This window comes from Taurulus bubalis (assembly GCF_910589615.1).
Source record: "Taurulus bubalis genome assembly, chromosome: 16".
NCBI classification, from domain to species: Eukaryota; Metazoa; Chordata; class Actinopteri; order Perciformes; family Cottidae; genus Taurulus; species Taurulus bubalis.
In genome coordinates, this window is record NC_136604.1 from 12,309,682 (window position 1) to 12,381,770 (window position 72,089).

At 41.7% G+C, this 72,089-nt stretch overlaps 5 protein-coding genes across 6 annotated transcripts in view; 3 read left to right on the forward strand and 2 right to left on the reverse strand.

Moving 5' to 3' along the window:
* Positions 1-7,323: 7,323 nt before the first annotated feature.
* fkbp9 (FKBP prolyl isomerase 9) lies at positions 7,324-16,724 on the reverse strand (the record flags this gene model as incomplete). Its single annotated transcript, XM_079231763.1, has 10 exons — positions 7,324-7,503; positions 7,611-7,774; positions 8,024-8,169; positions 10,041-10,230; positions 11,059-11,204; positions 12,210-12,399; positions 13,488-13,633; positions 13,720-13,909; positions 15,364-15,509; positions 16,522-16,724. 10 exons carry the CDS (start codon positions 16,722-16,724, stop codon positions 7,324-7,326), a joined length of 1,701 nt encoding a protein of 566 aa, XP_079087889.1.
* Positions 16,725-17,834: 1,110 nt separating this feature from the next.
* crtap (cartilage associated protein) lies at positions 17,835-24,086 on the forward strand. The gene is made up of 7 exons (XM_079231559.1): positions 17,835-18,307; positions 18,998-19,147; positions 21,267-21,438; positions 21,614-21,742; positions 21,826-21,971; positions 22,666-22,749; positions 23,235-24,086. Exons 1-7 carry the CDS (start codon positions 17,846-17,848, stop codon positions 23,310-23,312), a joined length of 1,221 nt encoding a protein of 406 aa, XP_079087685.1. The 5' UTR covers positions 17,835-17,845; the 3' UTR covers positions 23,313-24,086.
* Positions 24,087-27,582: 3,496 nt separating this feature from the next.
* susd5 (sushi domain containing 5) lies at positions 27,583-37,403 on the reverse strand (the record flags this gene model as incomplete). The annotated part of the gene is made up of 5 exons (XM_079231664.1): positions 27,583-29,456; positions 30,897-31,085; positions 32,365-32,474; positions 35,998-36,175; positions 37,322-37,403. 5 exons carry the CDS (start codon positions 37,401-37,403, stop codon positions 27,583-27,585), a joined length of 2,433 nt encoding a protein of 810 aa, XP_079087790.1.
* Positions 37,404-43,396: 5,993 nt separating this feature from the next.
* On the forward strand, positions 43,397-56,675 carry fbxl2 (F-box and leucine-rich repeat protein 2; the record flags this gene model as incomplete). 2 transcript variants are annotated; one of them, XM_079231874.1, is made up of 14 exons in its annotated part: positions 43,397-43,519; positions 48,294-48,355; positions 51,198-51,252; positions 52,021-52,095; positions 52,392-52,486; positions 53,026-53,190; positions 53,587-53,713; positions 54,584-54,658; positions 54,777-54,907; positions 55,210-55,270; positions 55,388-55,432; positions 55,780-55,836; positions 55,960-56,172; positions 56,568-56,675. In XM_079231874.1, exons 1-14 carry the CDS (start codon positions 43,490-43,492, stop codon positions 56,673-56,675), a joined length of 1,299 nt encoding a protein of 432 aa, XP_079088000.1. In that variant the 5' UTR covers positions 43,397-43,489. The 2 variants fall into 2 exon arrangements, with proteins under 2 accessions (XP_079088000.1, XP_079087999.1); XM_079231873.1 differs by having other exon boundaries at positions 55,780-56,172.
* Positions 56,676-59,777: 3,102 nt separating this feature from the next.
* Positions 59,778-72,089, forward strand: part of clasp2 (cytoplasmic linker associated protein 2) — a gene marked incomplete at its 5' end in the record, with an annotated part of 53,555 nt that continues 41,243 nt past the window's right edge. Inside the window, 6 exons of the mRNA XM_079232222.1 lie at positions 59,778-59,975; positions 65,136-65,214; positions 68,138-68,241; positions 68,922-69,013; positions 71,146-71,221; positions 71,974-72,071. Coding sequence (XP_079088348.1) covers positions 59,778-59,975; positions 65,136-65,214; positions 68,138-68,241; positions 68,922-69,013; positions 71,146-71,221; positions 71,974-72,071 — 647 coding nt within the window. The remainder of the gene's footprint in view (positions 59,976-65,135; positions 65,215-68,137; positions 68,242-68,921; positions 69,014-71,145; positions 71,222-71,973; positions 72,072-72,089) is intronic.

Consider the following 72,089-nt stretch of genomic DNA (forward strand, 5'->3'; position numbering starts at 1 on the left):
CAAATCTGATGGCAAACCAGTATTGCACCACACATTGATCACTGAACTTTTGGACTCCATTCTGTTACCAACGGCTATTGCCGTTTGCAAATGTGCTGCGCATACGTCTAATACTGATGTTGTTTCCAAGGGAAATGACCGCGCTGACACTGCTGCGAAGGCTGCAGCACAGCTTCCGCCTGACTCAGAGGTATTTTGACACCTCACAGACCATGGTTTCAGTTGCGTCATCACTCACTGCTATGCAGTCTCTGGCAACGACAGAGGAGAGGCGATTGTGGTCCTCTTCAGGATGCACGTTCTCTGGTGACATATGGGAAGGTCCAAATGGTAATCCATGTCTACCCAAACATTTCTTTCCTCACTATGCAAAATTGACACATGGTTACATACGCACAAAGATTTTGTCAAGCTTGCGTAACCTGTGCAACATACAACATAGGCAGACCAGTGGCTGTAACCAGACAAGCTGCACACCCACCACCATCACGTCCTTTCGAACATGTAATGCTTGATTTTATTGAATTATCCCCATCAGAAGGTAAAAAACATTGTCTTGTAATGGTGGACATGTGGTCTAAATGGGTTGAAGTTTTTCCCTCTAGTAAGCAGACAGCTGCTACAGTAGCAAAGGCTTTGATTTCAGAAATTATTCCACGATGGGGCATTCCGACAAAAATCTCAAGTGATAATGGATCACATTTTGTAAATCAGGCCATCACAGAGTTAAGTGCATACATTGGGATCGACTTAAAAACACACTGTGCCTATCATCCAGCCAGTGGAGGCGCTGTTGAACGAGAAAATGGAACACTCAAAACTAAATTAGCAAAATATTGTGCTGATACGGGCCTCGCATGGACCAAAGCCCTGCCAATTGTGCTGATGTACATGAGAATGAGAAAAAGAACACGCAGCAATTTAAGTCCTTTTGAAATTTTGTTTGCAACAGCACCACATGTGGGTGTGAACGCACCCAGGGCTCCTCTCCCATCCACCGCCTTATGCGAGAATGAAATGTTAACGTACTGTGTACAACTTTCTTCTGCATTGTCGGACATAAGAAAGCAGGTGTCCGCAGCCCTCCCAAAGGAAGCCACTGGCCCCCTGCACAAACTGCAGCCTGGTGACTACGTGGTCGTGAAGGATTTCAGGAGGAAAAACTGGAAGGCTAAACGGTGGCAAGGGCCATTCCAGATCCTACTCATCACGCACACAGCACTCAAAGTGGCTGAGAGGGCCACCTGGATACATGCATCGCACTGCAAGAAGGTTCCGACCCCATCCGATGTAGAGCTGACCAGTGGAGCCGACGTGACGACAACGACGACAACTACCAACGAGGAAGCGACTCACCGGACGCCGCATACGGATTAAGATCACATACGGATTACAAGCTTGAGCAGAAGAATAGTGGACAGTGACTTTTTTTGGTTTTTGTTTTTGTTTGTTTTTTGTGTGGAAACCTAGCAGGTGCTGACACAAGCAAAATCTTTTGCACAAGATCAGTTGCTTGGGTGAACTTCATGCAAACGGACTGGATGAAAAACACGCACACAAACATGGTGCAACAACGACCGTGGAGTCCACTTCGTAGAGTGTGTGGAACACGAGGAACTATGTTTTTATTGTTAATAATCTCTATTCTTGTTGTTTTTCCATGGGCATGGCTACACTTTCAGGACATAAGAAACAGATGGAACAACCCAACTGACACAGACCAAATCAACTCAATGACACACAACGACAGCATGACTACCAACGAAACGGTACTAAAACGGCACAAGAGCGTATTGAAACACTTGACTACCGTTTCAAAAGCTTTGTAAATATGACTATAGCTGCAGTGAAAGGAATCCGCGAAGAATTGACCTCTATGCGACTAATGATTATGCAGAACAGAATGGTGTTGGACCAACTCACAGCAGCCCAAGGGGGTGTGTGTGCTATTGTGGGTGAACACTGTTGTACGTTTATTCCAGAGAATGACATAGATGGTGGCGTTATTCATCAGGCAATATTGAACATGACTAACCTACAGGAAGCAATGGCAAAAGATGAGATACCTCCACCTGATGTTCTCACCGGCCTATGGCTCACTTGGCGAAGCACTGTTATCACAATCTGTCTTGTGTTAGTGGTTTTATTCATTTTCATGACTTGCGTGATTCCCATGCTTAGGAGGATGGTAGCTAACATGATGACTAAACAGATGGTTATGTATCAACCATTGACTACCATGACCAGACGAAAAGAAGATTTATATCCTGTATACCAATACGACGAACATGACGTTGACACAGACACTGACGATGCTCCTGAATGGTATGAGTAGAAATGATGCTATTGTAATACATATTTTTGCAATGATAATGATTACTGTATAATCAAAAGAGTGGAATGTAATGGGAAAATATGTATATGCTGTATTTTGATATACATTCCTTGATTGAACATGAGTTGTGTAATGTGTATGTTCAGACAATGAGTAACTACAAGTAAGACGTGGAGAAACTGATACAATAGGAGTTGATGGTACTCAACTTCATACCAGCTGATAGGAACTCTAAGATGCTGACTACCAGGGTCAAAGGTACATATCACTCAGAATCGATTGACGAATGTGCTGAAGAAAGGACACCGTCATCTTTCTAAGCAAGATCTGATATATGTGGAGACAGTGGATTGGTTGAAACTATAATATGGATTAGGTCAAAATACAAGACACGTGGAAGATCTTCAATGTATATTGTGACGTGGAACACACAGTTGAATGTATATCACATGTGGCATAGTGGGAACCAATGAGAGATGGGATGGGTCTTAAGAGGATGGTCATTTGAAAAGTATATAACTGATTGTCAAATGGAGGATTGTGGCAGAGGACCCTGACAGGCATTGGTGATTCGTGGCTGTTGAGGTTTTCTCCCTGCTTGCAAGCATTTAATAAATTGACAGAGGCATTTTATCTTGTCCAGAGGAATTCTGTTTGTTCTGGATATTGATTGTAACGTTTAGGCTCTCCCCCCGAGACTTAGAATATTATTTCCAGTACAATGTATAGAGTATCACTACATGTTATAGCCACGTGTCTGTCTGTTTGTGACTCTCTCGCACTCACACACCCACACAGTGAGCGTTTGCATATTTTTTTCATTTCTTTTCATTCTCTAAGTAACACGAGTTGTTTCTCTGAATTTAAGCTACACACCACAGATAGCAGACCAACCTAGCATATGCACAAATAGCACATACAGGAACAAATAGGGTCCGACTAGTCCAAATACTCCCACAGACTCGTGTTTCCGTTATTTCCGCTGTCCCCTCCATTGTTACAGCCGCAAAACGAGGCCGTGGCGCAGTTTCTTCAAAGCATGAACAAGCACGTACCTGGCACCCAAAGGTGACGCACTCCATGATGAAACGTTACAGCCGCCAGAAAACAACGCTGTGATGTCTTCTCTTTAGACAGGGAAGGGATGTCAAGTTGTCGTTTGTAGAAGTACAACATCGGCTGCGGAGCAAGAAGAAAAAACTACTCTGAAGTGTCGCCGTCGAGCTTTAGGCACAACAGTTTGTTTGCTTGAGTTTCCATGGTGGAGGTCACACATCTGTTGAGCGGCCCGGGCTGCAAAAGCGTGCATCAATTTGCAGCAGCTGTGGCGTCATCGTGAGGGCGCGACTCCTCCCTCCTTGTGTTGACCTCACGAGAACCCTTCAGGCGGCGTGCGGGGTCGTGTCTGGAGAAGTCTGCCTGCCATGAATATGATTCGGTTTAGGCAACACAGTTACGTTGTCAGGTTTAGGAAAATATCCTGTTTTTTTCGGGTCATGTATGTACTCGGCATTACGGTACGCGTGTCACGCGCTCGTACCATAATGCCATACGCGCAACTTATAAAACCGGGCTGGCTTGACTGTTTTGAAGTGGAGGCTGGCTTGACTGCAATCTGGTACTGGATACTGCAATCAGTATGGGGAACCAAGTATTTAACACAACTTTGAAGTGCTTGTATTTTATTTGAGTATCTCCATTTTATGCTACTTTATACTTCTACTCCACTACACTTACATATTACGTGCACTACTCTGACTATTCTGTTGTCTTTAATGTCTTTTTTATATATTTATCTTATTTTATTGTATATAATATGTATATAGTGTAACGGACTGAGGGAAATGTTATGTTATGCATGCTATGTTCAGGAGGTCAGTGAACGTCTCATGAGCTGGGTAGCTGTGAAGCGTGCCTGTGATTGGAGAGCGAGGGGGGGGGGGGGGGGGTGTTGTGTGTTACGAGCCGTTCGTAGCAGTCTATGGCTGAATCTCAGGCCCAATCTCAATCTCAATCTCAACCCTGAACCCTCAGGGATTTACTGACGTCAGCTGCTAAGTGGTTGAATGTGAGAGTCTGTGAGGGCTTGAATTGGTGTGAATATGAATGGGACAGCACTTTGCTGCAACACATCACGTGACGACATAAAACATTATTGTGTACTTTATGATCCCTTGCCGTAAATCAGCATCTAATGCTGACTTTGCCTAAGGGAATTACCCACAGTTCATAGCAATGTGACATTAAACAAGCAATTCCCAATGAAAGCATGAGGACGTAAAAAAAAAAAGGTAAACAAAGAGACACGTGGGTATTCAGCCTGATAAAATACCTTTACTTTACACTACAACATTACGGATTAAAGATGGAACATAAAACACATGAAATCAGAGGAATGCAAGCAGAACATATATATATAATTTAAAAAAAGTACATTCATCAAACATTTCGTTTTTACGAAAAACGAGTAAATAGATCATTAAAAATGACTTCTCATCTCCTGAGGAAAACGTTCAAATCAGTGAATAAAAAGTATAAAATAAATACACAATTGTACACAATATTTTTGTATGTAGTCACGTGATATGTTGCAGCAAAGTGCTGTCCCATTCATATTCACACCAGTTCAAGCCCTCACACCCTCTCACACTCGGCCACTTAGCAGCTGACGTCAGTGAGTCCCTGAGGGTTCAGGGTTTGAGGGTTTAGGGGGGAGATTGGGATTGGGCCTATGACCCGGAGCAGAGGCTTCACAGGCTTCTACTGTTGTTTGGCGTAGGCTACGGCCCACAGTAGCATGTCATATCGTTCCCTTAATAAAAACACTATAAGCTGTCTAACGTCTCGTAGCTTTCCTGACCCAGGGTCGCTACAATATGTACGAGTCAAATTCTGTATGTGTGTACACACACATGGCCAATCAAGCTGATTCTGATTTCAGTGTGAATTATTGTACTTTTTACTTTGCAAAATTCACATTAATAATACAAACCATGATCAACAAATTGTGTGTATTATGATGCGTTGTTATAAATAAAGATGACACTGTTTGGCATCGTGAATGATGATGTGGTTGCGTACTGTGATGCATTACATTTTCACCAGGGCTGGTAATTGAAGTGAGGCCTTGGTTTGTTCTTTCACACATGAGTGCTTTTGTACCCTTCAATATAAAAACAAAAACAAATGTCACATAAAACAAGACAAGAACTTGATGGAAGTGGAGGTAAAAAAAAGAAAAAAGTCATCATAGACCTCAGAGATGAGTCTTTCCAATACTCCTAAATCTGCACTCTTTCTTCTCATTTGACTCTTAAAGGCCAAGAAACCCCTTGGAACATAATCCAAATCTTCAAAATACCTTGAATTTACTGAGAAATACGACAGACTTAAACTTAGAGGTTGACTGCAATAACTGCTCCGTAAAGGCAAGATATCGACCTCCATCAATGAGCTAAATGAACTCCATGTTAACATGTTAAACTGAATCCTCAGAAACAGTGAGAAGAGCTGTGATAAAAGAAAGTGGAGGAGAGAGAAGAAAGAATGACAACTACAGGTAAGAACAGTTTACTTAAAGAGGCCCATAACTTAATTACAGTGACTACATTGTGAATCATTATCAAACTATAGTCTGAAGCTGACACTTTTATGAAAGTTATTGAAGAAGGATTGTGCAACTAATAGAAAAAGAAAGTGATCGTCTGGCTGTCATCAAATATAAGGAGAAAATGTGGAGATGTTTTTTGTCATGGAGATGGTCGCAACTTAATTTTGATCCTCTTTTTTTTAACATGTTCATTGTGAGTCAGTGTGAAAATGCTTTTGGTCAAATGAAAAGTTAAAATAAGTGTCTAAAGCAAGGAACGACACTTATAGGACAAAAGCACAAACCCAATCTTGTTTTATATTTAGGCCAGGTTTAATCAAATTAAACTTTGTGTTGACATTTTCATCATCAAGCCTCAGTATTCTCCTGACTGAAAAAGTGAAACAAAAGCAACAATTACATACACATGTCTCTCTATTTATTTCTCTCTCTCTCTCTCTCTCACACACACATGCACACACACACACACACATGCACACACACACACACACACATGCACACACACACACACACACACACACACACACACACACACACACAAAGTAATAAAGTCCTGAATTGCATACAGATGTTGACATTTGGATGAAGTGTGATTTAAAGACTGCAAAGTCCCAACATTTTAGGATTTGGGTCCTTTTGGTGTTATTTTGGATGATTTTAACAGCAGAAACACAGAAGGCATCCTGACATTCAAGGTAAAAGAGTAAAATGTGTCAGCTGTAAACCATGTAAATAAAATGTTATTGTAACTTAAGCTCTCACTTAACAATACACTTATTTTTTAATCAATAAATGAGTTGTAACTTTCAGAAACAAACGAGTGAGTGACGACTGACTCATCGCTCTTGGCAGACTGTTTGATATTTCCAAGACAAGCTGATACCCAGTGAAAAGAAAACAAAGTTTCACGCACAATCACAAAATGTTAACAACAATAAAAGTCACAAAGGAGTGTTGAATGTATATCGTGGAGTGAGGCCTTGGTTTGTTCTTTCACACAAGAGTGCTTTTGTACCCTTCAATATAAAAACAAAAACAAATGTCACATAAAACAAGACAAGAACTTGATGGGAGTGGAGGTAAAAAAAAAAGAAAGTCATCATAGACCTCAGAGATGAGTCTTTCCAATACTTAGCACTCAAAATAATGTCACTCCTAAATCTGCACTCTTTCTTCTCATTTGACTCTTAAAAGCCAAGAAGCCCCTTAGAACATAATCTAAATCTTCAAAATAAAAAAAAGAACATTTCTTGCTTCACACTGGCTTACTTTACACTTACAGCCCGTCTGCTTCTACTCTACCACCCACATATGTGATACAACCCCGCTGTCTGACCCTTCCGCCTTCACCCTGATCTGAGTTTTACACTCAGTCCCGTCATAGCTCATCATGGGAGACGACTTCATCTGCTTTAAGTCTGAACTCTGCCTCGGTGATCTTTCCGTCTCCATCGCGGTCCTGGTTGGAGAACATGTTGTCAATGATGCGAAAAGGATCGAAGCCGGGAGCCAGGCGACCTTTACCCTCGTTCACCTGCTGCATGATGTAGTCAGTAAACTATGGGAACAAAGGAAGGGTGCAAGAGGGTAAATTAAGGATGAATGGACTGTAGCAAACATAAATACATGTCTAAGATGTTGCAGATATTTCTTTTTATTACATACTTCAGAAGGCTCCACTTGCTCGTTCTTGTCTTTGTCCATCTCAGTAAAGAGGTCGTTTGCCACATCCTCGTTCCAGATGAACATGTAGCCTTCAGGAAGTCCTTCCTCCATGTCTACCAGCTCGATTTCAAATATCAGCACAGCGCTCCCTGGGACTTCGTCAGCTACACAAACACACAAACAGAGTTAGCTGGAGGTCAAGTGGTATAGCTCAGACAAAAATGTGTTGAGAAGAGGCGAGTTCCATTCAACAGCAAGACAAACATTTCTCTGTTACCTCCACTAAAGAGGTCATGGTTTGTGTGTTTGTTTAGTGAAACATGATATCTCAAAAATAAATTGAAATGGTTAAACAGCTGGCACCATCACGTGTATTCTCCGTTTAACGGCACGTGTGGTTGTGTGTGACTTACTGACTCCTCTCTCCCCATAGCCCAGGTGAGGAGGAATAACAAGGTGCCTTTTCTCTCCCACACACATGTCCATCAGTCCTTCCTCCATCCCTGGGACTACCTGGTTGGCTCCCAGGACGATGTTGTATGTCTTTCCATAATTATATCTGAAACAAATTGAGTTCAAGTTATTGGAAGAGGCGAAGAGAAGTTTCTTGGTCATTACATTACAACAGTGTTACACAGGAGCACTGAGTTAATGGAAAACATTGAAAAAAAGAACACAGGTAAATGTAAGTCAAGGGGTTTTCCCTTCGCAGCTGTGTCGGCCTCTCACTGTGCATGCAGATGCTAAAGAATGACGCTCAAGAGGAAGTTCAGCAAGGAAGACATTCTTTACACTCCGGTTCATTCCTAATCTCAGTCTCTAATTCTCCCAGCGATTCCTCCATCAGCTGATTGGGGGGCGTGTACGTTAAATCGGATTCGGGGCAGTTTCTGTAAGCCAATCACATCGTTGTTGTCAAACTTTTTTAATATTCTCCTCTCTGCTGCTGTCAGTTGTCATTTCAGCTCAAACAGATGCGACCCTCCTCCACCCCAGGCGCATCATTCATCATCGGGTTACAGCAACTCCCTTCTTCAACACCAGTGCTTGGACTCCACGGGGGATTCTACCTTATCAGATATCAGCATCCCTACCCCTTGCTTAACCTAAGTCAGGATGGAGTCCAATCGCCAAAGACTTTGCACTATTCAAATGTATGCAATTGTAGTAAGTTATTAAACTCTAAACAAGTCTCTCCTCCTGATTGAAATCACCGTATGTGACCTCATGTGATCTGGCACACATAAACATGAGAGCTATTCCCAGAAAAGTGAACTAGGGAACTTTGTATGACCCGCCAAAAAGTTAACCTGACCCAGAAAGTGGGAGTATGTGGTAATGAAAGTGAAGAGATATGTAAGTAAACACCCAAATGTGTCCAATTCGACTTGCTAAACCTGATTGGTGGAGAAATGGCGGGAAGGGAGGTATATAATTCAAACTTTGTGACTGAAAATATATACGACTCCCCGCTGGTTGCCCAATTGCTGTCTTCCTCTTTAATCTGCCACAATACAGAGGGCCTGTTATACAAATAAACCTGCACACACACACGCACACACACGCACGCACACAAACACACATACTTTCTGAAAGGTAGCGCAGGAAGGCACTCGACACACCAACCCACGACTTCAGAGCACACACATGCATTTGTCATGTTGAAACAGTTGAAACCAACAGTCTCAACCATTTTCTGTTTTATCAGTTAAAGCCAGCTAACACCCAAACTCACCTTGACAGACACACGCACCCAAACCACACACACATACATTACTCTTATATTACTCTTTTATTTATTGAACTTGCTAAAATATATCCAGCATTATGTATTAGGATTGTGGCTCGACTAGATTAGGAGAGTCGATATTTTAGCAAAAGAGTATATATACTTGAAAGATTACTCTGGTTTACCCTGATGCTTTGCTTATGTGAAGAGTACACGGGTGAATAAAAGTAAACTTTGTGGGCGTTCCATCGAGGAAAAACGAACCATACAGTATGTCCTACGTCATGCGGAGGTAAGGTTGTTACTCTACAATGATATACTCTATATTACTCTATAAAGGATAGAGGCTACTGCACCTGGAGAACTTTTTTTACCAGCCGGTCAGATATACTTTGCGTGTTGACAAATATCAATTGTACGGATATTGTGCTCGGCGTGTCCCCTCGGGCGACAGATAAGATAAATCTGCTCGTCCCTCTCAGTTTAAACACACTTCTGAGGGTCCTCTTTCTACATTTTACAAACAATTTAACAAAGGTTCTCCCTCCCGGAGCAGGGGGGAGGCACCTGCCTTCATATTTCAAACGTGCGACAAGCGAGACACAGAAAATATCTTGAACTGCGATTTCTCAGGTTCCTCAATTTTAAAAGAAGTTATGCTTTCCAGCAAGCCTCAAAGTGTCTCACAGAAGTTTACTCACGTGGAGTCGATGGACGAGCCGTCCATCAGAGACGCGTTGTAGTGATATTTGACAAAGTCTCCCTTCTTGGTTTGCTTAACGCACTCTTCTGGCTTGTGTATGACGGTGACCTCAGTGTTGTCTGACGGGTTGTGGAAGTCAATGATGTGAACGTCAAACACCAGTACAGCTGAACCAGGGATCTTAGAGCCTGAGAGAAACATGGTAACGGCAAAAAATACAAAGAATACAATGTTAAAGCTGCAGACAAATGAACTCAATCAGAATCAGCTTCATTGGATTTGGAAATGTTTCCCTTATTTATTGCAAAACAACTCTAAACAAGCTCTTTGTGAATTAATCTTTGAAGTGCCACAAGACACAGCTAAACGTAAACATAGACATTTGACAACTATGTTCAGATATACACATATAAAGAATCTATCCATCCAATGACAGTAATACAGAAGTGTGATAGTGCAAAGGAGGCTGGAATACATATGGGATGATACTGCAACAGGTTGCTTTATATCAGTGGTTCTCAAACTGTGGGGCGAGGTATTACAGGTGGGGCTCGGGGAAGCAGGGTCTGGGGGGAATGCAGATTTTCTTTTTCAAAGTGATTGCAATGTTCTTTATTCTATTATTTGAAAAAGCACGGATGGAGTCAGAAAAGGTTATTTCAATAAAAAGTCAGCATTGACCATTTTGTTACAAGTTTGTTGGGGCATAAACATTTTTCTTCCTCCAAAGTGGGGCGTGACAAAAACAGTTTGAGAACCACTGCTATATATGCATGAGGTGGTTATATACAGTAGACATTGAAGACATTGACATGTTAAAGAACAGTGATTATTTATTTACTGGTAATATGGATGCTTGTTGTTTTATGTTATTGACACAATAGGACTGATGTTAATTGTTCATCAGATGGACGGCCTGCCAGAAGAAACTGTCTTTATGTCTGCTAGTTTTGGCGTACAGTTAGGTAGCGGCAACATTTTCAAGATAAGGACATCCAAGCATTACACACACACACCTGTGCCCTCCTCTCCGTAGCCGAGATGTGGGGGAATGGTGACGGTGCGTCTCTCTCCGACACAGACCCCAATCAGACCTTCGTCCATGCCGGCGATCACATAACCTTTACCCACATAGGTGTCATAGGTACGATTACGAGAGTAGCTGTGGAATAGAAAATATCGTATTATTATCCAACTGATCCACTGAGAAAGAAATCACAATCAATCTGGGAACTAAATATACAGTTTGTATTTGTTCATAGTATACAGGGAGATGTAATTGAATCACATATACAGGTCAGTAAACAAAAGAGCACATCTAAATAACACATGACTACCTAAAGGACGTGACTATACTCAAAGATTCTCAAAACCACTGTACTTAAGTTGTGGCAACTTAAGCACAGTGGTTTTGAGCAGTTTGTTTTGGAGGATTCATTTGTGGGTTTTGTTGACACATCCATACAGTATGGTGGCATTTCAGTACATCAAGAGCTTCAGATTCTTGGCCAAAGTATATATGCATGAAGAGACAGAACATGTAAGTGGCAGAAAGTTCACACATTGGCTTTCTTTTCATTTTTACAGAATGTGAAAAAGAATTGCTTCACAATAAAAGGAGAAGCTACAAGGCCAAACCCATACGGCTGCGGACGCTGTAAGGGTGAGAACTTACATAGAAAAGGGTTTTAAACAGTTTAATGCCGTAAAGCGACATGTTATTAGAGGACGGCCTGCTCTACCCACTGAGCTGCAAATTATCAAAGTAGTATGCAAGAAACGTTCTTCAAAAAGTGAACTCTATGTTTGATATTTTCTGTCATCCTCACAGAGATGTTCTAAAGCCATAACCAGGGTTGAAAAATAAACACTGTGATATTCTCCTCAGATTAGAAAGGATTTGTGCATTGCCTGAACTGTCGTAAGGAGAACTGTGTGACAAATCACAGGATGTAACTCTCTGTAAACACAAACGGGGAGTTCCTGCCAAGTTTCCATTTTTTAGGTTTCAGTTCCCCTCTCAAAACATTTTCAGTGAAGAGAGATATGTTGCCACCCTGAGGCCACTTGAGGAACAACAGACATTAAACATCTATATTTATAATAAAAATCTACTGTGAGTTTTTCTGTGCGGTCAACATGATGAATACTAAACACTGACACACACCTGGAATCAAAAAATGTTCCATCCAGGAGGCTGCCATTGTAGTGGTAGCGTACAAAGTCTCCAGCAACGGACTTCCTTGTGCAGGACGCAGGTATTATCTGATTGGTCACTGTGATCCCGTCTTTGGGGTTGTGGAGGTCCAGGAGGACGACGTCAAACACCAGAGACGCCTGTCCCGGGATGTCGCTTCCTAGAGCGAGAAGAAGAAAGGGTTCAGGGACGACAGAAGATTGACCAGATCAATTCCTAACCTCGACCATGTCAGAATCAGAATCAGAAACCGTTTATTGCCAGGAATGTTTGTACAAACGAGGAATTTAGTTAGGCGGAAGGTGCATACATTAGACATTAGACGAGACAAACAACAATTAACGACAGCAACAGTGCAATGATGTTTAAATCAGATAAGGAGTAAAGAGTTACTGTTATTAACAAAGTCAAGAATACATCTTTATACAAATAGTGTGATGTGAGCATGACAGTATGGGAACCTTCTAAAAAGTAAAGAAATCTTTATTTATATTGTTTATTCTTGTATTGTTATATTTAAAATATCTAGCATTGAAGGAAGGCCTTAATCAAAAGTCAGTTAAATGTTGTTGATAGTTTCTCTCATACTGGATTTTATATTTAGCTTCTTTCTTGTTGGAGGTTATTTGAAAATGTTAATATAATATATTGCGAGTAAAAGTAATGAATAGAAAAATTGTCTCTTGTCAGTAAAATTATGGAAAAACCTGTCAATATACTAAATCCTTGTGTAAGAGTCATTATTTCCCTTTCTGTAGGAAGAAATGGACGAGAGGATCAATGCCTTTATCTGTAAACATGAAGATACAGCAGCTACCAGTTAGCTAAGCTTAGAATAAAGACTGACAACAAAGCAAAAGTGTATCTGGCTGGAAAATTACAAGAAAGTTAGTCATACAAATTATATATTTTTACTTACATTAATTTTACTTACTAAGATAAAAAGAAGTATGCAAATACAAATGTGCAGTTTTGCAAAGAAATTGATCAGGGCTAGGGTCTGGAAAAACAATGATTCGACATTCTCCATCTCTGACGAGACTGAGAGTACAACAAGATGAGACGTGTAGTTTAACTGCATCACACATGTGTGTGATGTACCGCCACCTTGTGCCACAAATGTGCAACTACAGCATCCGTTGCTTTCCACAGTAAATATCAATCTATTGTTATTCTCAGAGACCCCTCAGAGGAATGTGATTCAGACTCAGGGAAACAAATAAAAATGAAGAAATTGTTAACACTCACCGTCTCCATTATCTCCATATCCAAGTGATGGTGGCATCGTGATGATGCGTCTCTCTCCAACACACATTCCCAGAAGGCCCTGATCCATACCGGCAATCAGCCACCCAATCCCAACGTACGTGTCATAGGTACGCATACGGGTGTGGCTGCAGCGCAGGGTGGGGGAGAGAGGTTACATATGTGTGTGTGGCTGCATGTCTGTGTGAATGAGGGACTATTGCACAGAACCAACCTGGAATCAAAGAGTGTCCCGTCCAGCAGGGTGCCATTGTAGTGGTAGCGAATGTAGTCCGACACCTCTACCTTTCTGGAGCAGTTGGAGGGGGTTTGGTAGGTGTGACTCTGGACGCCGTCCTCCGGGTTCCACACGTCGAGCAGCAGGACATCAAAATGGAGGATAGAATCTGGAGGGATGATGTCACCTAAGGAGAAAAGAAAAGAGCAAGTCAGGTGACAATACTTTCTGACTGTCGTGTATTAATCACTCTCACACTAGGTCTTGGCAATAGCACATGAAGTCTGTGTGAAGATAAATCCTTATTAGTGCCGTCCTTTCTCCATGAACCTGGCAGTGATAAACAGGAATAATGCTTTGGAGTGGACGTGGTTGGGAAGTTGCTGCATTACAAATACAAATTTACATCCGTTTTTTCTCTCTCTCAGGATTTGTTTGTATTGGTCAATGAATTAAACAGGCATTTTTAAAATGTGGTTATTATATTTTAAATAAAAAACAAACATCTGATTGATTTTTACCAAAGCTTACTATGAAACCAGTTATGGGTTATGCAATATATCATCAGACTATGAAGTCAGCCTAATTAAATTAGTAATTAGTAATGGGTATGACTAGACATTCTTTTATTTAGTTGTTTTGACTCCAAGCTGTATTTTTATCAAATGAGATTAAGAAAATTGTGATATGCTATTTTCACTGTTTTCTGGTTTTGTCCACTCACCAACATCCAAACCAACTCTGTTTGCAAACATGAGCATGAGTCCCTGCCTTTTGAGCTCAACAAGCCTAGAGACATAGAGAAATTGATGTGGGAGTCGGGGGAGGTGGAGGAGGGGAGCAAGGAATGTGTGGGTGGCAGCCTTTCAATGTTCACGACCAATAAGCTGGTAGGCCTCTTTCCAGTTTAAATATCTCTCTAGCTCCTCTAAATTCTCAACTCTCTATATTCTCCCTTTTTCTCTCTAATCTTTTCTCTGATACAAACTTGTTTTTACCTGTCCAGACATGCCTCCCTCTCTCCTCTCGATCCCATTATCTAACTACTTCATGCACACACACGAAGTGACGCAAAGCTCTCTACATGTAAACAGAGCATCTACATGTTTACTCTCATTTCTACAATTACATGCAAATATATCAACATTTTCTCACACAAACTATCTGGTGCACACTGGGCCAAATTGATTTATGTTCATATATAGATCAAGATCTGGCATTTTCAATCTGCTAATGCTCTGGCATCTACAGTGTAGTTACTACCAGCTGGAAATCTTGAACCAGAGCATCTTCCTCCGACCTGCTTCCTGGTTTGTGACGTCCCTCTGACATCATTAAACATAGACGCTTGGGAGCAGCCCACTTCCTCTCTGCTTCGACTGACTCTGGTACAACACAATACGGTACGTTCTGCAAAGACTGTAACTTTGGTGCCTTATGCTCCAGCCAATGGCCCACCACATTCTCTCATTGTTAGGGTAAACAGTGCCAGCTGTGTGCTCACTCATATGGATATTTATAATAACTCCCAAGAGGAATAAACACACTCTCCTCAAATTTTTGGAGAACAAGTAATATTCTGTCCTGTCTGATTCAGAACAATCAGGCATGTGCTAATATGAAAGGAAGTTTCAAACACACCGTATCCCTTCTTGCCATAAGCGAGGTGAGGTGGGATCTTGACCAGGCTTCTCTGGTTGACACACATCCCCACCAGAGCTTTGTCCATCCCTGCGATCAGCTGCTTCTTGCCAACAAACACATTGTAGGTGGTGCCACGGTCGTAACTGGAACACATACACATGAACAGGTTATTTTATATAATTGGAAGTAGACGTCTGCATTACATTCATTCGGCGCCTTGCCGCAAACTTATTTGTACCATAAAACAAACTAGTTCACAAAACGTGTAAAGTTGTTTCATCAGTGACCGTTTTTGTTGTGGGAAAACTGTTTGCTGTGACAACTCAGAAAAAAAAAAAATCACTTCACAGAGTTCAGATTCATCCAAAGAGACTCAAAAGTGAGTATTAAAGTGTCTCGTGCTAATTATACTTCAATTTATACAGACTGTCATCTTGTGCCGGGACTTAAGTTATAAGTCCCGGAGGATGTGAGATTTAAATGTCACCATCTTTCCAGCCTGTGACGTCCTGAGATAGAACACATGGCCTGATTCAAATGTGTAAGATGTTGCTTTATTTAGACATTTATGTGAGCACAGGGCCCCTCTACAAGACAAGGCCACTCAGTTAGCTAATACTGCACAGCCTGCATACTTTAGTAAAAAATAAAATAAATGTGCAATTCATAAAATAACCCCCAAAACAAATGCATCTGAGGCTTTTGGGGCCCTCGGGGCCCTCGGGGGTCAACCGGCCCTAGGTGGAAAGCAAACCGTTTTGCACGTTACACTGTTTGTTACTACTGTTGATAATATATGTGGTTTCTAAAGCAGAGTGCAGCCACATTCGGAGGTCCTAGGAGCAGGTAGAGCATTAAGTTTAAGGAGAATAATATGTGATTAAGCAGGTTAATATCTATAAAGCAGCAAAACTCTCCATCTGATCAGATATGGGTCTTTAGTGGAATCCCTGTGGCTATTTAAATGTTTTGGGGCCCTGGGGCTAAGCATACATGGATTCAGAGTTCAGTCAGCCTGCCTGCGTGGCTAACCAGGGCGAACCACTCAACGCGCACTTTTACGCATCGCGCACGCTATTTCCCACCGTGCACCCGGTCTGCTCTGCACAGAGACACGAGAAGTGGGAATACATTCATTCTTCGCGTGATACTCACCTTGAGTCGAACTTCTTGCCGTCCGGAAACATGCCATTGTAGTGATACCTGACATAATCCCCATCTTTGACTGCGCGCACACACTGCTCTGGCACGAAAGTTTTCTCAATGAAGATGTCGTCTAACGGAACCGGAGGAGCGTTACAGGCGGCGAACGCCACCAGAACCGACAAATACAGCATTCCCTGCACGCACTGGGTCATTTTCACTGCCAATGGAGACAACTGTGGGTACGGCCTGTGTGAGTATCTGCTGCCTCCTTGTTCCCCGTTGGGTTCCTCTACTCCGACTTGGATAGAAGTCCTGCCTTCGGTCCCAAAGCAGGAATGATCACGTGTCAAGCTGGATAAAACGGTATAACTTCCGGTTAAACTTTAACGAGACATCGTCGACTGGGTACATTAAATGCGCGTATTGTTGATGAAGCCAAACTATAAACGGCTACACAAATATATAAGCAGACGCCTCTGTGAGACACAAACAGATGCGAACAAAGCTTTGATATCAAGTTGGCTTTTATTTTGAAATTCTACTTTATATTTCCGGTCCCATCCCGCTTCCTTCTGGCTGCTTTGACGCCCTTTGGGATTGAATGGGATAGTTTTGGGAACCACGTATTGCTCCTGCGCAGTGCAGCCCCTGATATGTGTCAACGTGGTAACGTAGGGTCTCCACACATCTGCAGAAAGACCCCCCCCTCCTCTGGACCACATAAATCACAACGATGCACACGCATCCAACAATGGATACGCCTCTGAAGTCAAATGAGCAGAACACATAAAGTTTCCCCCCAGAAGGTGTGATACATTGATCCTGACTGGTGTGTTGGTGGGGCTCAGGCCTGCTGAGGGGGGAAGACCGGACAGGAATGTCTCTACGTGGCAGTGGGAGGAGGGACACATCTCTCTCGCTATGCAGGGGTTTAATTGGTGACGCAGAGGAAATAAGTTTATAGAGAAGAGTTTTACTGAATAATGTATTCTTAGTCAGTTCTGAAGTTTAAGCAAATGGCTAAATTGCTTTGTCCCTTAACTATAAAGTGTAGTAATTTCTCCCTCACTTATGAAGTTAAAGTATAACAGCTCTATTCTCTGTCAGGTTTTTACTTGTCCTGTAAAAGGACAGAGCAAGAGCAGAGATTTACTTGTGTGGTTTAGTGGGAGGAGCAGCTCCACAGCCCCCACCCGCTGGAGCGGCTGATCAAGCCTTTGCGCCCGGGGGTGGGGAGGCTTTGTCCGGATACGTCGTGGAACTTGAGGCGGTCCTAGAGACCCACGCTCCCACTACAGGATAACCCCGAGTCCACCATTAACCAAACTTAAAAATGGCACCCTCCACTTCTCCCCAACTCTTCTCGGCTCTTGTCGTCGCATTTTTCATCTCTGTGGTGCACTCCCAGTATGAAAAATACAGCTTCAGGAGTTTCCCCAGGCACGAGCTGATGCCCCTGGAGTCCGCTTACAAACACGCACTGGACCAGTACACCGGAGAGAAGTGGAAGGAGACGGTGGAGTACATGGAGGTGTCTCTGCGGCTGTACCGGCTGCTGCGGGACAGCGAGGCCTTCTGCAACTTGAACTGCAGCTCCGTCCGGCTGGAAGACGAGCAGAAGTTTGCGGAGTTTCCAGAGCTGCGGGCGTTTGGAAACGTGATGAAGAGGGCGCAGTGCCTGAAGCGCTGCAAACAGGGTCTGCCCGCTTTCAGGCAGACGATGCCCAGCCGGGACACCATCATTGAGTTTGAGGACAGAGAGCCGTACAAATACCTGCAGTACGCCTATTTCAAGGTATGTTAAATATGTGGGGTCGTCACGAGGGCCGAGGGGCTCCAACCCGTGGACCCGTTTGTTGACCTCGTTGGGATAGTCAGTGTAAGCCCGTAAGGTGATGTTTTTTGATGCGTACACGCTTTCTCTCTTAACGTCACTTACAGTGTTTTCTATTGCTTTCTGACGTCACCGACGTGCCACGGATGCACGGTCTGTTAGGGTTCGGGTCTGTTCTGCATGAGGGGAGGTCCTGGACCTTTTACCTGAGAATAATTGAGTTGTCTTGTCCTTCCTGAGAAGTACAATTAACACAAATAATGAAAAGAAAAGAAAAACATTTAACTGGTCAAAACCTCTACAAGAGAACTATTTTCGATGTAGGACTAAGTTATGAATCACAGTTTATTTAGAGTCAAAGGTTGTAAAAATCATTTGACCTAAATTTAGAAGACAAATCAAGAGGAAGAACCTAAATACTTAAATGATTTTAAATTTGACCTGAACATTCATTTCTAATTATCTAAAATATAGTCCTCCATTCTTTTATTCTGGAATTATTTATTGATAGTGTATGAGTTATCAAGTCCCTGTAACTACTCCCCATTGTACCACAGTGTATAGAGTTTGCATTGCATTTATATTATTCCCTCAACTAATGAGCACAACATAATAGCTGTTTACAATGTGTGTTTGTGTTATGTCTCCCAGTCCGACAACCTGGCCAAAGCGGTGTCTGCTGCCCACACCTTCCTGCTGAAACACCCAAATGATGAGATGATGCAGAGGAACATGGCTTACTACAAGAGTCTGCCTGGATCCGACGAACACCTGAAAGACCTGGAGACCAAATCCTATGAGGTGTGCACACACACACACACAGAATCAGAAGGAGTAAACATGGAAAGGCTGCGTGCGTGTAAGAGTCACACCCAGACCCACGTCTTTGTTAATACATATAAATATACACAAGCCATCCTATTATTGGCTGTGTGGGTGAGCTGAAGGAATATACAGCCTATGGGTGAACTGGCCAGGCTGACCACATCATGGGGAGAGTCATTCATAGGCACAAGTGCTTCCCAAAATAGGGCCTGGGGACCATCAGTGACCCCAGCAGGAATGAGTTAAGAGGAGGTTCGACAATGTTGCCCAGGCTATGCAAGAAAGCAGGAATACACTAACCACTGCAAACGCAGCACCACGATCCAGGAACTATCTGATGTCTTAACACTAGAGATAAGTGTGAGACCTCTCTGCAACCGAAACTTTGAGAACGAAAGTGGAGCAGCATCCTTAAACCGCCAAGTAACAAATAAAGACAAGCCTGGTACAAGCAGTTATCAAAGTTATCCTTCTGATGCTGGACTGTTTATTGTGGGGTTTCACATAAAATGGCAACATTAGCATTTTCCCTTCTCTCAAAGTTTGTGTTTTCTGAATGTTTCTTGGTTAGATGCCTGAAATAATCTCTATGGTTAAAACCAGTTTAAGAGATTTAACGTTTTGTTCTACGATACAAAATACGTCAGTAACCCCTCTGGCGGCTTTTGAAGCTTTAAGTGTGTTAAACAAGCCGGTTGCTAACAAGTGGCTCAATGAGACTGACATCATTACGCCGACTTGTCCACCTTTGGTGACGTGAAGTTATGCGACTGGTCTTGTTCATCTATAGCCTTTAGCTTTTACTTCTGTCACTTGTATGCATGCTTTAAAAATCAGAAGAGTGTCTTTCAGAGTCTATTCACAACTTCCAATCTTTTTGCGCTCCAGTGCATCTTTTCGAGACAACGTGGACGCTCACAGAATTGTTTTTGTCTCTGAGCTTCACACGTATCTATAGAGGAACTGCATCAAATACCACAGTGCCATTGTCAAAGAGGATTAAATATTACAACGTTTTGAGAAACGTTACAACCTTAAATCCTAAAAGAATTTAAGACATTTCAAGGATCCAAATAAAGTAACCCAATAAAAGAGACGAGAGGGGTAGGCTTGTATCAAAGACTTCTATCAAGCACAAATCAACAAATAGAAATGGCAATGGTATCTACAACGTTGTTACTCAGTGGTAGAGCAGGGTCGTCCTTCAATCAAATCCGTTAGTCGTTGTGTCCTTGGGAAAGACACTAAACCCTGTGATTTGCCACCGCAGGCTGTTCCTGTTCTGTATGAATGGGTAAGAATGGTTAGATAGTCCTGATGGGCAGGTGGCACCTTGCATGATAGCCCCTGTCATCAGTGTGTGAATGGGTGAATGATGACAAGTAGTGTTAAAGCTCTTTGAGTGATCCAAAGACAAAAAAAGTGTGATACAAGTACAGTCCATTTACCATTTATAACACAAAGACTACAATAAATGAAAATTAGAGATCCAGCAATACTGATATCGGTCCGATACTGACTCAAAAAGCTGGATCTAGAATTGGTGAAAATAGTCTGTAAATTCTTCTATTCAAGTCGATCTACATTTGAATGATCTGATGTTGATTCATAAAATCCCAAGGTCGATTCAAACAGTTTTCCAGCTGGAGAGAAAGATAGAAAGCATTGAGGCATAAAGCCCATAGGATGAGTTTTGATAGGATGTATATCTGAACATGGAGAATGTTTAAACGACTTTGAACAGACCGCTCATTCTGTGTGATCTCAGAGAAAGGGAACTGGTGGGGTGTCGAAGGAGAAACAGGAGGGGGGTTAGTTCTTTAAGAGATGCAGCAAAATAATCATTGAAAGCAATATTTTCGACTCAGTGATTAAAGTGCCATGTATTTAATATTGTAATTTTCTTCCTTCTCATATTCATGTTTGTATTGTCTGCCACACTGTTTTAAATTTAGAAGCATTGCAACAATGTTGTTATGGGTCATAATAGCAATACAGATCATTAGAAATATAATTGATTTTAATAAGAAAGTTATTTTTAACCTTGTGGAATGCTTCAGTAATAATAATCAACAATATTACCTTTGTGTTGCAGACACTGTTTGTGCGCGCAGTACGAGCGTACAATGGAGAAAACTTCCGTACTTCGGTGTCAGACATGGAGCTGTCGCTGCGTGATTTCTTCAAGGTCTACGACGAGTGTCTGGCTGCGTCCGAGGGCCCCAGAGACGTCAAAGACTTCAAAGACTTCTACCCCTCCATAGCCGGTCAGTTCCTCTGCACTAGGCTACCTCTGACTTTAATCCTCCTGCCCTGTCCATCTACACCTGCATTTCTATTTTGTCTTCTTTTTGTCATTTAATCAACCCTTTATTCAAGACTTTCTTGTTTTGCCTAAATTGAATCTTTTTTTTCCTCTCCATCATATTATTTCCTCTTCAGATCACTACATAGAGGTCCTTGACAGGAAAGTGAGGTGTGAAAGCGAACTGACACCTGTAGTAGGAGGTTTTGTGGTGGATAACTTTGTGGCCACCATGTACCACTACCTGCAGTTTGCTTATTACAAATGTGAGTAGCGTGGCGTTTCCAAACGTCTACTGTGTTATTATGACTGAATTCCCTGGATTAAGTTCTGTAATCATGTTTTTCAGTGAATGACCTGAAGAACGCAGTACCATGTGCAGCCAGCTACGTGCTCTTTGACCCCAGCGATGAAGTTATGAAGAATAACTTAGCCTATTACGAGTTCCACAAAAGCCGGTGGGAGCTGACGGAGGAGGACTTCTTCGCCAGACCAGTGAGACATATTAATGACTCGAAATATTATGCACCCAGTTCCTTTTTAGTTATGAATAAACAAACAAGGTACAACAGGTTATTCAGTGAGCTTTTTGGGTGCTGGTAGGTAAATTGTGTTGCCTTTGGACAGAGCCAGGCTAGTTGTTTCCTGTATTCATGCTAAGCCAGTTAGCTTAGCACAGCCAGACTTTTAAGTGGTATCATTCTTCCCATTTACAACTCATGGCAGGAAAGCAAATAAGCGTGTTGCTTTTAGTTCAAATAGGTTCAAAAGGTTAAGCCGGTTGGATGAGAAGTTTGACACCCCTCTTAAGTCTGTACAGTAAATGTAAAGCCACCGCACGCAAGCAGCCTATTAGGTTAGCTTAACAAAAATACTTAAAACAGGAAAAACAGAACGGTTATATGTGCATATTTCTTTGCCAGGTACAGAGACTTTGTGACTAAACCAAGGTGGCTGTTTGTTTGTGTCTGTCTGCTTTATATTTAATAGACATATACAGTATTATAGTAAAATCAATCAACAAATGTAGCTCTGCAATAAAGCAAATAAGCATATTTAATTGAGGGTTCTCTGGACTACATGTGAAACTAATTCAGCGCGTGCACTCTGCCTTCTTTCTCTGTGTTGTGTCTTTGGTTCACTGTGACACACATTTGACCTGCTGTGCTCCTGTGTGTGTGTGCTGCAGGAGGCACTGCGATACTACAATCAGACCACCATGCAGCAACAGATGCTGGAGTTCTCCAGACAGCACCTGGTGAGCGACGACGAGGTGAGTGCCTGTGTTTACATATTTATGTGTGTTAGTGCAGCACAAGATGCTTTTAGGCAGCGGGGTATCTTTAGTCAAGGGAAGAATTTACCGCTAAAAATAGACCTGCATGTTATCAGTTAGAGTTTGGATCAGGCTCTGTCCTTGTGTATCTTATTGAAAAATCCTGGATTCTTCATTCTGGTCACATGACACCCTGCAGTACAATATCGGCTCTGTGTTTATCAAGCTGCAATATGGCAGACAGCCATCAGGAGGCAGCAAAACACTGGCATTTCTTTAAATTCAATGCAACAGAAGCACACCCAGCATAAACCAGGATTACATGCTGTATGCGGTGAACACCTGTCAGTTCTTGCCTGCTTTCTCTTTAGTTATGCCCGGTGAGAACTTACAGATAGAACTGAGTCAAATATTGAATGCTTATGCTCTTCAAACAGACCCTGCTGAGTTGTCTCTTTTCTTTTTTATGTGTGTATCTGCAGGGAGAGGTGCTGGAGTTTATAGATGAGTTCCTGGATGGTGATGATTTTCCCAAATTGGAAATACCGCCGAAACACTGAAACACACAAAACCACACAACCCCCCACCCCCCACACACACACACACACCCACACCCACACCCCCACCCACACGCCCCAGTTTGTATTTATTGGGTTTTGTAAGAGGCTCTGATTGGTCACTGTGTATTTACCTGCAGAACCACATCCTGAATATTTTTTTAACTTCCTTTTTGTGCACTAAATTTATACACGGTACGGTGGTTAATTAATTTACAGACAATGATGTTGATAAAGATAGAAATATTTTTACTTGCTGTTTTATGGATCCGTTCCTCCACTGTAAATCATGTATGTTGTCGGTAACGATGAAATGCTAATAAAACTCGACAAACAGGTCTTTCAAGTAAACATTACAGTGTTGTCGTAATATTTGCTGGTGTTGGGGAAGTGACCGGTTGTGAGTAACACCTACTTAGTGTAGGACTGCAACTATATCTGTCAGTAAGTAACTAATATGCTTCATTGTTTGGTTTATGAAATGTCAGTAAATTGCTAAATATGCTCGTCACAATATCCTAAAGCCTAAATTCATGTCTTTAGGCTTTTCCTGTCCAACCATAAAATGATCAACTTACTATTACCCAAGACCAAAGCAGCAAATCATCACAACTGAGAAGCTGAAACCAGGGAATGATTGAGTATTTGTGCTTGACAAATTACCTAAATTATTAATTAATTGATCAATTGAATAATACTCTGTTTCAGTCTATTGATATTTGACTGGAGTCCGAATACAGCAGGATGTGTGCGAGGGTCCTTCAGACGAGACCTGGGCTGTGCTGAGCAGAGAGACATCCAGAGAACACACTGAGTTGTTTAATAATGTTTGAACATTGAGTCTCTGTGCAGTTTGTCACACGGTGATGTAAAAAACCCTCAGGGGAACATTCTCGCTGAGTTACTGTTAGTCTCTCTCTTACTCTGCGTGCTCATTTCTCTCCTGCCTGTATTTACCTGTCTCTTTTATTCCCGCTTCTTCTCCCTTGACAATTTGTGCCTTTCATCTGCCCTCTTCTCTTTAAACATTTTTGGGAAACATCACAAAGAAATATGGGCTAACTTCTGGTAGAAGGGGCTTAGGTAACAGTTAACATTAAAAAGGCTGATTGTCAGGTGTCAAGGTCACAGGTCAAAGTTACACCCTAATATTAAAAGTTGATCACTTTCACAAATGTATACAGTGAATGATAAACAAGATACGAAACGAGATCTAGAGCATGGCTTCCAAAAATAAAAGTAGATTAGCAGTAGTAGAGTTTAGGAGTTTATTGTGACGCAAACACAGTACACATTTCTTCCTGACATCACACACATCACGCTGTTTGAGATGAAAAAGAAACAGACATGGAAAACTATTAGCATCACATGAATGAGACTCAGCAATATCAATAAGAGTCCTTCGCTTTCTTTATAATTTGTTATAATTTCGCACATAACTCAGGTGGTCCCAAACCCAAATACAGTCTTAATTATTATGATCAGTGTTCATGGATCATGTGGCAAACCTGGTGAGATTACTCGATAATCTACAATTGAGTAAAACAAAATGTTGTAAAAGGGTATTTTGACTAAAGTGGAGATGTGCTGTGAAAGAGGTAATGTCAAATGTGCATGACTGTCTTAATGGAGAAACACAAGTCAAATTTATTTCCCAACACATCAGTAATGCTTCACTATGAATAGCAAATTATTACAGTTAAAGATTCATATTTACACAAACATGCAGGTGCTATATTCCCCCTGCCCTCGCCACATCGAGACGTTAATGTCAATTCAGTTTCAGACACCATACGGAAATCAAAGAGACTGTTGAAATATTTTGAGCAAATCAATAATAGCTGTTATTCACTTAACCCATCCAAATTAAATAAACATGTGTTTCATAACTAAATATGTTAACAAATAACAGCATGAAAAATATATAATTTCGAAATCAGCTGAGAACACTGGATGTGAGGAAAAAAAAAAGACCATTACATCATGAAGCGCCATCACCCACATTTTACATTTATTACAAGTGAAGCACTTTCTAAGTTATTTCCATACTTTTTGTAGTATTTTTACATCACCAGAGTTACAAACTTTAATATCTAAGTGTAAATCCTTTTATGGCTATTTGAATGTATTTACAATTGCGCCTTTTTATCAGCTTTCCTATTTAAACATTTTACCTTTGTTCTCAAGTATTTGTCACAGTACAGAAACAGCACAAACAAATATAACCAAATCATGCAGCGCTACAGTACACTGTAAAAACCTTTGTTTTTTTAACAAGGACTGGACAATAAACCAAATCTACAAAGTTATGACCCAAACTAAATGTACACATATTGCAAATTGTAAAGTACAGAATAGCATTCAATTAACAAAATCCTGCCCATTCCGGTTCAGATAACCCTCTCAAACTTCTCATGTTGTATTTTTCAGGAGAAACATAGCAGAACACGAATAAGGACGTATAATCAATTGATGTACTGAAAAATATTTATCATTTCCTTTATCATTATGTAGCTAAATGTAACAATATCATGATATACATTTTAGGGCATTGTGGTCCAGCCTTAATTTTAACCCAAAGTTATAGGCTTCAATTTCACATAATATTCTGAAATCTAACTACACTTTTCATTGAACACCCTAAACCGTCAGCATATGACATATGTCAAACTATTATTAATCCCTTAAAGATGCGCAAGGCAATATCTTTTATGTAAGAATTCCATAATAACCTTTCAACATATTGTAATATAAATGGTACCCCAGGGCAAGCGATTTTCTGGAAAGACAAAAGAAATCACCAGACTTTAAAAATATAGCCCTCCTCCTGCACCTCTTTGTCCTAGGCTCCTCCGACCAGAAGAGCATGGGCACGTTTGATATATAAACCTCATCATGATGCCGTTTTATAGCAGCAATTCTATTAGAATTATGCTCCTGTTTTCTTTGCAAACTTGTAGGCCTGTAAAGCCTTTTGAGAATACAGTATCCGCGAAGCGTTTCAGAGATGGAGAGAAAACGTTGCTAATACAGCCAGTGGGAACGCCCCCTCTCCGAGATGACCTGTGATTGGCCAAAGTCTCCATTCACACGCTTGATGAAGGCCGAAAACAGTCAAGGAGAGGTGCAGAAGTCTCGTTTTCTCTCAGACCACTTGAATTACAATATGCTTGAAGGGTATTTTGGATTTTCTTTTGCCCAATAATGAAAGAAAAAAAACTGCCTAACCCAGCTTTAAATTAAAACTAAAATATTCAGGGTTGTAATTTTAGTTTCTCTCTGTTGCCATGGCAGCACCACAATGTTTGATCTCGGGTTGGTCTGAATCCCGTCAGCAAACACGACATGCTGCTGACCGGCGGATTGCACGGACCTCTGAGACACACACTCACATGCACGCACACACACACACACACACACACACACACACACACACACACACACACACACACACACACACACACACACACACACACACAGGGGCTGAATCTGGCCGACTGATGCCAACTGTCAAAACCAACAGAGGAACCTTATTTCTAACATCGTTCCTCCGTTCCGCTCATTTGAAGCGCTCATCTAGTCTAACAATCATGATCATCATCATCATCATCTTCTGTTCTTGCTGGTTTGACAGAAGCCTGGTCGTTCATTTGTCACTACCTGCCCAAATCTGCTGCTGCAAAGTGTTGGCGTAACAAGTGGAATACAGTTCTTATCAACACAATACTCAGAGACAAACAGAGAAAGATGGGGAATCGAGAACAATGTAGCTAAATCAATGAACAAAAAGGTAACACAGAGAATGTTTACCCTAATGTACAAGAGCCTTGAAGTCTCAGTTCATATATTCAGGTGGGCAGGCATGCCTTCTTGTGGTTTTCCTACATGGTTATATCCTTAAAGTCTCCCTTTTCAGTTCCTGGAGTAAAGTCCAGTCCAGATAGCCCCTCCACATGTCCAGCTAGATGGCAGAGCTTTGAAAATATTGGGTAGGTGTAATGCAGATGACTAAAACTCCTTAAAATCGATCTACCACCGATTCACTCAGGTTTCACTGTGCTAAGCATCAGCTCTTACTGTTTTACACACTTTTCTGCATGCACTTCAAAACAGGGCTGTAGCACAACTCATCCATTCACACCTATCCAAAATCTCAAATGATGCAGTAGTTTCTAGCCAGGTGAGGGGCTGTGCTTTCCTCTCAAATTCATCCGAATCTTCCCATCCCTCCTAAATGTCTCTGCCCTCCGTTAGTGTCCCTCTGTCCTCATCCTTACACTTTTTGCTGCATCTCTATCTGTTGGCCCTGTCTGGTCTCACTTTGGCCCTTCCCATTCATCTCGTACATTGAGCTCTTCTGCTGCTGCCGTCGGTAACACCACACCCCAACGATAACCGCCGTGGCGATTGCACACAACGCCACGATTATTGCTGCCACCGTCGGACCTCGGCTGGAGGAGCTCGGAGGATGCGGAGGGCAGTTGTCTCCTGTACATATCGCCTCCCCTATCTCTCCCTCCATCTCGCCCCTCTCACCGGCCTCACCGGGCAGATTGTGTACGGTGTGCTCCTCCATCACTACGTCGTTGCCATCGCGCATCGGTGGAACCGGTCCGTGGCCGAGGAAGGGGTGCTCGGTGAGGTCACCCTGCCAGAAGTGTGTGGGAGCTGCCTGTTGTGTGTCCAGGGTGTCGGAGTACGAGGGAGAGTTTGAGGGCTGTGAGGGGGCAGCGTTGGGGATGAATCCAGGCCACAACTCCTCTGCTCCCCCTTGATTTAAGGCAGGCATTGTGGTGGGAGACTCGGCCACCTCTGGTAGACTGGTGTGAGGGCCCGGTCCACGAATGTCCACCTCATTAGGTCTGTCTGTAGCCCTGACAACTGCCTCCCTCTCTGTATCCTCTGGTCTTACACTTTCCCTTGTGGAGTCGCCAATTTCTGTTCCCTCTGGAACGACAGGGTAGCCGTCCAGCCAGGTGTCGTCTGTGGCGACCCCTGCGTCTGCTCCCTTCTGCGTGCCGTTCTGATGCTCATCTGCTGCTATAGAAAAGATGACATGCTGATGACCGTCATGGTCATCTTCATGGCTGTCGTGATCATCGTGTTCATGATCATCGGGATCAGTGTCACGGTCGTTGTCGTCCTCCTCGGGGTCATCATGGTCTGGATGTTCCTCAGAGCCATCAGCATGTATTCGATCGTCGTCTCCACGATCGTCGGTCACATCGTCGTGTTCTTCGTAGCTTTCATGTTCACCGTAAGCGTCTTCGTACTCCTGGCTGCGAACACGATTGCGGCCGTCTTCGTGTTCCCCCATGTCATAATGGTCATCATGATCATCATGCTCTTTGTGGCTGTCGGGTCTGTCCAGGTCCTCGTGCTGAGCTGGAATGTAATGCTTCACATGATCGTCATCTTTGTCCTGGCGACTGTCGTGGTCATCCAAATCATCACGGCGACTGTCGTGGTCATCTAGATCATCATGGCGGCTGTCGTCATGGGCATCCAGTTCTTCATGGTGGCTGTCATCGTGATCATCTTTGTCGTCTGTGTCCGAATCAACGTAGCCGCCTCGCTCGTCATCGCGGTCGTCAACATCAACTGGATGCTGGTGGTGGTCCGTTTCTTGGCTGTCGTGCTCTTTACTCTCCTCTGATTGGGCGCCTGAGGCTCTTTGTGGAGTCTGGGTGACTGGATTGGTGGAGACAGGATGTCCTTCCTCCTGGAAGGCCTCAGAGGGGAACCAGAAGAGGTGTTTTTGAGAGAGAAGAGAGACAGGTGCTTCTGTGGCTGCAACAATCTTGACCACCTCCGTCCTCTCCTGCTCCCACTTCGGATGGCCTATGAAGTCCTCAACAGCTCGGTCCTCGTCTTTTTTTCCTCCTTCTTCAGCTCCTTCAAATTGTCTACTAATCACCTCTCCTTCAACATCCTGCTCTCCATGTTGATCTTGATGCTCCTTCTCTACTTCGACACTGAAGCTTGTTTCTTGCTGTTCCTGCCTCTGTCCCTCCTCCGGGTATGCAGCTCTGAGCACCTCCTCGTACACCTCACCATGAGCCTCCTCTGGTCTCTCATTGTGACGCTCTGCCTCGACATAGGAATCGGTGAACTTGTCCTCGTAGTCCACGGGACTTTCAGTCTCATCTGCAGAAACACAACAAGGACACATTTAGTCAATCAGCTGATGGAGCGACATCAAGTGAACAGTGATTATGAAACAACTCAACTAAAAAAAGAGGCATTTGCATTCAAACAAAGCTTTTAAATTCTGACAATGTGGAAGTAATGTAAAGAAGGGCTCCCTAAACCTTTTGGATTATTACCGTATAAAGAAAAGTTATACATCAATAGGAAACTACAGTCTGTAGCCAGTTAGCTTAGCTTAGCATAAAGGCTGGAAACAGGGGTAAACAGCTACCCTATAGCACCTCAACAGCTCATTATTTTTCTAGTGCCTTTAGGAAGTTCAGTTGTCACCCTGAAGTCAATTCTCCTGGTTGCGAAATAGCCCTGCAACATTTTGGCTTTACTTCAGTTTTGGTGCGGATTATCATCTCTATTATCATAGAGTATCATCAATCTTCTAAAATAACTCTGAGCAACAGCTGAACTGTTCCTTTAAAGTAAAGCATTGTCTCATTGTGATGCTTATTTGAGGGATTTTTAGAGATAAAGGTGAAAGTATTCTGTACATCACACAAAGTAAGTCAGTAGTAAAGTAATTATAACTTTGTGCAACAGATTGTTTTCCCTCTGTTATCTCTTTCATTTTGTGATCCCTCAGATTGATCTTGGGACAGTTCAGGAACCGCTGCTGTAGCGCACAAACATGACTACGACCCTTTTACTTAGCTAGCCATGGACACAGGCCTGGTATTCTGCTTTCACATACAACCCTTCTCCCTCTGCTATGAACTGGGCAGCACTATGGCATGTCACACTGAGGTGTTAGAGCAGCACAACTGAGACTCTGTTTCCCAAAAGGCCCAGAATCAAACACCGATCACCAAACAACACCGGGAGCCAGCGCTCGACGCTCAGCCAAGACCTAGGGGGGCCCAGGTGCAGATCTTTGCAATTTTCAACAACTCTGTGCTCTATTTTTCAAGCCATTTGAGAATGACAAAAAATCATACATGTACAATGACAAAAAATTTACATAATTTGGGAAAAATATGATAGTTGGCAAGTTGGCCATCCTGTAGAGACATCCTATTTTGTATTTAATTGTTCTCCAACTATTTTTAAGTTACATAACAAACATAGGAATTTATTGTTTTATTGTTTTATACTGTTGGAGTAGAGTTCACATAATGGTTCGGCAACAAGTCCAAGTTAATGTGGTCTTCATTACTCTCAATTGAATAGCAGGCCAATAGGTATTAAAATAGCCTAAAACATTCAGGGCACAGTAAAAACACATTGTAAAAAAAGTGAGGAGGTTGACATCAGAGTGGTCTCCTGTCTGTCTCGGTCAAAGCTCAAAGCTTTGAAGAGGATGAACAGAAAGGGTGTTTTCTCTTTCTGCCTCTTTCCCTTTCTGTCCCACTATCAAACATTAAGTTAGTTTCAAGACCTTCTTACCTTTGACACATATCTCCACTAGTCCATACCACTCTCCACAGCTGTCGCACAGCAGGCTGAAGGCACTATGTCCATTGGGCATTGCATGACCTGGCACACAGGTGTACAGCAGCTCATCTCCCATCTCATACCCAGGGTGCCCCTGCAGGCGGGCGTTAGGAAAGGATGGAGGGTCGCCGCACGGCACATCTGTCCACAACAAACACAGACATGCATGTGATCTTAAAAATAATACAACATACAAAGTGGAATATAAACATTTTGAGTTGGGAAACAAACTATTAGACAGAGATGATGCAATCCCTATCGAGTACTGCACAGTGAAATGAACCATGTCTCATAATTATTATCCAGCTTTACAGCATCACTATCCCATTTGTAAACAGAAAGAGATTAGAATGACTCAAGGGACCGGAAGCAATGGGCTTTGTGGAAAATGTGGATGTTAATTTGACACACAAGACCACTAACAATGCTACTGGGATGAGATAAAGGCTATGTATTGTATTGTCTTGACTCTGGTCTAATTTTCTATGGTAATTATACAGAGGCAACACAGCTTGTTTTACAAATAATAACATATTGATTGACAAAAAAAATGCCATTCAATTTATTTATGTTTTAAGCTATGTTTTTTACTCGTTTTTAAACATTTAAAAAATAAATTCAACTCCTTTGTTATTGTTTATAAAATATTCAAAATCCGTTGGGGTTTTCTTCTTCAAAATGTAGGTTTAGAATTTTAAAAATGGTAGTAGGGCTGATCTCATGTAGTCAACTTTTGGAGAGTTGCTAAAGCTCTCCCACCACCGATCATTGAAGGCCTCTAACAATTTACTCTTTTCTGAAAAGGCAACTAGAAAAAAAGCTCACCAATTACTATTTTTCCTGCGCCAGCTCAAAGGTTTGGGATGTAAAGAGTAGAGGTCCTGCAGTTCAGCGATATAAAGTGTTCTCACCTTTTCTATATCTGTGTGGCAACTCCACAGCTCAGAGGAAGCAGCTGGACAGAATAGTTTGCTTTGCCTAAAATAATCCTCAACTGTAAACTCATCCCCGTCTCTGTCATCTATGGGACCATCATTCTGGGCAAAAGTCTAAGAATACTACAGCCAATGTGAAAATTAATGTAGCTCTCCCTTAGGAAAAAAGACTCATGACAATCAAAGCTAATAAAAACTAATTTCCTTAAGGCTCCTCTCGTATGTGTGAATGTGATGTGTTAATGTGAAACTTAGAAATGGATAACACAAACACACACAATGTTGCAGGATGGAGAGAGATAGAGGAAAATAGAGGATGTAAGGAATGCAGAAAAACACATTCACACCTTCATAAATATCTCAGGAAAGACACATACACACTCACACAAATACACACACTCTGTACACACAAAGTAAGTACTTAAGTATATACAGATTTATAAATGATGAGTGTATATATCTGTGTGTACTGTGTGTTTACTGACCTTTGTCTTTGACACAGAAGGCGTCCAGGTGTGCAGCGTCCTCTGTGGCGTTTTCTGTCCTCACATCCACTGCTTTCAGTGCACTGCCCACGACATCACACACCGTGGTCCTAGAAATCAAAAGATCAATAATCAATAGACAGATACTTTATACGTCTACTTCACTATGTATCAGAGGAAAATATGGTAATGTTTACCCCACATCCAAAACAAGAGTAGCACAACTTTGTTTGTTTTTTCTTCTTTCCTCTCTAATTAATCACTTCCTGACCCTTAAGGTGTATTGGGAACCACAGGAGTAAATTGCCGAACAGTATGTAAAACAGTTCAAACTAGCATTACCTCGAGCAGCTACAACACTGCTTACATTACATTTATTTATTATTTAATAATAAATAAATAATATATCAGTCACAGGGGACATTTTTCTGCAGATTGATTTTTGATAGTTTAAGTATATTTTGTTGATAATACTTAATAAGTATTATAGTAGTATATATATAAATCCTATATTTATATTAAGTGCAAGTACATAAGTCTTATGTACTTGCATGTGAGATTTCTGCTGAATAAAGCTGCAGCTCTGGTTTATATACGTACACAGAAAATATGACGACACACACGGACAGATACATACGGTACGTGCTACTTTCTCAGTCCCTGCCTGATTTGTTGCTTCTTCAAACATTATTACAGTGTGACATCAGAGTCCAGAAACTTACATCATGGCTCAAACTGCTGCACAATCAGCAGTTGCAGCCTGCGGCACAATGTTATCACACTGTGGCACATTACGAATAGATGTTCCCATGCAGAAGCCTTACGTTACAGCCAACTTGATATAGAACAAGCATAATATTAGGGACTTCATTTAAAACGCTTTCCACAGAGACCAAAAGAATAACGCCTACAAGCTGCGGCAAAAGAATGCTGAGTAAACAGGCTATTTTTGTTGCCACTTTAAGGTTTATAGCATCACTAGCCCATTTGTCATCTAAAAGCACCAGATAAGACTGACTCAAACTTCCCAGACCAATCAAATCATGTTCCCATAGCAGCTCCCGACACCAATCAACCTCATTTGGAAAGAAAATTCGAAGCACAGTTCAGAAACATAATTAAAAGTCAGACATATTACACTTTTCATATAATATTGCACGGTAATAACATTAATCAAGCTTCATCAAATGGAAAAGGTGCGTGTGGGTGTGTGTGTGTGTGTGTATGGGAATGTGCATGTGTGTGTGAGTGTGTGTGTACTTGTGTAACTGAGTTAATCAAAGCATCAGTAATTGGAAAGAATTTGACTGGCAGTGCAGTGAGAATGTGAGAAGTGGTGTGAGTCATACTGCATGCTTGTGCCATGCTAACTTCAGCTTATAAGGACACAAGTCTGAGAGAGAAACGGGCAGCAGAGCAGAAATCGACAGGAAAACACAAAAATAACAAAGACTGTTTTCATATTCAACTCTAGCGTCTGCAGGCATCTATGTGTGTATGTGTGTGTGTGTGTGTGTGTGTGTGTGTGTGTGTGTGTGTGTGTGTGTGTGTGTGCGTGCGTGCGTGCGTGCGTGCATGTGAAAGAAAGAAAGAAAGATCAACCTCTATCAGAGACACTTCACCTGACCAAAGAACCATTTATCAAAACCCTCACCTTGAGTGACATAACTATTACTGGGAAAACCCAAAGATATGTGTTTGTATGAGTTTGCTGGCATTATTGTGTTTGGTTGCCGTGACAGCAGATCTATGATTGACAGGTAAGAGGAAGACGCTAAGGTGGGAGCGTCAACCTGAAAAACACTTGTTATGCAATAGACCTAAAAAATTATGTCAAGGACTACAGGTTAACTGGCACTTACACCAGAGCGTTACCTCATGAAAAAAAACATATTTAAGGAGCAGAAGAAACCTTCTGAACAAAAATGTGTTCAGCACCCTTCTCTTCGGATATGAAAGCCTTTAAAAAAAGACTTAAAATTCTCTGATGTGTTCTGCTCACTTTCGAGTGCTGGGGTGCGGCCATAAGATTGAGGCAGAGCAAGAGAAGAGGCCATGGGTCGTAGGGATGAACTCAGCTTGGACACACAGAGCCTTAGATGGGTGATACTCTGTGAAACATGGTAAGCAGGTGTGAAAGCTGATGTCCACTGGCCAACACGTAGAGAGCAGGGAGCGTAAGGAACGAAAAAAAATGTGTCAGCTTTTCCTCTGACCAGACAGACATTCGTCATTCTACCAGCAGACGCCATTTTGAAGAAGGTTCAGTTTCATAACACTGATGATTCCTCCTTTATTTATTTATATTTCATATGTTCATTTTCCAAGTCATTACATTATAAACCATTTATTAAACATATATACACTTCCAATACCTTATTTAGCTCATTCAACACACTTAATGCACTAATGGAAGTACTGTAAGAGCCATTTAGTCTATCTGGTAACATTACAGAGAGTTGTAATTATTCAGTCATGCTCTTCCTTGAACCACGCTTGTGCTAGCCATGCATGAGTTAGCCAAGCTAGAGGTGTGGCCCGAGGGATATGTAGTCTGTCGGTCGGTCTGTCTGCTGGTTTGGCGGTTGGTGCACAACTTCAGTACAGACCGAAATATCTCAACAACTATTGATTGCTATGAAACTGAACTGTAACAACTCTGATCATCAGGTAAACATTTCCTTTTGACAAAGAAGTAACTAAATATGTGACTGTTTTCAGTTTGAAAGAGTTTGGTTTGGGAATGGGGTAGGGGGAATAGAGAAAAAAATTGTTGAAGTATTACTTAAAGGGATTTGGTGGCATAGCGGCATCCCAATTGTGTGCCAGCATGTAAGAGAACAATGGTGGCCGACGCAAAAACGTGAAAAATTTAAAACGTGATTGGCCTGAACTAAAGCAGATGATATACTAAAGAAAGCCTTCTTATTAATATTCAATCACTGCCAATACATCCTGCTAAATGCAACACACTCTTCATTTAATCCTCTTTCAATATGCTTATATTGCAAAAACATTCACTCATCTTTGAAGAATTTAAGGCAGTATTTTAACTCAACACACCACCCATGTAATGTTGTACAGCATGAACCTTACAGCCATACTGAAACCACAAAAACCATGTACTTTTCATGTATCCTCTGTCATTAACACCAACGAACAGCATGCAAACTGTCAGTCACCTCACAATAAACTAACAGTGCATCTTCTCCCTCCAGGCCCAGATCAGCCCTGTTTCTTTGTCTGCATGTGAATCTGTCTGTCTCTGGGTGCTGAGAGCTGTGTGTCATGTTACCGTGGGGATGAGAGGTGTAAATGGAGGCAGTTGTCGACATGACACCCCAGCTCAGAATTCCCTCCTCCTCCAGGAGGGAACAGAGGAGTCTTTCTCCCTCTCTTCCTCTCTCTTTTTCTCTTTCCCCCCTGAAATGTGTCACTCTCTTCTTCTATATTCCCATCCTCTCTATAACTGCCGCTGTTGCCTTTACTTCCTTTCTCTTTCATCCGTTCCTGCAAGCGCTGTCACACTCACAGAAGCGCACACACCAAAATGACCTTTGACCTCTCTAGAAATCTAAAGACGCCCAACGTGTTCCTTAAAGCGACAAAGACCGTGAATACATATTTTCTTACCCCACTGTGCCTCCAGAGAGCCACCCACGGGTGCATGGGGAGAAGAAACACTCCACCACAGCATGATGGAGCTCCTCTGCTGAAGCCAGGCGGGCTTGTTGAGAGGCACAAGCCCCCTCAGCGTCTCTGAAGCCCTGCAGGCCCGAGGAGTTTCTTAGGTCCAACACGAACACTCGACCTGAGAGGAGAGAGAGAGAGCAGGGAGTAAGAGGAGCACCTTTGGAACTTCCTATTTCCTTCTTCTTATTAACCTCTTATCATAAAATTACAGGCTCCAATACATTTCACAATAGATATCATGAGATATATATGTTGGTAGCTGTGAAAAGGTTGGTAAATTAATCTAATTATTTTGTATAAAGGATCACTCTACTTAACAGCAGCATTACACTTGCATGTCAGTGCATTCGAGCAGATCTCAGCAGAGAAGATTGATCGCATAGAGCAGGGGTGGCCCGTGGGATAATTGTTAAAATTGCAGAAGAAAAAAAAAAACTACCTGAGTTTTTGGTCTTTATGTTTCTAGTTTATTGTAGAAATACCTTAAAATAGGGTTGAAAATCCAAAAACTTCACCAATGATTTAAACATAGAGAAATATTGTCATTATGTATACGTTATTATGCTATGATTTACTTGTCCGGCCCACTTGAGATCAAAATGGGCAGCATGTGGCCCCTTAACTAAAATGAGTTTGATACCCCTGGCATAGAGTATTGGCAACAGGAGTGACTCTGATTTGTCTGGACTCTGATTTGAGCTTTGAAGTTCATAAATCTAAATAAATGCACATTTTAATAAACTGAAGACCAACTTATTCAGGCATTGAGTTAATGTTGGAGCCTATGTTGTTATCTTTTGACTACTTTAATTTCTCTTTTTGTATTCTTTTTATCAATTTATTGAGCACCTTTTTATCATCATGTGTTGGTGTTCAGAATCACGAAAGCAAATGTTTAACTTCTGAACTGCTAAGATTTCTAAATATTTGGAAAATATGCAGTGCTTTATTTGACGCAAATTGCTTTTTGTTATTGCGGTAAAATGTTAAATTTAGAAGAAAAATATAGGTGATGAAAATGCGCAAAGCAAGGGTTTAATGCGTTAGCGCGCGCTTCCCCCCGTCTGCAGCGGTTAGTGCATCAAGAAACCCCTAACTTTCCTGAAGGAAACTAATTAAATATTCCAATAAAATAGTGTGGGCTAATTGCCTTTGGGACTAAATTGTGAGTTCATGATGTGGTCTGTGGTTTGTTGTCCCATTTTCATTGGAGGCGATCTTTTATAATTTACTTCAAGTACAAACGCTTAAAATACGAACTTACCGTCTGCATTCACAACAGAGGTCACCACAAGACAAGCCAGGCATCCAAAGAGCAATGCGGTTTTGTTACAAAAATCCAGCATCTTTTGGCAAAACCTCACTTTTGTTTGTTGGAAAGCGTGTCCGAAAACTTCCAACCGACTTGTGTATTCACAATCTTGCAGGTCAGAGTGTCAGAGGAGAGCAGGAAGGTACGCGTGTTGACAAGTGAGGATGATACCGGAAAGAAAACGGTAAGAGCGGCTCAGCAGCGAGGCGCAGTTTATCTCCCCCAAATAGTCGCCCTCGCAAGCAGATGGAGCATCTGTGTGAAAACTCGCGTGTCCCCGTTAGTAAATACGTCACAGCTCAAAATCTTGAGGGTGGGCAAAGGCGGTCATATAGAGACTGCCGGACTGCTCCTTTAGAGAGAGAGAGAGAGAGAGAGAGAGAGAGAGAGAGAGAGAGAGAGAGAGAGAGAGGAGGGGAGGAGATGTGGCATCATGGATAAAAGCCTCTGCTAAATGTTATACATGTGAGGAAGTGTGTATTTGTGTTGTAGAGTAGTATACTGACACTACGTTGCTATTTAAAGACAATTTAACATCCACCGGGCTAATAAGGGACCTCAGGTTCAGTACACACATGTAGAGCTGATCCTTTGAGCATAACATCTTAATTAAGGTGAATTGTTCCCTTGCTAGGCCCAATTTCTCTCTATTGGGTGTTGTGTGTTAATGTGTGTGTATTCCATTTGGTGAGGGTGATAAAGACCAAAGCCCATAGCTTTTTTTGGAGCAATCAGACATTGTTACGGCGAATCTGCAGGTGAAGATAACCAACCCACGCATACCGATACAGGATCATCCGAACCACTGAACCTATAAAGCAACATTATAAACGATAAGTAGTTACAATAAAAGTTATCATGCTTTTTGAAATAAATAAATGCATTTCCCATTTGCACATGCATACATACACATCTCATGCAAGATAAGAGTGATATTTTGAAGCTGAAAGTCCATTGTTTGATGAAGCAATGCCATCACAATGCCCATTTAATAGCTGCTCTGTAGCTTTCAGATATTTTCCCTCAGCAGGTGGACGTTATCTAGTTATCATGGAACTGTAGATGATCAAACGTAGCATTTCTGAACCGCTCCAAACCTTTTTTTTTTACTTTTAAGTCTATGAAGTGAAAAAACTATTGAGATTTGATCATTCATTTCATGACATTTGGGCATCATCTATCTGCTGAAGAAAATGTTACTGAAGTAAAAATAAGTACTCATTGCATAAACATGGTACCTGTAAGTGTGTAGTGTTATAAATCATGTCAGCAGGTTATTATTTCTGATGCAATAATGTGCAAACAGCATGTTATCGTTATTGTCAGTGTTGCAACTAATAACAGATACATCTGATGGTTATTTATCTTGATTAACTGATTTATTGTTTGGTTTTTAAAATGTCAGGAACTAGTAAGAGCTATCTATCATAATTAGCCACAAAAAAAGTAAAAAGCAACAGAGGAGGAGGAGAGAAGAGAACATTAAGAGGAAATGACTTGTCTCCTGCTACCTGCGGAAAAAGGGATGCGACTTGGAAGGAGAGAAGACTGACAACAATATATGTGTGAATACAGAAAAACAATTGAAATTACATTATTTTTTAAACAGCCATATAAAAATTCCTTAAGGGGTGACACTTTAGTTGAGGATTCACATGTACTCATCTCTCTCTATTACTTTCTTTCACATCCCACCTTTTCCATGTTCATAATTGCCCCATTGGAGTCACCCACGCCGACGCTGCATCGTGGCTTTAAATAACCCGCTGGTGTTTTTCCATTTCAGCCCCTCTTTCTGTGTTTCTGTGTCACCCTGCCCTCACACACCTCTAATACTTTCACCTCCTGTACAGAGGGTTTGCATGAGGGAGTTTAAGGTGGGCTGGGATCCTGACTCACACTACTGGGGGCTATTTCTGGAGAGGTGGCAGTCAAAGAGGGGTGATGGCATGGAGGAGAGAGACAGTGATTCACACTTTCAACGTCTCGGAGAGGCTGGTGAGAATTATGTTTGCTGCAGGTGTCCTTCACACAGATGCGTAATCTCACAGGATTTCCAGTGCACACACCCATCAGACAATCTGTTCTATGGAAGTAAACACGCACGCGCACACGCACACACACACACACACACACACGCACACACACACACACACACACACACACACACACACACACACCACAGGATGTCTCTGAGTATGTGTGAGACCAGTGACTTCCCATGTGAGACATGTCCTGTCAGAATGAGGTGTAGTGCAGGTGTGTGACTGACAAGAGGAAATCATTGGTCATATTGGTGAAGCCCGGGGACAGAGGAGCGTATGTCTTTGTCTCCATGGCAACAGCCTCCATGAGAAGGGGGGGGGGGGCTGGAAAAACAGGAACAGCTTCAAAAGCCAAGAGTTGAAGCTGCATGCAGGTAAAATTTGGTTTTGAGAAAAATGATTTATATGTGTCCTTTGAAAAACATGTTTCTCCAAAATCTCAACTTTTCATGAGCTAAGGAAAAGCTTTTAGCTTTTGGACAATGCACTTTTGAATCAAACCAATGGGGTTTTAGACGATTTGTTTTTGGTTGAAGAATTTCCAATTGTATGGGAACACATAATCCTTCAGTATAATGGTTTTCTGTGGACAGTGTCAATACATGTGTACACGTGTCTGAACCTGCAAATACATGTTTTAATCACAATATACAATTATGTTTTGTTTAGCACTTTAAAGAACACATGGGGTACAGAGTAAATAACACTAAACTCACAGTGAACGCAACAAATTGTAATCAAACAGCAATAAAATGAACAAAACACTAAAACATGTTCATCATATAAATCATATGGACACAAAATAATATTGGCAATAAATGACAAGAAGTCTTTAATTAGACACAGAAGTTAATAGCATTAAAATCCCTGTATCATCAGCTGAGGGCAGCATCTGTGTTTCACAGATGTCCTTGCTCAACATCAGTGGAGACACTGCGATCATCAGCACACATTCAACACGGAGCTGCCAGCCACAGCAGAGTCAGGATGAGAAGGGCACGGAGCTATTCAAAGAGCTGAGTTAATGAATTTGACTTTTGATGAGAGATGTTAATTACCATGCAATGCGGTGAGACTAGGTGGCACTAGGATTGAAAATGTGTTGCGTGCCGATGAAAGATTACATTTTAGCACAAGTGTCATAAAATGTACGTGTTCATGCCAACATGCACGCACAAAGTGTGTCCTCTGTCTGAGTCATCTCTGTTCTATATTTATGTTAAAGAATCAACCTGTGTATGTTTACATTTTCAGACATATTTCTGGGATATTTAGTTTTTCTGATATTGTTCACTAAAATTAAAGAAATAACGTGCCATCAAAAACTCTTTCCCGGGTAAAATAAGGGACTGTTGCATTTCAAGACCTTTTTTCGTTTAATTCATAGTCCAAATAAATGCCAGAAACAAGTTTGTTATTTATGTTCAGATATTATTTTTGTAGCATCTTAATAATAACAAACCTTTCTAAATATCATGTCGGACCTTTATCAGTGGTTGCAGGGCTAAAATGAAACCAGCACACCTGAATATGATTTAGTGAATTGTCTCATTATAGTTACACCTGTGTTACAGTGTTGACAAAAAGAAAGGTTTTGAAGGTAGGAGCATCCTATTTCACCAGGTGTAGCTGTAGCTGCATCAACCTGCACCCACACAGGTGTTTTCACTTTGCCTAATTAGACCTCTTGTCAGGATCTGTATGAGTGTGACTGACATCTGGCTCACCTGTTAGAGAGGGACAATTACACTGTTTTCTTACAGGCCTTGTGCTACTAATAACATTAACAATGGCTCTTTTCACGCGTCCAGTAGTCAGTGACAACATGACAGTTAGGAAGCATGCACAATACCAGGACCCTGAAACTGAAGGCAGTGGTGGAGAGTATGTGCATCTACTCAAGTACTGTGCTCTAAGAGGAGTTAAATAGTTTATTAATCTTAAGAAGTAGGAGTTTTCTCAACCCATATAAGAACACTCTATCATTCAGTTTATCAGAAAACTCTAATTCAAAATCCCTGAAATTAGAGATACCTGGATAGAAAAGATATTACAAATTTGAATCTGGAACTAAAGCTGTCAGATAAATGTTGTTAAGTTAAAAGTACGATCTTATATATATATATATACACGTAGAAGTATAAAATTAAAGGAAATGAAAATACTCAAGTAAGGCACAGGTATGTTCCATCCTTTTATCTCAGAATGATGCCTTATCACAACATGTATAAGCGATACAGTTCAGAATGGATAATATTGCATAAGATCGCCCTCTAGCGGTGGCTGTTGAGAACATCTGTGAAGATATTTCATTCTGGATGTGTAACTCAAACTCTGGTATGTCTGCAGCCCTCTCTGCAAAACCTGCAGGTTACAGAGGTGGGAAAAATATTTAGATCATTTATTTGAGTAAAAGTAGCACTTCAACAAAGTAAAACATCCTGTGTTCAACATCGAAGAAGCGTGTTATCAGCAAAAATGCAATTTTAAATCAAAATGTAAAGTCGTTGTGTGCAGCTCGGATCCTTTTAGTGTTATACACACGTGTATAATAAAATAAGTTATTGTGCATTATTGTTGTGTTGGATACGCTGGAGGTAATTTTAACTACAATTTTATTAAAACAAGTGAATCAAAGTCAGTGCATTGAAAACATTTCAGCCTGGACAGACATAGCTATATATGAGCATCTTCAGAAACATGTTCTCCTAAAAAGTATTTTTTCTAAACTAATACAATAAATCTGCCATTTTAGTATGGATATTTCCTATGTTTACTTACCCAACTTGCACTATTATTTAGATTCAAGGTGATTTTAGTTCAAAACAGAACTTAGTTCAAAACAGAACAGAAGTGTGAAATTAGTTTTTTAACTCAAAATGTCTTTTTAACTTTGAGTGTGTTTTCTTCTTTTTTGAAGATTAAAGGTCCTGACACATAACATAGATAAGTTTAGCTACACTACAACAAACTACAATACAAATGCTACTCACATGTTGATCAGGGATCATAATCCCATATGTTCATGTTTTATATGTTACATAATCTAATATATAATCTAATGCACAACACTTTTGAAAGGGGCCATTTATCATAATGATCAACTACCATTTAAAATGCAGGAATTTAACTTTTATTTTTTACATTGATGTACTTCACTGAAGAATTTCCTTTTCAAACACTGTTGATACATAAGCACTGGACCTAATTCAGGAGTGACAGAGAAGTCAGTCCAAGTATTTTTTTTGGGTGTGTGTCTGCAGGCTGAAGCCTTCATGTGACTGTGTTACACATCTCTAATGGAGACAAAGTCTTGGCTCCTGGATCTGGAGTCCACAGACTGCGAGTGTTTCCTTCCTTTAATCAGACCCCCGGGTTCGTGTCAGGTCGCGTGTCGGTGCTGTAATATCCGTGACTGCCACGGTGAACGCGGCCAAAAAGGACCCTTTGTCGTAATTACCCCCCACCCCCTCTAAATCTCCGCAAGACCCCACAATCAAAACAAATCGACCACGCGTGCTTTTCCCGCAGCAATGACGTCACGTAAGCCCTCCCCTTCCCCGCAAGTAAAAAAGAAAACATTGAGGAAAACGTCCGTGTCAACCGCCGCGCGAGTGCCCGATGCGCGCGGAGTGCTGTCAGAGAGGACAACCGACGTCAATTCAGCGTTTCCCGTGTGTGTTTTTAGCAAACTTCGAGGATTTTGGGTGCCAGCTGACTCGAGCTGGAGCGATGAAGGGAGAGGCGGAAGTGAAGTCACTTGACAGACCGTCCATGTTATTATTGTTATTTTGGTAGCCCTGTGATGAGACGGGCTGGGGAGCCGTTGGTCTCCGAGACAACACGACCGATAACGTTACCGCAGGCCGCCCTCACCGCCAGCACCTCCTCACTGACCCGGAGACGGGAGCCTCGCTGACGGCTGGGGGGGAGGGCGCGAGGACCCAGCTCCAGCTCGGCTCCTACACTACGGCTGACCAAAAATAAAACGGCGACAAAAACAACAATAACGGCGTTCGTCAAACGGTTTGACTGGTGTCTGCGCGGTGTGTAGCAGGGACGTGCCGCCGCAGACATGAACGGTATCACCAAGGGCCGGTTCGAGGTATGACGGAGGGAGTGGACCACCAGCCTTAAACTGTTTGTGTGTGTGTGTGTGTGTGTGTGTGTGCGCGCGCGCGTGTGTGTGTGTGTGTGTGTGTGTGTGTACGCGCGCGTGTGCACGTGTGTGTGCGTGTGTGTGTGGTCGACCGTGCTCCTAATTTTACATGCAGGCAGGAGCCGAGGCGTTTTGTTGGTCAAGGGTAATCCGAAATCCTGTTCTTGTCCTGTCGACAGTAGACAGCGACAACATGGAGCTCAGGACTGCGGGACAGGAGGGCTGTGGCCGAGGATCGTCGGCACATCGAGGCTGGGGTTACATGAGGCCGGGTACTGGGGCTGCAGCCGGAGAGTCATGTTGTCAAGAAAAGCAGTGAACAGCATTCAATTAGTCACCCCCTTGGGGTTGGCACACGACACGGTGGCACCTCCTGTTATATACCTGTGAATGACAGGTGCCAGCGGGGGTTTGGGTGTCTGTCGGACACACTACAGATGGTCCTTTTGGTGTTAAAGAGTTGGTGACATCATAGTATATATCATGAGTGCTGTGAATGACCATGTGTCCTCATGCAACCTTTCCAGGATCACTTTGCAGAAGTGTTGCAGAGTGGTAAACACACTCCCTTTTGTGTGTGTTGGAGCTCAGTGCAGTGGTGGAAGAAGTATTCCGATTTTACCTCAAATATACCTCAAGGCAAAGAAACAAAACACTGGTCCTGCATTCATGCATTTTTACTTGTTTTATGTATTTTACCTATCAAAAATATACGTGTAATGCAGGCATTGTCAGTGTTACACATTTGTGTAAGTAGAATCTTTTGTTTGTTTGCCTTGAGGTATATTGAGGTAAAAGATCTGAATACTTCTTCCACCACTGCACCAAGCTCCAACACAAACAAAAGGGAGTGTGTTTACCACTCTTCTGCAAAATGATCCTGGAAAGGTTGCATGAGGACACATGGTCATTCGCAGCACTCATGATATATACTATGATGTCACTGACTCTTTAACACCAAAAGGTATAAGATACCTTTATTACTGTGTAGTTTAATCCTTAACAATACATCATATTTTAAAAGATGATTATATACTTGGTATTTAAAATGTTGCTTTTCAAAGTGACTAGTAATCTGCAAAGTTACATTATTGTACTGCAGTAAAAAGTACAATATTTGCATCTGAAATAAAGTGGTGTTAAAGCATAACGTAGCGTGAAATACAAATGTGCAGTATATGTACCTCAAAACTGTACTTAAGTACAGTTCCTGAGTAAACCTACTTGGTTACTTTCCACCACTGCATACAGTTTTAAGGCTTTTGAAGTGCAGTTTAGGTCACATGCCTTCAGTTCATGCATATAACCTGTGGTAATAATCATGTGAGCCTTCCTTATCTGAAATATGATTCTCACGTTGTTGGGATGCTTTTGGGTTTGACTTGATAGTACTTGACTTTCTCCGTCAGGTGTTCAGCTCGCTGTTAGCTTGTCAGTATGAACATATGTGTCTACGTGTGAGTGAATGAGAACAGAACAGGTGGTGGTGGTACGATGTGTGTTGCTAGATGAGTGGATTTCTCAACAGAGCTTTAAGCTTCTTAGACCCAGATGAAAACCAGTGTGTGGTGGGAAACCAGCTGGTGGGGCTTTGTGTGTGAGAACGAGGGAAATAGAGTAACCTAGTAGGGTTGAATTCTAGCCTAACACCTGAGATGATGCTTTATAATACACACCTGGAACTAGCCCACTTGTAGTTTTTGCATGGCTCCGGTTTAGAGTTGCGACATAAAAGCGAATGTGAAAAAATTAGTTATGTGTGTTGGGTTATGTGTTCAATTTCTGTCCCGTAATACAAGTTCAGAAACCAGATTTGCACATCCACCCAGTTTTACACTGTCTAGGTATAGGAGTATGACTGCAGAGAGGAACTCCCTGCTTGGGAATGCTGCACTGCTTGCACAGGGAACGAGGGCACCAGAATGCTGACGGGATAACTTTAATACTTTTAAGGAAGCATGCGTACCAGAGATGAACCTCGCCGGGATAGTGTTAGAACTATGGCAGAGATCACACACCAAATACTGGGTCCACGCCTTTCCACCCGGCAACTTCTCCATCGGGCTTTGGGTCACACACCACTTACTTTCTGCCCATTGCCATGCAAATCAAATTCATATGAAATAGGGTTGAAACTAACGATTATTTATTGATTATTGATTTTTATTTTAGATGAATTTGTTAATGGTTTAGTCTACAAAAAATAGTGAAAGCTTTTTATGAGCAATCCAAAACCCAATAATCTTACATTGATTTTAGAGCTGCAATGAGTCTATCACAGTGGTTCTCAAATGAGGGTACGTGTACCCCTGTGGGTACATGAAGACACTCCAGGGGATACGTGAGATTTTTTATAAACATATTTAAAATGAGCATCCATTTAAAAAATCCTTTAAAAATAGTTATTTAATAAATATTCAATAAAATATAAGTGAACGTTCATAAACTGAATTGTATATATTCTATATTAACACACAGAGCTGTGTATTACATCTTTTTTCAACCAAAAATGCTTTGCACTGGTTAAGGGGTACTCGGCTGAAAAAAATATTTTGTCCAACTATTTTATAATAGGTTATTTGTCAAAGTACATTTTCAAACAAAAATGCAATTATTTTTTTGTGGTTACAGCATCACAAATGTGAGAATTAGCTGCTTTTTCTGTAGTAAACGGATTTAGTATAGTATAATTTGTTGCAGTGGATATGAAAATAGCTGAATTTGAGTACACCTGTAGGTCAACAGGTGTGTAGGAGAAAACAGTAGGCCAACAATATAGAACAAAAAGACTCTTCATTTGCCCTCAGAGATATTTGATAATAACGTTTCGGTGCACAGACTTTCATCGGGTTATTTCCAAAATATATCTGAATGGCTATTTTGTAGAACAACATTATATAAAAGAGAGAATAGCAGTAGACTTGAACCAGCAAATATTTGGATGACTGAAAGAATTGTTTCAGCAGAAATCTGAAATGTCAGAATTTCTATCTGCACTTCAACGTCTAGCAACTAGATACACAGTAAAAGTTGTTTCAGTTTGCACATTTAAACCAAATCATGAAAAGATGATTTGGACTATGCCACCGTGTATAAAGCACACCAGGTGTTCTACTCCGATGGAGAAAAGATCAAAGGTGAGTGATGTGTTACAGAGGTGGTTTGGAATTAAGTCTAAATTTAGTCCTAAATCCTAAGCCACCTCTGGCTTTAGAGAGACCGGCCTTGTCTCTTCCTACCATTCAGCACACACCGTTTTGTACAATTAACTCTCAGATTACTCAATTGATACATATTCTAAATATAACTGAAACCTAAAGTCACATCATGGTGATGAAGGCTTTATTCTGAAACATTTATTCAGAGATTTTGCTGCTCCTTCATTAAGTAGTTGGCCCTAACCCTCATGGGTAGATTGTGAGAATGTGTTTATTCAATACATGAGTATGTGGGAACCAATAATGGAAACATTTTTAACTGTATCCTGGAGCTTTTATTGGATATGGTTAAAGAATTGGTTCAGGTCAGTTTCAAAGCTCTTCTTTTGAAAAATTCCAACCAGCCTTGTTAATCTTTTGCTGGACCTTGACTGGACCAACTCCTTCTCTCCTGTCTTTTGGACCCCATTTCCTCTCAAATGGCCTTTTCTTACTCCCTCCCTCCTTCTCACTCCTCTCTTTTCACTCTGATTTTAATAATGACTTTTGTCCATATTTTCGCTCTAAGTAAGACTGTAGCACCATTTCTTTGTTTGCCTCTGTCTCCTGCTCCTCCATCTTCCCTCTTCTTTATTGCTTTCTCTTTCGAGGAGCTTGCATCTGTTATGGAGATAGCTGGAGCCAAGACGTTTTCAGAATCAACCTTTGCTCTTCCTGTGCCATTCCCTGGCTCCCCTTTGTGTTTCAACATTTCAGTGTTTGTGTTTGCGCCTGAAACAGCGGGGAGTCCCCCCTCATTAGATACGGTTTCTGAGCCTTTGAGGAAACAAGTGTATCACCGGCAGGATGCGTGTCTGCAGAGGCACTGCAAATGTGGGTGTTTGACGCAATTTAAATTCATGGCTGAATACTGCCCACCTGATCTAGAATGTTCTGCCTCTGTTTTTCACACAGCGAGGTGACTTGAATCACCTGCAAGTGTGTGAGTGTGTCAGCAGATGGCCAGACATCCAGCGAGTAGACTAATTGAGATAAGCATGCCAACAAGCTGACCAGGCTAACAGAATTATAAGCTTTTGGAAGGAGGGGACGTGGGAAGCCAAATTATTATTAGCATCGCTTAAGGATGTAATTCCCTTTATTTTACACTAGTAGCTGTAAAACCACTAAGATGAAGTGGAGGGATAGTATAATTTCATACTAAAAGAGACTCTGTAATATAGAAATTTAATTTGACTAACTCCAACTGCTGAATCCTCATATTACTGAAGTTTCAGTTCAACTTAAAACAAACTGTACATATGAGAATATGAGAAAAGACTTACTTTACATTATGTTTACTGATGCTTTAAACACATTCTGAGTTGTCAAAACTAAATAATATTGTATAAGTACATATATATGTGTGTGTGTATTTTCTCTGTGTTATCTGATAATGTGCTTTCTATGTTTTGACCTCTGTTGCCATTGTACACACAGCTTGTGTCTCCTTTTTGTATCATTGCTATTGACCACCTAAAACACACATTCATTGTTGTTGTTTTTCTTCTGTGTCTTTGCAGGTGTTCTCAAACAGCGATGAAGCGCCCATTAACAAGAAGCTCCCAAAAGAGCTTCTTCTTAGGTAAGATTTTTAATAAGAAACCTCACCCCTACACACACACACACACACACACACACACACACACACACACACACACACACACACACACACACACACACACACACACACACACACACGGCTGCTGTGTGTGTGATAGGGATGCACCTGCATGTATCTCTGCAGATGGTGGACTGTTTATTGCTGCACGTAAGTGATTTGTTTGTGTGTATGTGAGTGAGAAACACTCCTGGGCCAATGCAAACTGTTTGTCTGTGTATGTGTGCTATAAATAGCTTGTCTTAGCTGGTGGGGAATTCCGCAATGCTGTGCTCTTCTGTTCGCTCAGCTGTGCTCCACAGAGACTACCTGTACACCCATTACCACCAGCACTACTTTCACTGGTGGGCAGAGAAACACATACTCGCTGGCTGCAACACATGATCTGCTGTCACATGTGTCATATTGAGACAATTACACAACATCTGATGTGAGGAAGACTCATTGTTATGATGGTTAATCTGGTTTTTAACCATGGAAAGTGGGTTGACTGGAGCCCTTTGTTTTTGTATTTCTCATTTTGTAATCCCCACTCACCATGTCTCACAGAAAGGGACATCATCTTGTCCCAAGTTCGTTCATATAATGCAACTATGCATCTCTGTAAAGACGAGTATAGAGTAAATTAGAGGTTCCCAGCCTAGGGATTGGTACCAACGTTTCCCAAATTTCCCCTTGGGGATTAATAAAGTATATATTCATTAATTCAACATGTTGGTTGCTAAGTGGTCATCAGATGATTAATGGGAAAGGAAAGAAGAAAAATAATGTTCTACTACTCGAGACGTAGTAGAGCATTATTAGTACTCTTTGTTTTATTCTTAAAAAATACTGGACACTTTTTTTCCTCTTCAGGCATTAACATAGGGCTACATCTTATACTTATTTTTAACGAATTAATAATTTTGTCAATAAAATTAACTGCAGTTCAATGTCAAGTATTCGTGTTGCTTTTGTTATTCGATCAACTGTCCCAAGCCCAAAGATTTGTAGATATGACCAAAAAACATTTGAGAAGCTGCAACCAACAAGTGTCCGTTACTTTTGCTTGAAACGTAACTTAAAGGATTATTGGATCATTAAAATAGCTGCTGGTAAATTTTCGGTGAATCAACTAATTGACTAATCAACTAACTGAAAAACAAAGCGATCTGAGCCCCCCAAAAAAAGGTGTTGGACGACCCATGCTGTATGTAGTAGCAAGTACGTTGCCATAGGAATATTTGTTAGTTAGTTAGTTAGTTAATTTGTTTAATTAGCCTTCTCATTAGAATGACTGTTTATGTTTAATGTATCACTTGTGAGCGAGCCCGGGTACCTGGCTTGTTTTCACGTTTGTCTGCCTTTCAGGTGGTGCATTGTAAACAGCTGTTGTCTAGGCCATGCAGCATGGATATACATTGTGAAAACTGTGCCGTGTCATAGAAAAGCCTTGTCTGACAGACAAGCCTCGGAGAGTTCAGAGCGGTTCAGGGTCCTCTTACTCAGGAGCCCTGACACAGCACCTTCACTCAACAACACTCAAATTCATGTGCGATTGGAGTTACAGGCAACCTGTAAAGGCTTGACTGAAGGCTTGACTCTTATCTTATCTGTACATTTTGTCTCCAAATGGGACTCTGCTCCATTAAAATCCCATTATATACCAGGTCAGGAAAAAAATGCAGAATTTGAGAAAGCAATTAAAGGCAACATCCATATTTTCAGTTCTGTCTGTCAGGGCTTTCTTGTGTGAAGTAAAGTAAAACACAGACGTCGGGCATCTGAATTTGCTCTATTATATTACCTGTTGTGAAAAAGTGAGTGATACAGGTATAGTCCATCTGTGTTCAACAGTCTGTCTCCATCGAAAACATCAGGGCTCTTCTCAACCATTATGCTTTTATTATCGAGCGCAAACGTCAAATAGGTTAACAGGTCTCACCAAATCAGACCGACTAACTTTCCTCTGAGTATGATTACAGAATTCTTCTGGTCGGTAAAATGCCTCTTGCGCACTCATAATGGAAAGTCAGATTGTGTTTGATTAAAACAGTCAGTCAGTCAATGATCAGCGTCACAGCCATTAACCAGTTATTAGAAGGGAGATCGATGAGCGCCTGGTTGATTGGTCCGCTTCGTGTGTGTGTGTTTTTGCATTGCTTTGTCGATTGTGTGCATGTACTCCCTGATACAAGACTCTGGTATAGATTATACGGACATGTCCCAACGTGCCCTGGCCCAACGCACATCAAAACACACAGCCTTTGTCCGCGTCTATATGGACGAAACAATGGCCAGCTCCTGTTTCCTAGGGTTAAAAGGACATTCAGACCCCAGCTGCACTCAAAGCTTTGGCACCATGACAGTTCTCTGAATACCTCACATTTTCTATAGATTGGCCCTTTAAGAGCAGTAACCGTTTAATCACTGGGAACTCAGACGAGGTATACGCGTTAGGTTTCGTGTACGTGGCTCCTTCTGTACATGTATGTACGTCTGTCTGTCTGTCTGTCCCATACTGTCTGTGGCCTTGCCTGTCTGTGCCAGAGATTACTCATTGGTAGATTAATGGATTGAGCTGACCCAGTAGCCTGCTGCATGCAGCCCTTTGTGGCTGACCGCCCCACAGCTCAAACACTGCCCGTCTGTGGGGCTCTCCTGCTTCCAACCAAACACCACGGGGGATTGTTCCACTTTCTACAGACGCACACAAAAACACATATCTTAAATCACACTAAAGGAAAGATATTCAAATAACAAGTGAGCTCTTTATCCGAGAGTGATCGTGACAAACTCATGCTCTTTTTTTTGTGTCTATTTCTAGAATATTCTCCTATCTAGATGTGGTTACACTCTGTAGGTGCGCCCAAGTTTCCAAGGTAAGCGCTTCTCTCTCTACACCTCCAAACCACCCACTGTGGACTAACGCATGCATTGGTGTAAAAGAATAGATTCATATAATTAGAAACTATATTATGATTACGTTTAAACCAGTTTACCATTATTGAGTTCTCTAGCAACGTCTATAATATTGTGCAATCTGCTGGTTAAGTGTAGATGGTCCGCTGTTTAGCCAAAGTGCACTGCAGCTGAAAGCCATTTATGAATGAGCTATCTGTGAATAATAACAAGGGCATGGCACGTGCACTGTGAATGCAGGGCTGTGGTGGCTGCTTCTCGTACAACAACTCCAACGTGTTTCTTTTAGGAAAGTGTTATTTCTCTGTACTTCCAGGTTTTCAATCTTTTAGTTTATCTCTTGTCCGCTGAGCTTCATGCATGTGTTCCGTGTATCTAAATTTCCAATCATTTTTAAAGTCGGTCAGTAGGCTATTTTCTGTCTTGATATGACTATAAAGTATCAGACAACAGTAAAAATGTCCTACAGCCCATCATTAGGTCTTCAAGTGTCCAAAACCCAAATATTATCAGTTAACAATGATCTAAAACAGAGAAAAGAAGCAAATCGTAACATTAAAGCGGCTATAGATGTATGTAAGACGTGAAAACAGCAGCTTCTGCACCTGCTCCATGAACAAAGAAGCAGAGTTCATTAATTTCTCCCGCATTTTATAACAAAGTCCCCATTCACCTCTGTCTGACCCACATGTCTGTCTCTGTGAACAACCTGTCTGTCTCCCTCTCAGGCGTGGAATGTCCTGGCCCTGGACGGCAGTAACTGGCAGAAGATTGACTTGTTCAACTTCCAGACAGACATAGAGGTGAGGGGTGCGTTTTTGAGAGGGAATAGGAGGAAGAGGGAAGCATGGCGAGTATTTGAGAGTGTGTGTGTGTGTGTGTGTGTGTGTGTGTGTGTGTGTGTGTGTGTGTGTGTGTGTGTGTGTGTGTGTGTGTCTGCGCTTGTTGAGTAGCATTATCCAGCACAAGGCTTAACGCTGGGTCGTTAGGCTTTGGTGCCGACTGTGACGTCACAGCTGATCCTCTGTCATGTGGCCCAAGTCATATTAGTCTCCTCTCTTCCCATCTATCTGTCCATCTCTCTCTCTCTGTCTCTCAGGGTCGCGTGGTGGAAAACATTTCGAAGCGTTGCGGAGGCTTCCTGAGGCAGCTGAGCCTCCGGGGCTGCCTGAGTGTGGGAGATGCCTCCATGAAGTGAGATTGTCATTGTCACTTTGGCATGCACTCACATAATAAGTGTGCCCTTGCTTTGACTTTTACAAAACGTTCATCTCTTGTTGGTTCCTTTACTCGCTGTTTTTGTTGAAAGTGATTATGTTCATGTGGAATTATTCAATGTTTAAGCAGTTTGAGCCTCCTCAGTCTCAGGGGACTCTGATTCCATTTAATCTCACTTTACTGTGTACACACACATTAAAACTAAACAACATCAGGGGTGTCTTTTTTTTTTTTTTACATGAAACTGTTCTACCTCTTGATCTGTTAATTTAAATGGTTTCACATGAAGCCATCTGCCACCTCTACACGTAACTGTTTTAAAAAGTACAAGCTGTTCTTTAGAGAGTACATTTTTCGTAAAAAAGGAAGGCTACAGTAGCTTTACAACGACCTCCCAAGGGCCTTTAGATTACTCTGTTAATTAGCTCCTAAGCAACTCCGAGCATCTGACTTCTTATTTATTCAATGAGGCGACTCTTGAGTAATTCCCTTCCTCCCTCGCTACTGTTTCCCAGGACATTTGCTCAGAACTGCAGAAACATCGAAGTGTTGAACCTGAACGGCTGCACCAAGATCACAGACAGCACCTGTCTCAGCCTCAGCAAGTTCTGCTACAAACTCAAGCAGCTTGATCTCACTTCATGTGTGTCCATCAGCAACCACTCCCTCAAGGCCCTAAGGTAACCCTATTGCCATGTAGCATAACCCCTATTATTCCTTAAATAAGTTTGTTTTCAATTCCTCCTTACACACTATATGTAATAATATAATATAATACAAGACTTTTCTTTTCTTTTACTTGTGTATTTGATAGAGACAGAGCACGGTAATGATCATCAGTATAAAAGCGAGTTAGCGAGAATGCTAATTAACATCCAAAGTCTCTCGGCAGGAACATTACAAGTGACAATATACAGATACAAATATGTAATACACACGTAGAAAAGACAAAATAGATTGTCCAACACGTCAAGTTAAAAGTGATCACTGTTCTGGTGTTCCTCATGCCATTGAAGCCATATCTTCATCGTCGCATATCCTGTGTGTTTTTATCTTCACTGTGTGCGGATATTCAGTGACGGCTGCAGAATGCTGGAGATGTTGAACCTGTCATGGTGTGACCAGATCACACGAGATGGTATTGAGGCTCTGGCTAGAGGCTGCACTGGTTTACGAGCTCTCTTCCTCAGAGGCTGCACACAGGTACAAATTATTTTTTCTTCCAATTAGCATTTTAGGCTTTCTTCTTATTTTTTTATGCATTTGGACCATTTCCAGAGTCCTTTTTTAAACCACGTTGAAATATGGTCTTTGAAATGCAATACTTACTCAACTTTTATGTTTTTGCAAATATCATAAAAGACCACAAAAAAAGACCAAGAAAATACTAAGATTTATTTGCCTGTGCTTTTTTACATGATGTGTTACCTGCTTTTAGAGGACACTGTTGACTGCAGTTTCCTGTAAACAGGGTCTTCTGGTGGTAAAGACAGCTCAAATCCACTATGCTAAAAACAAATGGTTGAAATACAGTAAACTCAAAACAAATATGTATATTATCCCATATTATTAGGATAAAAAACAAACAACATCATTCCCCACACTTCTTTCCCACTGCTGAAATATTGAAGCAGGCCATTCTGAGGAGAACTTTGCCCTTTTCTCTACTTACTGTTCCCAACACAGTAAATTTTCCATTCCATGGAATTTGGGATTTTCTTTTACATAATCGTATTGGTTGGTCTTTTGTTGATGTAGTGGTTTGTGTCAGGCTGGCATTTTCTTTTTCTGCTGTCTCAGTAGGGCCAATATTTTCTTACGGCTGTGTGCTCAGTCGTTGTTGTTTTTAACCAAAGTCTAGTCTATTTTTCATGCCTGGAAAAATACCAGGAAACCCCCTTGAATCATTTTTTTTAGGAAAGTCACACGTGAATTGATTTAACTTATTGGAAAAAGAGGATGTAATTGATTAAATGTTTCTTCCATCAACACACAAAAACCCAGACACATTTATAAAGGATTGATCCGGGTGTGCTGTTAACAATACTGTGCATTCTTTTAATCTTAACCCAGCTGGAAGATGGAGCATTGAAACACCTCCAGAAACACTGCCCAGAACTCACCACCATCAATATGCAGTCTTGCACAGTAAGACATACATGTGGTTGTGGGATGGGGGGAGGGGCCGACTGATGATAATGCATGATGGATGCGTCCGTATGCCGCCATGTTTTTGTAATTTCTCTTCTACCTCTGTTGCCTCCAGCAGATAACTGATGAAGGCCTCGTCAGTCTGTGCCGAGGATGCCACAAGCTACAGATCCTTTGTGTGTCTGGCTGCAGTAACATCACTGATGCCTCCCTTACTGCAATGGGACTAAACTGTCCCAGACTAAAGTGAGAAAAACACACTTGTCCCACCGTCCTTCACAAGTAATCCAAAAGCTCAGTATCCGCAAAGCTGCTCAGGCAGTGGGACTACTGTCAATTCCCAAAAATGGTCTAGAATCAACATGAGTATTTGTAATGTTGTGCTTCCAAGCGTTTGAAAACATGAAAAGGTCATGAGAGACAGGAGCAGTCACTTTAGCGCAACAAAAAAGCTTAGAAATAAATTTAAAAAAATGATTGAACAGACAAGATTACGATCTGAAAAGGTAGCCTTTACACATTGTGTTTTTCTGCGTTTGTGTTCTCAGGATCCTTGAAGCTGCACGTTGCTCCCATGTTACAGATGCTGGGTTCACTGTGCTGGCCAGGGTGAGTTTCAATTTGCTCTCTTTGTCCTGTTTTCTCGTTCGTGAACCTTTTCTTGGGTCACCCATTTCCCCTCAATATCTCTGAGTTACGTTGGATGATTTCTGCTTTGCTTTACAGAATTGTCACGAGCTCGAAAAAATGGACTTAGAAGAATGTATTTTGGTAAGAGAATTTGTTATTTTCTTATTTATCCCCACTATCATGCTCATGGTATTTACCTATGTTGAATCTGGAATTATTCTTGGCTTTGATCGATTTGTTTAAACAGACACACAGGATTGTGTGCATGGCAGGGGATGTCTCCGGCCATGAGAGAGAGTAAGCAGTCCAATGACTTAATATTGAAATAGTTTTTGACAAACAGCAGAGGATGACAGTGAAAGGAAGGACACTGGAGATTTTTTTTTAACGGAAACAAAACCAGACACAAACATGCTTTCTCAAACTGTGAATTAACTGTCTTCAGACTTGTTAGAACACTTCGTTAATCAAGCTTGTCCCCTCCTCAGGTGACAGATAACACTCTGGTTCAGCTGTCTATCCACTGCCCTCGCCTGCAAGCACTGGTAAACATTTACACTTGCAGTTCAGATTTTTCACCAGGTTCGACCTCATCCCGTGTGCATACATGTGGAGCTTTAATCCATCCATCTGTGTTTCTTCTACCTGGTTTGCTGTGTCCCGGACAGTCTTTGTCCCACTGCGAGCTGATCACAGATGATGGCATCAGAGCTCTGAGCAGCAGTAGCTGTGGCCAAGAGCGCCTCACTGTGGTGGAGCTGGATAACTGCCCCCTCATCACTGACGTGACTCTGGAGCACCTGAAGAGCTGCCATCGTCTGGAGCGCATTGAGCTCTACGACTGTCAGCAAGTCACCAGGGCTGGCATCAAACGCATTCGGGTAGGTGGAAATCATGGGGGAGGGGATAAAGGCTGTTTTTGATTACGTAGACTCTGCTCTTGTTGGGGATTAGATCAGGCTGTTCTTAAAATCACTTTTCTGCTCAGTTATTCTCTACTTTATTTTATGTAAAATTATTCGCTGTAGTTTATACTTTTTCAACCTTTTGGGAAATACACTTGTTTGCTTTCTTGCAGTAAATTGGATGAGAAATGAAAACCACTCTCACATACAGTATGAAAAAGTGGTATTGATTATCTCATCTAACTCTCAACAAGTATGCGAATAAGTGTATTTCCCAAAACAGTTGACTGGACACAGAAGAGAATCCTGTCGATATTCTTTCTTCTGTATTTGTATACCTTTTTGTATTAACACACTTTCTCCCTACACAGGCCCACCTCCCAGAGATCAAAGTCCACGCCTACTTTGCCCCAGTGACACCCCCTCCCTCTGTACATGGAGGTGGCCAGCGTCTGTGCCGCTGCTGCATCATCCTCTGACAGTGGAGGGCCAGGGGGGGCCACCTCTGTCTACAGGTCCTGCTGCTCTGATATGGGCTGATGGGATTGGGGGGAGGAGGAGGGACTGGGGTAGGTGTAGGGGTGAGGAGGGGCTGGACCCACTCACTGCTCCTGATCACTGATCAATAGATAGACTGATTGCCCCTGATCAGTTGAACCCGTCCCTCCTCTCTCCTCTTGCTCCCCAATAAGGATTGCAGCAGTCCTGGGTTTGGGCGTGGAGGAGCGGGTGGAAACAACATGGATGGACTCTCTCTCTTTTTCTCTCTTTCTCTCTCTCTCACTTTAAAGACAGAAACAGGTTCTCCACTCCATCTTGCTCCTCCCACCCCTGAACCCCCACCTGTGGGTGAAGAGGACTGCCTCTGGACGGCTGGAGATGGGGGTAGGGAGGTCTGAACAGCGGAACTACAATGCATCATGTTCAGGCAAAAAAAAAAAGAATAATGACAATGTTGTCATCTTGGACAACAGTTTGCTCTCTGTGGAGTATCATCTCAACCAATCACATGACACCTCTATGTGACCATCCTGTGATTCATTCTGCTTTGACCAATAAACACGCAGCACGGAGGGAGAGGAGAGCTGGCTTGTGGGTAATGGTGATCTTCAGTGAAGCTTTGGAACAGCCAGCTCAACTCTCCAGTGTGGAAGAGAGAACAAAACAGGAAGTACAGAATGGGACATGTGACATATTTGTGCAACTGATCAACTTTTGTTGAGATTTAGATTGTGTTTGTACAGAGATGTTTTTGCAATGGAAAAATAAGAATAACTTCTGGCAATTCACTCAAAATTTGGGGGAAATTTTGTATTTTCATTTTTTTTCAGTGCTTATTGTAATTGTCAATGCCTGTCTATCCAGAGAGGGAGATTTTGTTTGTCATTGTTTTTGCAGTGGAAAAGAGGCAACTGTTGCTGTTTAACAAAATAAGGACCTATGATTCTGACCCTAAGCGTCTAAAAGTGTTAAGTTAACTCTATGCTGCTGGGATGAGTGGCCTCTCCTTTGTTCTATGTGTTTATGTTGGCCCTGATCCAATCCTGCCAGTAGCCATGTGCACTAGCTTCTATTTGACCCCTTACGCATTTGTTTACATCCTGGATTAGGTTAGCATCACAAAAAAACTTGTTTACATCAGTAGGTTTCCAGTCTCCCTACTATTCAGAGTGAGTTTAGTAACACTGATACAACTGTGGTATTTGGATATCAATCAGGGATAACATTGTGCAACCTTGCTTCAAAATGAAATGTGAATTTGCTTAAAGCTGAGATAATAGTTTTGAAGAATGTGAGCAAAGGCACCTCAGCTTTTTTGACAATCAAATTAATTTATGTATTTGACAGTTCATTTAGTGATGTTTTGTGCAATTGGCAATTTACTGATTATGTAGGATATAAATAAATCCACTCGCTTAATAAAGCAGCACATGAGATAAAACATGAAATTATTTAGAAATAGCTTTTAACATAGATCTGCTCTAATCTATTAGATTGAGTGAAGAATTCCCAATTATCTAATTCTACAAAACACATGTCACAACAGGAATAAATACAGTGACTGAAAAGCCCCAGAACCAACAGTTATTTCACTCTCTACAGACACTCCCTCTGATCAACAGGATCTCAACATTATCTTTCTTGCCATGCAGATTAACACATGTATTGGGCATGAAATACTACTACTCAAAGCACTGAAAATACAAAAAACAGAAGCAGCTCACATTTTTGCACTGAACAAGAGACTGGCAAGTGCTGTGTAGTGCCAAGTGCTCAAAGACTGGAGAGATTGTCAGGACAACGGATAGGACTGAAACAATGAGAGCAGACAGAAAGATGAAGACAGACTCAGATGGATACATGGCTGATGTGACTGGCTGTGATACTAATGCCCTCTCTTTGACAGCTGTTATAACAGTTTTATGTTTAAGAAAATAAAGAAATGATGAGAAAAAATTAACAAATTAATAAATAAAGTGACTAATAGTACATGTGCTTCGTCTCTCCTGTGTAAGATTCTTTTGTCCTAATATCTAAAGAGTAATTTATAGTAAACTGCGGCAAACTGAAAACAAGCCACACCGCAGCTAAACCGCTAGATGTCACCCAAGAGCCGCGGAGACGGCAGACACGCCCACATAGAGAGTGTGGTCTGTTTGATTCATGACTGTTTTACAGAAAACATACATTAACGAGCCAGACGGGATGAAACAAATAGTTCATGTTTGTACTTACTTTGTGTATCTATGTCCTTATTTAGGCGCAAGTGAGGTACACAGCACATCTGGTAATTTGTGATTTTCAATCAGGCATTCTGCTGGCTAGCTGTGCGGCGCCCAAGGACCCATCGGCCCGATCGTTGATCGGTTGCTCCTCCTGGTGAATTGCAGTCACCGGCAGCGCGCAAGCTTTCAGCGCCTCTTAACGGGTTTAGCGGCGGCCGCGATTATTACTGGATTAAAGTGAAACCAGTTACCGCGGGACTGGAGCTGAGCCCTCTTTGTGGACGTTTGGTGCAACTTTAACGCCAGAGGAACCGACGGCTGAAAGCCCAGCAGACTTGTTCAGTCCGTGGTCATGGAATAGAAAGGCGAAGTGGAGCCAGGCGCGAGGCCTGAGGGAAACTAACGTAAGCTAGCTAGCTGACCGGAGCAGTCCATTCTTGTTTGGGTCGCTGTGCTAACTAGCTAGCTGCTGTTTGTGTTAGCATAACAATTAGCCAAGCGGGTTGCTGGCTTGTTTTGATGTTGATACGGTGAAGGAAGCCGCTCCGGGCCACCAGTCACACGTTTTCTGAACTTTCTCGCAGTTTTAATTCAACCTTCTGAGCCAACATTGTATAATAAGGAAGCGAGCGAGCTAAGTCTTTGTCGTACAAAGTGGAGTTTTTTTATTTGAGCATAGGGGGGATTCCAGCGCTAAAGTATTTTTTTCTATGTTGATGATCAAACGTCAGTCAGACACAGTCCAGTCTCTCGGCTCTTCCTCGCAGCTTTTGGTCCACAACACCCGGTCTCACTGACCCCTGTCTCCTGTCTTCGGCCGGCTTCAGTGTCTGGCCACACGGCACTGAGTGCCCAATGGAGGATCATGACAACATGGACTATTTTTACCAGCAGGTAGTGCAGAAAGATGTTTCCCGTAGGTTGCAGGTCGGTCAGGACCTCATTGACTACCTCAATGACCCGAACCGCTCCCCGGACGTGGAGCAGGACAAACCCAGACTGGATAAGACCATAGACGAGCTGACGGGATGGGTGAACTCCAGCAATTTCAAGGTGAGAGATCATCCTCGTAGGAGGTTATCGCAGTGTCACTGCAGCAGTCATCCTCTCGGGCTGCTCATGAATTATTTTCCACCACTTTACCCGTTGAGGGGAGTAATGGGAATTATGTGATACTTGCCAAGAGTTTGGTTTTAATGCGATGAACTTGAGCAGAGAAATGGCTTTTCAAACGAGCTGTCATCACCTAAGTGGTCTGAAGAGGAGGATAGGATTTCCCTGACCAAACTGGTTAACCCCTTTCTTATCTGACGAAGCCAAGTCTGAAGATACACATTTTAATTAGAGGTTTTATGTACAGCACATCTTCTTACCAAACGTAGTAAAAGCTTAATGTTGTGTGTTTCTCGAAGTCTATTCCTGGATCGCACAAAGCAGACATTTAAATGTCATCCCAGTGATGGAGTAGGACTTTTGCTGGGCATTCCTCTGGGTTGTTATTTTATATTGTTGAATTGGCTGAGACGTTTGTGTCTGTGTTGCGGGGGTCCCATTGTCAGGACCGTGGACCACTGTAGCACTGGATGGGATGGGGGAGGGGTTAGCAGACTCATTGTTGTACCCTATGCTTTCTCCATCCCTCGCTCTCTCTTTTTCTCTCCCTTGATCACACATACAGACACACTCTTTATTCCTTTTCTTATTTTTCTCTCCTGCTTCATGCTTTGTGTGTGTATGTGGAGGCCTCATATCTCAGATACGTAGGAATGTTACATTTTTGCCAAGGTATCACCCCGGTCCAGACCGCGAGACAAAACGATCTGAAATGTTTTTCAAGGCGGGCTGAAATTTGAAGCCTGAGTCATTTTTGGAACTGATTGAAATTGTCTGCACTGATATGCAGGACTCGGCAAGACTGTAAGAGTGTGAACATTGCACATTCAGCATAAAGAAAGCATCCTCTCTTAATCTCTTACTAGTGGTAGAAAATAATAATTGACTTGGTTGCCTATTTGTTGTCATAATCCTTTTAATACAACTTTATAAACTAATTTCCATTTACAACATGAGGTAGATAAAGACATGACAATACTGCTATTTCAATTGCCAACTGTAATTTCAAACACCAATCTAGCTTTACTGAGCACTTACTTTCTGTCATTGACAAACAAAGACAACTCATTAGGTTCACTCATTTTCCTCCAAGCATCCTCCATTTCCTTGATGCTCTGGTTTTGCACCGAGACCCCTCAAAACAAATGCAAGGTTACAATAGTGTATTTTAATTATATGAGCTAACTGTAGATATTCATAGAAAAGGGAAAGCAGTTTGCTGTTTAGACTTATAGATCCATTGATTGATGGATGGATGTGGTTACATGAAGCAGTTTTCCTGCATCCTCTCAAATGACTGACCAGACTCAACATGTTTGATGTGAAAAAGTGAACCACCGCCACCTCTTAAATCTACTTCCCAAGAATGTCATCTATAGCTGTAACAAGTTAACGTGTGCCTTTGTTCAGATTTGTTCCTTCATGTGGATGACACATACAGTAACATGAGCTCAGTGTCTGGCAGGGATGAGCGGGTGAGTTGTGACCCCCTGAGGCCTCATTCAGCAGGCTTTTAGTGATGCTGAGTGGCTGCCTGTCAGGCCAAAGGACGAAGAAGTTAGCTGTGAACAAGATGCTGAGTCGACACAGAGAGTGAAGGATGAATAGACAGACGATGCAGTTGATAAACAATGGAAAAAAAGAGGGGGAATCCAGAACGGGAGGAATAAATGGGGTGAGGGTAAGTAAGTGGAAAACACAAGTCTGGACAATACATTAAATGTTCGGAAAAGGCGAATATCCTTTTCTAGGAATGAATAAAATACTGCTTTTCGTCTGTTCCATGGCCCTCTTCATTGACACATTTCACTTGTGTATCCTTGCCTGGGTCTGTTTTTTCTTTTCTTACAATAAGTCAGTTTCACCTTCTTCTTTTCTCGTTCAGTAGGACATTCTTCTCCTTCGCTTTGCTCTCATCATCCCAGAGATGAAAACAGAGGGCATTAATATTGCATGCTGCATTTATGGGCAGCAGAGTCAGACGACTGTACTGATGGAGGGTTGATATTTTCAGGCTGCACTGACCAGACACTGGCTTTGTTTAGATTTAAGATTGAGTGCCAAATATGCTTAATTATCTTTTACATGCAAACCATGATACACCATCACAATGCCAACTGTAGGATACAGTGCACAAACTCTCCGCAGTGAGCATTTATTGGTTAAATGTATACAACATGAATATGCTGTTATTTTTCTATATTTCTCTAAACCTGCTCTTCCTGTAGACTCAACTCTCTGTACAGGTGCTTCATAGTAGAAACCTTCCAGTGAAGAGAATTGCTTTAAGACATTTTTGGGTGCTTTATTGTGAGTAGATAAGTGTTATCGGTGGTGAGGAGAAGAACTCCAGGTGCTTATTGAAGTTTGATCAAATATCTAAACTCAAATACAAAAAATAATTATGATTTGTCTTTCCCGTTCTCTTGCCATCATCCATAATGTTGGGCACCATCCTTAACAATCCTGTCATAATTGCTAATATGACAAAGCAAATGGAATCTTGCACCACACAAAACAAATTCATGTTTTGCCATCGCTGTGTATCACAGAATTCAGCATTATAGCAGTTTGCCTCATGTTTACCAATCGCACAGAGATATGAGAGCCCAACATTTTTATTTTTGAGCACCTAGTGGATATATTAAAGCTGCAAATAGTTGTCAATTAATGATGTAATTGTTTCAATTAGGCTCCATCTCTCAAAAGTTTCTGTCTGAACCTTGGACCTTTAAATCACTGAAGGCTCCTCTAGAATCCAGAGTTAACCCTGTACATGGTATGCGTATTAGGAGGCTAAGCCCCCACACACACCAACTTTCAAGTCATCACAAAGAGCCATTCATGGGCTAAATATGTACAGGTTTCTTTCCTCCAGGAGACCTCAGTCACACTGATGTTTTCACGGTTGTAGTCTAAAGATGCAGCGGTGTCCTTCTAGACATCGCTTTGTCCACATCACTGATGGTTATTATTATTTGAGATGATGCCCAAAAGCCCATTTGATGTTTCTTTTCCCTCCCTCATTCCCTCCTCACCCCTAGTCAGACTTTTACCTGAAGGATAAAATATCCCCCCCATCCATTTTCTCCTGTCCAAGGTAGATAACAAGCCCATCTCCCGTCCTCTATCTTGTCCTCTGCGTCTCTCCAAGTGAAGATGACATATGGTTGTGGGTGCTGAGCTTGTTGGGGTGCTGTGTGGAGGCCTCAGGACTGCTTCCTTCCTGTACAGTTTCTTCTTTCTCAAGCTGTTTTTCCTCCCTCCCTCCCTCAACCTAATTTAGGTCAGTGTGAGGGAGTCATCATAGTGACCTAGAGCTCATGTTTCTTCTCAAGGTGATTTTCGTTTTCTGTGGTAATGCTTGGCCGTCGTCCCTGTACTTTTCCTCATCTCCCCAATCCTCCCCCTTTTTGTTTGTGTGGTTACCTGGCTGTGCTCTTCCTTTTGACTAAAAAAGGGGAAAAAATGTAGTCTGACTCTCCAGTCAAGGCAGAGGAGTCTGGAGAATAATGTTTTAATGGATTTTCTGTTTGGACTGCTCAGTTTTACCGCAGTACTGCCAAAACAAGCATTCCAGGAGCACAGTGCAGTGTGGGTTGTGATCCTAATCAGAAACACAGTGGAAAACTCAACTTTACCACTCGACAAAAATCCAGTCTACCGCCCCCTGCGAGTCATATCACAAAACAGATTTTCCAAATGACAGATATGATCGACAATAAAGGAGACTTCAGTGTACCGATGTTGACATCTGGAAGTCATTTAACTTTTTACCAAATTTCTAAAATAATGCCATTGTCTGCTGTATGCAGATGGTATAAAGAGGGCACACCACGGTTACATAATGAAAGAGTGCCACAGCTGTCGACAGTCACCTTTGCCACAGTAACTTAAATAGGACATTTGTGTTAGTTTCGGAGAGTATTATTCTCTTTATCCATACAAATACATTTTTAACATCAGCCATTGTCTACTTCAGAGAGTCCACTGATGAGGTTTTCTGGAGCTTTCCACTGCACGTTAGGGTCTTCTTCACCAGTGAAAGGAGCTGGTTTGGGTATCATCACTTACTGATGATGGGGTGACAAGTGCATGTATTTTGGCACAGAGTGGGGATTCAAGGATGATCTCCAGAGGTTAAAACATTTGTATTGAATTTCTGGTAATTCCATTCAACTCAACAGGTGGATGGAAACATCCCAGTAGCTCAGTGTAAATATGTGTACTGCACAGTGCTGCTCACTCAGTCTGCAGCCGCATGTCACTAAATTATCACCATGGTACTAGAAGCACAATCGATGGAAAACCTCTTAAACCTGCAGAGGGAGTGAAGTGGTAGAAAACAATATACTATTGACTTCATTGTCCATCTCATTGGAACTTTGTCTTTGGGTTCTTCGTGTACAGCAAAGGTACACACAACACACATCACAGAGCACACCCATAAAACACTTAATCCAATAGTGCAAATGGCCTGCTAGCAGCAAATCGTGCGAAATATAAAAGACCTTCAACATGGGCGTCTGGCTTTCAGAATAAAAGTATAATTATTTTAACTTCACATTCTGCTCTTTTGTAATACCCAGATTTCCTTTCTTAGTATCTTTTAGCATTTTCTTAATTTTTTCTCTGTGACTCAAATGGCCTGGTAGTACAAATCAGTTCCTCTTTGTACTAAAACTGTCATTTACTGTTACCAGTCACTGGGGAGTACGGTACTTCTGTCACACTACAAAGCACATCCACATATCTAGATTTGGGGACTCAATCGGTTTAAAAATCGGTTGGCAGACTGACTGGTTTGAATCTTCCTTGACATGACAAAATTACCCATCACAGCCTGTGTTTTTTGCTGAGTCAGGAAACCGCAAACAACGTCTGATTCAGTATTTGTTAAAATCCATATAAGGTGCCAAGATTGGATTAAAAATGTTGTCAAAAACTCTGCAATGATTTAATCCTCATATCCTGTGTCTTCCTATCAATGCTGCAACTCTGTCAGCAGACAGTGACACTGCACTCAGATTGTTTTCATGAAAAGTACGAGAAGCTGCTATGACATACATACTATTTACTCTTTCTCACCCTGTTTCTTAGGTGGCTTTGGTGGGGATAGACATCTGTGGTGCTTTTGTGGACCGTCTGGGAGAGCGTTTCAGAGGATACCTGGGCACAGGTGAGATATCTAATTCATCCCCACCTTGAAGGTTCTTTAGGTTATGCTCTGTTTACAGTGGAACTCATTCAAGAAGTGTTATTTTGTTCTAAAAGTAAGCTTGAACACAAAGAACTTTGTCATTTTTTTGAAAAACAGATTATAAGGATGGCTTTATTTGTTATTTTCATCAGACTCGAAGGTAAATGTCTTCTGCTTCATCCTTCCCTGATCTTAAACACTGAGTGCTAATAAATCGTTACTATTTCCCAAATTGTACTCGACAAAAATAAACTGATCAATTAAGTATTATGGTTTGTTGTATTATGGTATAGACTCTTCAGCATTTTCATCTTCCATTTTGTTACTCACTTCCACTTTGTGGTTCCTCTGAGACGGACCGGCAGCACCACTCTAAAGCCGGGCCCCACCCCCTCGCTACTATACATCCTTTAGTCTCTATATTTAGGATCTGAATTGTCCGTCATGCTGCTGCTCGGTCTATTACAACCCAAAACCACACCTCACATTTATATGACCTCATGCCCTGAATCTTGTATCAGATTTCATGTTCTGTGAGTGTGTGTGATGTCAGTGCCAACCCTGTGTGCGCCCACTGAAGGTGTCACCAGCTGTCTCTGTCAGCCAGACTGGCTCTTGTCACCAACAAACACACTCAGGCCTGCAGTGCAGCTCTGGGATGACTGGACCTGTCACACAGTGCAAAGTCTGCCACCACACACAAATACACATACTGTACACACTGTAAGTCGCTTACGGTCTAGGGCGATGGTGTGTGTGTGTGTGTGTGTGTGTGTGTGTGTGTGTGTGTGTGTGTGTGTGTGTGTGTGTGTGTGTGTGTGTGTGGGGATGATGATGATAAAAACAGCTCTCTGAGCTACCGCTGGCTCTGGAATCTCGCTCCCTCCATCTGATTTCCATCTCTCCTTTCCTGTCCTCTCTCTCCTTCACACACGCACACACACAGGGGAGGAAGATGAGATCATTGTGACTGAGTGATTGTATTGATCTACAGGACTGACTCAGGGCTGCTGCCTTTATACCGTGTGTGTGTGTGTGTGTGTGTGTGTGTGTGTGTGTGTGTGTGTGTGTGTGTGTGTGTGTGTACGTTAACACGGTGCTGTTGGCTTGCAAAGTAAATTCCAGATGTGAAGTGAAACTTGCAGATCACACAAGCCTGTACTTTGACTTGATAATACTTTTATTGTTTGAAACATGACGGATCAAATAAAGTGCCGTGATTGGCCCAGCAGCTGTGTGCCAGTTTGATACTCCTCTTTGAAAAGGTTTTTGTGTGTGTGTGTTTTCATGCTTACTACAGTAGATGACGTTGGGGGCAACAATGTCACCCTGTCATTTTTTCTGTTTGAGGGTATTGTCCTTGTTGCCAAGGCAACCAGCTGTTATGGTAACATTACGTACACACACACACACACACACACACACACACACACACACACACACACACAGCACAAGAAAAGGACAGATGACATCACTCCCCATGCTGTAGTTTCAGACAAGGAATGTGGATAGGAGTGTGTGTGTGTGTTTGTTTATGTCTGTGTGCTCAGGCCGTTATGTGTCTATTTGTTTTTATCTCATTATGTGAATATCAAAGGGAGGTTTTGAGTTTTATGTAACTCAGAAACCTTTACGTTTTCCATTTGACGGTCAAGCAGAGAAAGAATCGCCAGATTTAGCATTTTTTCAGGGTTATGTTTTTTTTTGGACGAGCCCTTTATACCAGAGTACAGTGGTTTGGAATGTTCTCGTTAAAAGATAAGGCTGCCGATGTTTTTGTTACTGTCAACAAATCTTCAGAAAAGACCAAAACTGCTAATGCCCCTCAGTACTTTCTGACTCCCCTATCATGTCCATAACACTCATTCAGAAGCCCATTAGTTCTTCCTGAGCAATTAGAACCAATGTAACAATATCACAAATGCATTTCATTCATTACATTACTCAAACATTTATGAAAGCAGGACCGCGTATGTGGGATTGACTCAAAAGAAACTACAGTGCTCACGTTCATATTAACTGAGAAACAACTTCTTGGATCATTGATAATTTTTTTTAATAGTTTTTGGAAAACAATGTAAGTCTATGGCACAGAAGAATACACTATGTCAGGCTTTGAATAATCAGAACATTTATTATAGCAACAAATCATTGTTAATTTCAGTCTTTTCATGGGATGTGTTGACAATAAGACATTTTCGTATCAGTCGACTCTAAATTATCTCTTCACTGACGATTATTTATTCATTTTGTCACCCACAAAAGATGTTTAGTTAAAAGATGTCAAATAGCTGTTCATCTGATATTAAATCTGAAAATACACTTAAAGCTGAGGGCCCTCCTGCTAAAGCTGTTCCACATTTCACAGAGGATTAGAGTAACCATCTGAAACATTTGAGTAGTTGCCAAAATGCTTATAGTTTACTTGAATGCTGGCATTTAAAGGCTCTCATTTTGTTTCTGTACTGTGTGCGTCACTGCATTTCATAGGCTCTACTGGAGCAGTTGTGTGTTTTAATAAAGTGGAACAGACGCAAGAGCCTTTGATGATCTTGACATTATTTTAGTCACGGTCCATTTCTCATTTCTTGTCCCCTCTCCCTCAACTCATCAGGGCCGTTGTGTTGATGGTGGTATTGTTAAAGCTTCTACATTGTTGTGTCTTACTCTCTCACACAGCGACAGACTTTAACTAATGATAAACGTATATCTTTGTATATTTATGTGTTTTAAAAGCCCTCCACTTGGGGGCAGTCTTTATTGTCTTTGGTCTTTAAATCCAGGAAAGGCTCAATGTCAAGTGTTGCTTCATTTTCCTGTACTTGATATAACAAACATACTGCATCATGCATTGACCCTCCTCTCTGTCTCTCTCTCCCTCCATCTTATTTCCTGTCTGTAGTTTTGCCAGCTTTGGTGGACAGGCTGGGCGATGGGAAGGACCAGGTCAGGGAGAACAGCCAAGCTGTCATCCTCCGCTGTATGGAGCAGACGGCCTCGCCCATGGTGAGACACACAGACATACACATGAAGACGTCAGCCTCAGGACCTGACAAACCCTCTTGTAAATATGGATCTGATAAATAGTCAGATAAATTGTGAAAGATGCCTGGATATCAGCCAAATTATTATTTTGAGTGATTCATTTCAAGCACCACATGTAACAATGACTGACATCAAAACAAAGGGACCGTTTTTGTAAAATGAAGATCCTTTCGATGTCGAGCCTTAAAATGTTTTCAGGACTGTTGTTGTGTTTCAAGTTCAGGTGATTGTAGATATGACAATTGTTGTATTGTGTGACGCTGTTAGAATAGCCAGTAGATACAAATAAACTGAAGTAGGTAGCAACCCTCGGATCAACTGTAGTTATTCCATTTATTAAAAATAACAGCAGACAAATCACAGCCACCTCCAAATCAATAAATAGTCTGGACAGCTGAGGGGTGTGTTAGTTGGACTCCCTCTCCTGGGTATTAAAGGTATTACACAGGCTACATCTCCACTCTACTTTAAGTTATCTACACACACGCACATCTCCACAGATTGTAACCTCGTCTGCACTCCATAATCTGCTCAAACTCCCGATGAGTCGCCTGGCAATACCTTCTCCTGCTCCTTCCTACTTACAGTGTCTCTCTCTGTCCCATCCCTCCCGTTTATCTCTCTCCCTCTCCTGCATCCAGTACGTTTGGGAAAGGCTACTTCCTGGTTTTAAACACAAGAACTTCCGCAGTCGAGAAGGAATCTGCCTCTGTCTCAGTGCCACGCTCACCACGTGAGTAGCTTCCCCCTCTTCATCTGTATCACTTCCAGGGTGAAATGTGAAAGAAAGCATTGTAAATTATTATGTGTAGGCATATTTTCTCTCATCTTGTGGGCAGAGGGTCATACGTTAGTCCTTACAATAAGGCTGTCCCTGGCCAAATACATTCTTAGTCGACTAATACTCATTAATTTTATCGCCTAATCGATAGTTGATCCTGTCGACGGATCTATAAAACTTTTCTACAAATAATCACATAAAAGCACCACTTTTACCAAAGATGTGCTCATAGGTTTCTTGGAAATAAGCATGAAAAAAGCATTTAAATGACTAATCAACAAAAAAGATCTTAGTTGACAAAGACCAAACTGACTGATTAGTCTTATCTCATTGTACTTACTTTAAACCAACTCATTGATTTATTTCTGACGCAGATTCTGCCATTTTAATCCGATAATCTTAATCTTTGGTATGAGTTAATTCCTGATCTGCACCGGCGGGTTGATACGTTTTTTTTTTTTACACGTGTTTTCATTACTTCTTTCTATGAGCATGCCCATTTAGTTGGTTAAGAAAACACACGCTCTCTGTCTCCAGGGTTAATCTTCTTAACTGTTTGACTGTATAGAGGTGGCCCACGTGCTGTGAATGGCACCACTGTTGTCATGTGACTTTAACGAACTTTAAAGCATACATGTCGGCTAATTTCTGCTTTCAGAGAGGCTCAAACATCTGTTCTGAATTCACTCGAGTATGAAATCTCACATGGTGTCATGCTCTAAAGTCAGGCCTGATGGATGGAGGACTTGCTTTTCAATGTCGTAGGGCTTGCTTTTCAATGTTTAAAACTGCTTATTAATTCCTCTCAATACATCATGACTTGCAAATAACAATATGAATATCACTTGATGAGCTACTTTTTTTCCCGTATGTTTATTTGACTTAAACCTTCTTTTTTTTCTAAATTAATTAGTTTGCTCTTATTTCCTTCCAAATAGTTACTAGAAGATTTCTGCTCTTGTAGAATCACAGAGTCAGAGATTGTAGAGATACACCTGTCATGGTAAACTTACATTTGCAAGCTCATTAAACAATCACACTTATATGGATGTAGACATGAGACTGAACAGATGCTGGCTTGCTTTCTCTTGTTGGACAGCAGCTCAACAGCAGTTCAGAACTATTCAGGTTGCATTTTAATGTATTTTCCACCCTCATGTCACCACATGCATCAAATCTGAGCTGTTAGAATTGCAGTGCTAAATGTAGCATCTTTTTGCTAATGGAAAGTGACACTGTTACGTTAAATACAAAGCTGCTACCTGATAATAAAGCACAGTTACCATTAAACATGCACATTTATATAGTTATTGCTATAACTCCAGATATTAGTGTTTGACAAAGCTCAGTGGAGTGAAATAATAGAAAGGGACATAAATCACAATGAATAGGCCTTCTTCATTAACACTTATTATTTAATAGAATTTAGTAATAAAGGAAATACAGATGTGCTGCAGGTCGCACGCAACACAACAGTTTCTGTGTGACGATAAACTGATTTCCACCGTTATCACTTGTGTACGATGTTGGAAAAGGATGTAACCATGTTTAACTTAGTTTTAATATTCTGATTGCATTATTCCTCTGTTATTTGAGATATTTGCTGGAGACCTAATGCCATAATTAACTAATCAGGAGCATCTTCATCAGTGTTGGTAACCCTGCGAAAACATCTGTTTGTTTGAAACCCGGTTTCATTTAGTTTCGTATTTTTCTGACTTTTCTGGTATATTTGTTTTCTTCTGTGTTTCTCAAATTACTCTCTTTTTTTTTCGTGATGAAATGTATGTTTTGTCAAGTGGTGACGGTCTATTGCCTTCTTGCACTTGATTTTTCAGGTTGCAGTGATCTTGGCTACCTTATTAAATAAATACAAAATATTATGAATTAAGTTCAATTGATATAGTCATTTGTGCCAAATATGTTCAACATATCCTGAGGTTCATAAATCCTTTTCACAATTTACACAATTCCCAGTCTCTATCCTGAGTATATAAGCATTTTCCACATTCCTGAATATTGTATTTAAATGATGGTCAAGTTCATCCTAATAATTTCCCTTTCTTTTTGTGGCTCTCTTTCAGATACGGAGCCCAGCCATTGAGCCTCAGTAAACTAGTTCCTCATCTCTGCTCTCTGACTGGAGACCAAAACCCACAGGTAAGAGACACAGTGCTTTATCAATATGATACATGATCAACATGCCTACGTATCTGCTTCTACTGCAGTTTCTGTGTTTGTTAAAGTGGGCAGAGGACCTATGTTTCTTCCTTGTATGAGTCTGTCGCTGAGCCTGCGGTTTAGCTCTCAGCATCCAGAGTGTGTTGGCAGGCATAAAGGCAGCGCTGTGATTATTACTGTTATTAGTGAGGAGATGGGCTCCGAAGACTCTCCCCTCCAGCTCCAGCTCCCTCCAGCTCTCGCTGAACCATGAGCACCAACACCCAACCATTAAACCACACAGCAGTACCAGCTGAATATATGTGTGAGTGAATGAGAGAGAGGGGGATAGAGAGAGGTTGCTTTTAAGCATCCTGTGGAGTTGCACCCCAAAGCTGAAATCTGCTCCTATCGTCTACCCAATGATTATCTACCCACATAGTGTCCCGACCAATCAAAATCCTGAACAGACCCGCCCATCCTCAGATGCAGAAAATCCCTTTACAGGCATCCCACTACCAAATCACCACAGTGCTCATGACGTAACTAGCAAATCAGTGGTCTCCCATGAGGGGGATGAGTTCGGGCCCTGCAGGGTTTGGTTCTCAATGCATTTACGTTTGCAAGGGTGGGCAATCTGTGGAGAGTTATTAAAGTAAATTGACCATAATTGTAACACATACACCATTTTGTGTGTGTGCATGTGCATGCTCACAGGACTTTTTAAATGTATTAATGCCTACTGTTTGTAGGTACGTGAGGCCTCCATAGCCACATTGGTGGATGTTTATCGTCACGTTGGAGAGAGGGTCCGAGCAGACCTGGGGAAGAGAGGTCTGTCAGCTGCACGGTGAGTTATTTTCTATGT

Excerpts from the sequence above, each read along its gene's own strand:
- crtap (XM_079231559.1), top strand. The coding sequence starts at position 17,846 with ATGGCACCCTCCACTTCTCCCCAACTCTTCTCGGCTCTTGTCGTCGCA. Across the intron at positions 18,308-18,997 it reads TGCAGTACGCCTATTTCAAG|TCCGACAACCTGGCCAAAGC; the intron begins GTATGTTAAATA and ends TATGTCTCCCAG. Across the intron at positions 21,439-21,613 it reads CTTCTACCCCTCCATAGCCG|ATCACTACATAGAGGTCCTT; the intron begins GTCAGTTCCTCT and ends TTTCCTCTTCAG.